The sequence below is a fragment of the Thalassophryne amazonica genome, chromosome 5 (assembly GCF_902500255.1).
Source record: "Thalassophryne amazonica chromosome 5, fThaAma1.1, whole genome shotgun sequence".
NCBI lineage: Eukaryota > Metazoa > Chordata > Actinopteri > Batrachoidiformes > Batrachoididae > Thalassophryne > Thalassophryne amazonica.
In genome coordinates this window covers 101528083-101600171 of record NC_047107.1, presented here as the reverse complement: position 1 = coordinate 101600171, position 72089 = coordinate 101528083, and the positions used below count along the sequence as shown (strand labels likewise).

Sequence of the window (72089 nt, the reverse complement as noted above, 5' to 3'; positions counted from 1 at the left end):
ATCAGTCAACGCTGGAATGCAGGAGTGGCTAGAGGTGGGCGATACCGGGAATTTTGGTATTGATCCGATACCAAGTAAATACAGGCCCAGTATCGCTGATACCGATACCGATACCAATACTTTTTCATATTTAAGCTTCATAGATGCAAAGAATCCAAAAGACCTAGGATAGAATTTCGGCAAACATTGTACGTGACAACAAAATACTTTATTATCACAATCAACATTTTTGTTTAAAAAAATATCACTCAACACAACTTAAAACAAAATCTCCTGAGGTAGAGGGCTGACAAACCACAATACAAGGGTGCGCTGCTCCATGTTGTGTGACACAGCGCAGCACTGCTCTTACAGACAGAGATTAGACTTTAATGAATTTGCGTGCGCAGCAGTCAGTGCGTGCGCAGAGAAAAAAGCTTGAGTATCGATCTTTTTACACAAGGATCGTTCAATATCAATACCAGCGTTGGTATCGATATTATTGATATTAGGATCGATCCGCCCACCTCTAGCAGTGGTCTATACAGCAACAGCTGTCAGAATATAACACATCTTAAAATCATCACTTGATGAGCTCTCTTTTCTGCTGGATGTGAACAACACACACACACACACAAAAAAAAATACAGTAATTTGAAGTGACTATTTACTGAGAACATATCTGAGGGCTGGATTGAAAGTGAGGCTGTAACTGGCCCACGGGCCACCAGTTGCCTGCTCTGTTTATAGAACACCAAAATGTGTGATACGTCATGCTGTTATTTTATTTTTGCACTGCATTGCTGTGTTAAGAGGTTTGAAAGTGTTCACACACTGAGTTAATTGGAACATTCAACATAATCAGCTGTGACTTTTCAAAATGGGAACACCGAGCATTTGTTTACTTCAGCGATTTCGGCTAAATAGAAAATGTGAAGTCATTCTGTCAGATTACGCACAACAGGGTGACAACACAACAATGTAACACTGATCATCCAGCAGATAGTCACATATGAGGAAGTTGTAAAACACGTGGGGAGCACTGTGGGTGTGGGCTAAAAATCATCTGGAACATACTTCAGATTTAGAAAATAGATTCCTCCCATGATTGACAAAGATCGAACATCAGCCACCCACTCCTGAAGTCTCAGCAGCAGGAATAATGTCAAAATCACACAATGGATTTATGCTGCTGAAACATTAAGAGAAAAGTACAAGAGACAGTAAGTTGAAAAATGAGTCTGATGCAGATCAACAGACGTGTTTAATAGCATCACATTCTTAAAATAAAAAGAAAGAAAAAAAATCCCCAACAACAGAAAAGGATATCTGTATCCTTTAGACTTCTTTCTGACTTTGAGAACAAAGCGTATATCTGCACTGTGGGAAGAACAGCATTAAATAGCGCATTAATCTGTAAAAGATCTGCAAATCAGAGGAAACATATGCATTAAAATTGAATATGTTAATAACAACACCTTAATGTCCCATCTGACATGATCAGCCTGCTAGTGAAGGCAAGGCATCAGAGTAACTGAGCTCCAGCTTCAGCTTTTTAAACCACTTGAAGTCTTTCAGGACAAACACATCACAGGCCAGAAAATTAGGCATTGCAGTAAACTAATCCGGATAAAGCAAAGGCAGCCATAGGCAGTGTTCGTCTAATCTGGGATATTAGCAGCCCGCTCACATGCCTCCATCCCCGAGTGCCGGTGCTTAACCTGCAGGAAATGGTTGAGTCATTAAATGTCAATATAATTATTTCAATACGTCCAGTCTTCCAACCACCATTAAATTTCTTCACATGGACCCTAAATCATAATTTAACAGTATAGCAAGCCCACATTTTAAAACAGACTTCATGATCAGTTTTATGTAGAATCATTCAGGTATTATTATACACAGGGTTTTAAATTGTCTACAGTGTCAACTGACACCATTGCATGGTCTTATTGATACCTAAAACAGAACCAATAACGGCAATTCCAGAATGCTCTCAAATTAGTAAATGGAAACATACATGACTAGACAGGCCTGAAAGTCTTCGTCGTACATGATACGGGAGCACCGCATTTGTAGAGCACAAACCTCCGGCAACACTAGTTTCCAATTGCACAAAATGTTACCTTGGAAAACGTTTTCATCGTCAAAGTCCTGTTAGAAGTGACTTTTCAGAAGCTAAATTAGATGTGATCAAATGTCAGGAGTATTTATTAAATTTATGCACTTGGATCAAAGTTTTTTGTGGTGTTGTCAGGGATTTTTTTTTTTCAACTTTTTCGGTTTCTGAATTCTTTTTCAGATCATTTTCACAGAACATTTACTAGGGGAGCTACAACCACTACCTTTGCACCCCCCGCCATCCCCCCAGGACAAAACCAAACCAACATTTTTAGGTTCCTTAGATGATGCCAAAACACAGTCAAGATGTTCCCAAAAATAAAAACTGGCCTCAAGCCAGTTATCCAAGATGGCGTCCAAGATGGCTGCCAAAATAGGGTTTTTCTCACTAACACCCTTAAACAACATAAACAACTTCCTACTATGTATTTTAATGATAAGGGTCTATTGGCGGCCATCTTGGATGCCATTTTGAATCTTAAATCCATGAATGAATTTAGTTTAGGCACAAATGAGTTTGCTGTGACCTGCAATGGTCTTCCCATTGAATCTCTTTGATATTTAAGTTGTTTTATATGTTGTTTAAAGGTGTTTTAGTGAAAAACCCCATTTTGGTGGCCATCTTGGACGTCATCTTGGCTAACTGGCTTGAGGCCAGTTTTTATTTTTGGGAACATCCTGATTGTGTTTTGGAGTCATCTAAAGAACCTAAAAAAGTTGGTTTGGTTTAGTCCTGGGGGGGTGGGGGGGGGGTGCAAAGGTAGTGGTCGTAGCTCCCCTAGTAATTGGTTATCTCTGCTATGCACAATTTGTCATTCAATGTTTCAGCATTTCCCATAATGGCTTTGGCGGTTGCCTGCGCTTCCGAGAATGCACCACAATGCCAGCAGAGTTCCGTTGTCTCACAGCGCATGTAAACAATGGCAAAGCGAGGATGTGGATGGCATTAATTTAGTGAGTTCACAGGCAATTATGATGATTATTCGCTCTCCCCCAAGTTGAGAGGGCAACGTTATCTAGAGGAGGTGTAGCACTTGTGATGGACGTTTGCTGTGCCCAGATGTCTTACTGTCCATACTTCACGAAATGTGTTTAAACTGTGGGTGCTGAGCTCCCGACACCAGAACTCAGCTGAAACTGACCTCTCGCGTGAGTCACAGACCGCCAGACAGTGTGAGATTCAAAACTGTGAAACACCGAATTGCATTTTGACACTTGGTTTCCAACTGATCACTGGAAGATAGACAAACAGGCATAAAATTGGAACCTCCATCCAATTGTGGTGGTGTAGGTAACTCCATAACAGAAAAATGGGAGTGATTGATGCACTTTTGATTGAGATATAATGCAAAATGTCCACCAAATGGTCTTTTCAATATTAAATTCAAATATCCACAAACTCCACGATCCGGATCAGAGCTGGATCAGACTTTGTCAGGTGATAGGGAGTGCACCTCACTTTCAAATATGAGAGTGATTGGGGCATGTTTGATTAAGATATAATGTAAAATATACATTAAATGGGGTTTTTAATGTTAAATTTAAATGGCCATAAAATTTGTAATCTGGATCAGATCCAGATCAAACTTTGTCAGCTAATAAAGGATACCATCCTACATAATGCTTTCAAATATGAAAGAAATTCCTTCTTATTTGACAGTTATGAATTTTTCAAAATTCATTTAATGTTAAAGATGGGGATTTTTTTTTTATTTTTCCTGACTTTGACCTATGACCTTGACAATTGAATCACTTCTTGTCAGTCAGGATATGAATCTTCAGTAAAAATTTCATAATAATATATGAAAAACTATGGGCCCAGGCTGTTCAATTTCAACTCAAATTATTTCATTTATATAGCGCCAAACCACAACAAAGGTGCCTCAAGGTGCTGAGCAAACACACAGGCACAGTCGTAAGCAAAAACTCCCTCTGAGGAAAAAACCTCAAGCAGACCAGATAAAAAGGGGTGATCCTCTGCTTGGACCATGCTACTGACACAAATTACAAAACAAATCACAACACAAATACAGTATAATTTGTCAGCATTAAGCAACAAGAAAAATCAGAAGAAATACTAAGGTGACCGCCGGCCACTAGCCCTAAGCTTCACTAAAAGGCCACAGCACGCTCCATTTCCCAGCCCAGTCTCACGTTTATTTTTTTCGTGCTCCTGTCACGAAATGAGTCAAATTTTTGTGACTTTTTTTTAAACTCACTGTTACTAACCCTACTCCTACCCCCAACCCTAACCTTAACCATAACCTAACCCTACTCCTTCCCTCCATGCTAAAAAATAGCCACCTCAACCTCCCCCCCAACCCCTTCACTTTTGATTTTGTGCAGCCATCACGGAATGAATTGGAATTAATTTGTGCTGCTGTGACGAAAATGAGGCACTTTTCGTCACAATATCACAAACCAATAGATTAATGTATATTTCGTGCTGCTGAATAACGACTTGCCATGAGACCAGGTTGCCATTTCCTAATAAAATGAATTTAAAAGGGTAAAAAGCATAGTAACATACTATGCCAGTATGCTAGCCATACAAAAGGGAAAATAAGTGCGTCTTAAGTCCAGAATTGAAAGTCTCCACAGAATCTGACTGTTTTTGTTGTGTGTTGGGGGGTTTGGCTGGGCATTGTTTTGCTGTTTTTGTGTTTATTTTCCTCCCAGGTGGTTTGGGGCTGATCTCTGGGGAGAGTGTGCTGCAGAAGAGTCTCTCACCTCTGTTACGGTGATCTGCTGCACCTGTTGCACTCACGTGCGGCTCTCTATCAGGATGATCTACGACACCTGTGGCATTCACGTGCAGATCTAAGGACTCTCAGCTGGTGCCAATGAAGAAATGAAGAGCTGCATTTAAGCCAGCGGTGATCAGGGCTGAATTGCCGGAGAATACGACCATGTGACGATCGTTTGGGGACGCTGAGGGCCGCTCCAGATTCTGACATTGCGCCTGTGAAGGAGGACGAGGGTGAGAGGCAAACGCGGCCAGCACACGTCAGAGGTGATTATTCTGCAAGGCTTATCTGTAATTGTAATTTGGCGTTTTTGCGCAGCTATAATTAAATATTGGTGAAAATTGTCTGGTTTGCTCCTCACGGCAGTGGCACGCGGATTGATTATCCTCCACTAGCTGTGAGCAGCAGCCCTTTTGAACTAAATCCGAAAGCAGACCTGAACGTGTAGCTGATAAGTGTGCCTCTAAATAATATTTCGTGGTAACAGTGTTGAATAACCTCACCTCTGTTCCTCCTTCACAGAGTACAGTCCTGGGAAAAGCCACCTGGGGGGGTGTCGGCGGAATTCCTGAGTCCAAAACGTTCGGGCTCCGATCTATTGAGATGCTGAGAAAGCACGCCGCCTCTTCACCTCACCAGTTTTGTTTAGTATTTCATGTACAGCACTAGGGGAAAAAAATAAAACTTGTTTCTTTTGGAACTGCTTCTGGTTGACGCTTTGTTCAGTCAGACGCTGGATTGCTCCTCAATCCGCGTCCAAACCATAACAGTTTTATTGATGCAGGGAGATCATTCCACAGAACAGGGGCACGATAAGAGAAAGCTGTGTGAACTGCAGACTTTTTATTCACCCTAGGAACACAAAGTAGTCCTGCATCCTGAGAACACAAAGCACGGGCCAGTACGTAGGGTTTAAGGTCAAATAGGGAGGGAGATGCCAGTCCATGAACAATTTTATAGGTTAGTCTCACTGGGACAGGAAGCCAGTGAAGAGACGCCAAAATGGGTGTAATGTGGTCAAACTGTTCACAAAAACAAACAGTACTAGGGTTAATGCCACAGAGAGCAGGAATTGGAACAACTGGAACTAGAATGGACCCCAAGATGCAGATAGCCAGACACCAAGGTAAGTGCAAAATAACGAGGTGTTTAATATCCAGGTAACTGTGAAAAAATACGCAGGTTGTAAAAATACAAGTGACAAAATCAAAAATGTGGCACTGGCAGACAAAGTGAAAAATCCCAATAACTAAAAGACAACTGTCCAAAAGAGACAGTGAGGAGGAACTTAACAAGAATTCTCAGTGTGAAATGCAGGAGTGACTGGCAAAAGGACTAAACAAGACATGACCCGCGCTGAACTGCGACAAGGGTGTGGCTTAAAAGCAAACAGAACAAAAGAACACAGGTGTAGCACATCAAGGGGAGGATTGACGCAACACGTGAAAATGGAACAAACAATGCGTGAAAGGCGGGGCTCTCACAAATACAGCTGTCAAAACCTCGGCTGTCAGGCGAAACCCCAACAACTGAGCGCAACCGCGGACCAGGAGCAACCAGTAGAAACATAGATCATAACCCTGAACATAGCAATATAAGCATAACCCAGAAAGAGTACTACAGGGACTGATGGGGGACAGCAGGACTAAAATCAGGACCTGACACATAAGCCACACTCACACCAACACAACACACACCCGAGACCATGGGAAGGGCGCACGGGGAAACACACATACGCCCACTTGCACTCACCCACACGTGCTCACATCCACACACACACACACACACACCAACACACAGCTGACAACGAAAGAAAGGCACATCCGCCCCGATACACGAACACAGACCGGGAAGGGTGTACGTGTCCACACTCACTCACAAAAGACAGACAAATGAGGAGGACAGATGAGACCCACACACTAGTTCACATGCGCAGAATATCCACACACACATACACACACACACTGGGATGCCAAACAGGACAGGTGCAAAGGACATAAAAGGACACGGGGACAGGAACCACACAAAACAAACCCCCCCAAAAAACACTCAACCGAACCAAACACCGACAAACAGACAGACAAACAGGGGCGAAGACATAACCTCCTCCAACTTTGATGGCGGATGTAAAAAACACAACCAAACATCAATAATATTTGTAATAATAACTTAACTTAAAAAATTAGCAGAGTTACTAAAACTGTCCAAATTAGGAGAGCACAATATTAAAGATTTTTACAATGAGGGTGGCTGATTTAAACAACAGTAAGATGAAGATTGCTGTTGGCGTGGACAAAAATTTTGCACATGGATATTATTACAGCTAAAGGCCTGAAACAGTCAGGTAGATGTGTGGGTGGAATGGTCCAAACATGAACCCCCTACCACCCGCCTCATTCTGGCTTGTCATTATCTCACAAATAAAAACTGAAATTTCCCATCGATGGGATATACAGGCTTAGAAGGGGTTAAAATGACAGACATGATAACAGTAACGGTCATTTTTGGTGTTGACTGATCCTGCCCTGCCTTCACTCTAAAGACAAATTGGTTGAATTAACTAATCCCTGGGTTGATATGTGCCCAATCAAGTTTCTTTTTTTTTTTTTTTTAAAGCAATCAGTGGTGGAAAAGACTACTTAAAGTACTGTTACACTGCTGAAATCATATTCAGTGACATACGAGGTCTATTAGAAAAGAAACCGACAGTTTTATTTTTTTTAAAAACTATTAATTTGAATCACGTGTGATTACATCAGCCAACCTTGAACCTTGAACCCTCGTGTGCATGCGTGAGTTTTTTCACGCCTGTCGGTGACGTCATTCGCCTGTGAGCACGCCTTGTGGAAGGAGTGGTCCAGCCCCCTCGTCGGATTTTCATTGTCTGAGAAGTTGCTGAGAAACTGGCACTGTGCTTGATCAAAATTTTTTCAAAAACTGTGAGGCACATCCGAGTGGACACCATTCGATAAATTCGGCTGGTTTTCGGTGAAAATTTTAATGGCTGATGAGAGATTCTGGATTGTTTCTATCACTGTAAGGACTTCCCATGGAGCGGGACGTCGCGCAGCGCTCTGAGGTGACGTCGTCATCCTGTTTCAAGCTGAAAACCTCCAAATTTAAGCCTCTGTAGACCCAGAACATCGTGAGAGAACAGAGAACTTTCAGAAGAGGTCGGAATCAGCAGTTTATCCGGACATTCCACTGTTAAAGGAGATTTTTTTAATGAAAGACGTGCGGACGGATTGGCGTGTCAGCTCGCAGCGCCCGCCACAGGAAAAACACCTCCGTGTTGATAACCATTTGTAAAATCCAGGCGGCTTTTGGTGGCTTTCAGTTGAGTGAGTATCTGAGAAATTGTTTAACAGCAGGGCATGTTACAACTTGTCCTTAAGGCTTCCAACGGAGGTATTTTTCCTGTGGCGGGCGCGCCGCGCCAGCTGCGAGCCGACGCACCAATCCGTCCGCACGTCTTTCATTAAAAAAATCTCCTTTAACAGCGGAATGTCTGGATAAACTGCTGATTCCGACCTCTTCTGAAAGTTCTCTGTTCTCTCACGACGTCCTGGGTCAACAGAGGCTTAAAATTTGGAGGTTTTCAGCTTGAAACAGGATGACGATGTCGCCTCGAAGCGCTGCGTGACGTCCCGCTCCGTGGGAAGTCCTTAGAGCGATAGAAACAATCCAAAATCTCTCATCAGCTGTTAAAATTTTCACCGAAAACCAGCCAAATTTATCGAATGGTGTCCACTCGGATGTGCCTCAGTTTTTGAAAAAATTTTGATCAAGCACAGCGCCAGTCTCTCAGCAACTTCTCAGACAATGAAAATCCGACGAGGGGGCTGGACCACTCCTTACACAAGGCGTGCTCACAGGCGAATGACGTCACCGTCAGGCGTGAAAAAACTCTTGCATGCCCACGAGGGTTCAAGCTTGGCTGATGTAATCACACGTGATTCAAATCCATATGGTTTTTTAAAAAATAATAAGGTCGGATACTTTTCTCACAGACCTCATATAAAAGTAATGGTGTGAGTAAAAGTCCATAGTACTCTTCTATAAAACTTATTCGTTTACTAGTTACTTTTTAATAAATTATAAATAACTACTGAATCGCATTGGAGTTCCATGCAGAAAACAGCTACTTTCAACAAAACACATTTCTACCTTATAGATGAAGTATTTAAGTGGATCATTGGAAACTTTGAATTGTCTGTAGGTGTGCATGCGAGTGTGAATGTATTCGTTTGTCTATATGTGGCTCTGCAACAGAGTGGTGTCCTGTCCAGGACGTACCTTGTCTCACACCCTATGACTGCTGGAATAGGCTCCAACTTCCCCCCCCCCGTGACCCTTAACTGGAGTAAGCAGTTGAAGATTGTTATAACAGTAATTAAGATTAAGAAAATTCTTATTTTATTTATCAAACAGATCTTCAAATAGATCTTCAATACCGGACATTCATTCATTCATTCATTTTCTGCCACTTATCTGGGTCTGGGTTGTGGTGGCAGTAGACCAAGCAACTCATTCCACACTTCCCTATTAAGAGATGTTATTAAGTTATTAAGAGATGGCGGCGCGCACAGACGCAGCGGCTTACAGCTCTCCCTATTTGTGCACCTTTTTGTGTCTTTTGTGCGTTGTTTTGGAATCTTGTACGTCGCTTACGGACTTTTACAAACAGTACGACCGGGTGGACTTAATAAACATTGTTTTCAACAGAAAACTACCATCTGCAGCGACTTTCAGCGAACTCACAACATCCCAGACAAGATAGCGAGACCAGTGGGATCTCCGTGGATTGTTATCGGGGACGGCAAGCGACGCAGGCAGCGTCACGAGAGAAAGCAAAAATGGGGCTGCAGGGCTGGACTGCTGCATAAACTAAGGAAACAGCCACTCAAACCACCGCTGCCAAGCCTTTATCTCTCAAATGCCAGATCCTTGGTACACAAAACGGACGATTTGGAACTACAGCTAGCTGGGAATCGCTACATTCAAGAGTGCTGCGCACTTATAATCACAGAGACATGGCTACATGCACAAATCCCCGATGTTTTGGTGCAGCTAGCAGGCCGCACGCTACACAGATGGGACAGGAACAGCGACTCAGAGAAAAACAGAGGTGGGGGCCTCTGCATCTATATACATGAAGGTTGGTGCAAAAATAGTACTGTTCTGGTCAGACACTGTTCTCCTGACTTAGAGTTTATGTCAGTGAGATGCAGACCATTCTACCTGCCTAAAGAGCTACCTGTTGTGGTCATCATGGCAGTCTACATACCACCGGATGCTAATGTAAACATAGCTCTTTCCCTGCTGCTAAATGCCATAAACAAACAACAGAATGCCTATCCAAACGGCATTCACATCATTGCGGGAGACTAATAAGGCAAATCTTAAAACTGTTTTACCAAAATTTCACCAACATGTGAAATGCCCTACAAGAGGGGAAAACACTCTGGACCATGTTTATACCAACATCAAGAGAGCATACAGAGCCATAACCCTCCCCCACCCGGGCCAGTCAGATCACCTCTCCCTGTTTCTCACCCCCGCTTACACCCCCCTCAACCAACAAGCAAAGCCTAAACGGCTGACCATTAACACCTGGCCTGATGCTGCTCTCGCCCATCTGCAGGACTGCTTTGACAAGACACAGTGGGAAGCCTTTTACCATGAAGACCTGGCTACATTCACAGACACAGTACTGTCCTACATCAAGTACTGCATTGAAATGGTTACTGTGGAAAAGAACATTCTGGTGTTTCCAAACCAAAAACCATGGATGACTAGCCAGGTCCGCACGCTCCTCCGGGACCGGGACGCAGCCTTCAGATCGGGAGACAGAGCACTATACAACACCACCCGTGCTGACCTGAGGAGAGGTATCAAGACCACCAAAGCAGAGCATAAGAGCAGGATAGAGGACCAGCTTAATAACCCCCGACAGGTGTGGCAGGGCATACAGTCGATCACCAATTACAGAGGCTGTGCTGCGACACCAGGGAACTCAGATCTGGCACTAGCAGTGGAGCTGAACAGCTTCTATGCCGTTTTGAGTATCAGGCACAGCACTCAACCACAACACCCCAACCCCCACTACAACCCATTCCAGCCTCCAGTTCCCCCCCACTTACTCTAGCGGCTGAGGACGTGAGACAAGAGCTCCAGGCTGTGAACCCCAGGAAGGCTTCAGGCCCAGATGGAGTACCAAGGAAGGTGCTCAAGGCATGTGCTGACCAGCTAGCACAGGTCTTCACTGTCATTTTCAACCTGTCACTAGAACAAGCCATCATCCCAGCCTGCTTAAAATCAGCCACTATCATCCCATTTCCTAAAAAAATCACCCACAACCAGCCTCAATGACTTCCGCCCGGTAGCACTCACCCCAGTCATCACCAAGTGCTTTGAGAAAGTGGTTCTAAGACACATCAAAGCTTGTCTCCCCCTACCTTGGACCAGCATCAGTTCGCATACCGGTCTAACAGATCCACAGAAGATGCAATAACAACCGCCCTTCACTCAGCACTGACTCACCTGGAGAAACAAGGGAGCTACGTCAGGATGCTCTTCATTGACTATAGCTCAGCTTTTAATACCATAATACCAGACATTCTTATCCCCAAGTTATCCAACCTGGGGATCCCACTGCCCACCTTCTCCTGGATCAAAGACTTCCTGGTCAACCGACCACAGCAGGTGAAGCTTGGCCCTCACTTCTCCTCCTTCCATACTCTCAGTACCGGCTCCCCCCAGGGCTGTGTGCTGAGCCCACTTCTCTACTTGCTCTACACATCTGACTGCACCCCCACCCACTCAGAGAACATCATCGTCAAATTTGCTGATGAAACAACAGTGGTGGGGCTGATAACAGGGGGAAACGAAGTGGCCTACAGAGATGAGGTCCAAAAACTGGTCAAGTGGAGTGCAGCCAACAACTTGGCACTAAACATCACAAAGACTAAGGAACTCATCCTGGACTTCCGTCGAAAGAAAGCTGCCCCTGCCCCCCTGTACATCAATGGCAAATGCGTGGAGTGAGTGGAGTCCTTCAAGTTCCTAGGGGTTCACATCTCTGCTGACCTCTCCTGGTCAGTTAACACCGCAGCACTGGTCAAGAAGGCCCAGCAGTGACTACACTTCTTGAGGGTGCTTAGGAAGGAGCAATTAAGCACACCCCTGCTGGTGACCTTCTATCACTCCACTATAGAGAGCCTGCTGACCTACGCAGTGTCAGTGTGGCACTCCAGCTGCACTGAAGCTGACAGGAAGAGACTGCAGAGGGTAGCAAACACTGCACAAAAAATCATTGGCTGTCCTCTGCCCTCCATTTCCACCATCTACACCTCCCGTTGTCTTAGTAGGGCCAAGAACATTCTCAAGGACAATACACACCCCAGCTTTCACCTCTTCAACCTGTTGCCCTCTGGCAGGCACTACAGGTCCATACAGGCCAGGACAAACAGACTCAGAGACAGTTTCTTCCCCAAAACCATCACCATGTTGAACAATAATCTGCACTAAAAATGGACTATATTAGGTACTGAGCCGCACCATATCTATCTCATTTGCAGCACAGGACTTTTGCACATTTTTCAATTGTTACATTGTTTACATCGCCTATAGTTGTCATACAGTTTTACATTTCCTTTTGCACTCTCTCAATTGCTGCACTGTTTGCACTGTCCATATGTTACACAATTTTACATTTCAGCAAAGGACTTCGTGTGTTTCTTTATGTTATATTATTGTTTATTTATGTTATTTTGTCTTGTATTGCACTGCGTGTACATTTTAAGGAGCAGCCCCCCTAATCTCGTTGTACTATGCAGACTGTGTTTGCTGTGTATAATGACAATAAAGGCTTTCTATTCTATTCTATCTTTGGTCCATGCGTGTGGTTGTTTCATTTGACCTTTTGTTTTGCTTATCTGTGTTTTAGGTGTGTTATTTTTATCACTGTTGGTTTTTGTTACTCTCACGACTTCTTTTGCCTCTGCTCCTGTCAATCACGCCCCATCTGTCACTGAAGCCGCTTGTCTCCTGTCTTCCCTTGTCTGGTCTGACCACGCCCTCTTCCTGAACATTCTCCACACCTGTTCCATGTTATGTGTCTCACTGCCAGTTCGTTGTGCTTCATGCCCTTGTTTCAGCCCTTCCTTTATTACCTTAGTCTTGCCATAGTTCTGTTTGCCTTGCCGTGTTTGACCTTGCATCATTTGTTGGACCTCACCCTTGTCACTGCCTTTTGAACTTTGCTTGTCTACGCTTTGATCATTGCTCATTTTTTGGACCACGCCTCTGCCTCATGCCTGTCTGTCACCTCCACATCACTGACTGTACTGAACAGCTGCCTGATTGCAAGATAAAGCCTTCTGTTTACTCCTATGCCTGTGTCTGTGAGTCTGCATTTGTGTCTATCCACTTTCTGAGCCACACATCCGCATTCCATGACAGACTTAAAAATATACTCGTAAAAGTGCCCCCCCCCCCCCCCCCCCTCAAAAAAACCCAACAAGTACTTAATTACAGTAATGTGAGTAGTAGTAATTAGTTCCTGCCACCATTTCAGATTATTAACAGTGGACACAAAATGTGGATAGTTCAATTTCAAGACTCAAATGCATTCTTAACTTTGGCCAACTCAAAGTTAAAGATTCTGAGAAGTCCATTATTTCCCAAAACCGGAAAACAATTGCACTGTCCACTGTACCAATCAAGTGGTAATGGGGAAGACAACGGACATGTCACAGGCTGACCAATGTATCTGTTAAAATACAACAAAACCAATCTGCTGTTAGAGTGCAGTGTTTGGTTGTTCTGAACAAGAACTTAAATGTGCACATGTCAATACAGAGATTGGTTCATTCAACCAATTCATTTCTTAGAGTTTCGATTTGTAATAATAGGGCTGCCTTTTCTGTGCTGCCTTGTTAGACGTGCTAGAGCAGAAAGGTGTACCTTTGTGACTGAACTTTTAAAGTAGGAAGACCTGCCTTTTCTAAAGATTCTTGCAAATGAAACACTTGTCAAATAATTCTCCAAGGCTTATCACAAACAATGTTTTAATATGAAGTGAAGTGAATTTAATATAAAGTGAATTTATCCTTTTAAATATGCAGAAAACATCTGAATACATTTTTATTTGTGATTAATTACTATTTACAGGGGCTACATTTGGTTAGTGACACGTTTTTGTAATTTTGCCACTATGCACTGCCATAGCTAACTTGTAATGAAGCAGTGAAGATGTGCATGTGGACATTCAGTTTTAATTCAAGGGGATTTAGCAAAAATACCATGCTAACCATTTTGAAAATATTATAACAGTGAATGTTGGCTGTATGATATGTTGACAGATCGATATATAAATAAAAAAAATATTTAAAAATGTGTATGAAAGTATATGCAAGTATAAAAAGTATAAAAAATGTCACTATCTAAATAGTGCATGGACAAAAAGAACCCTGGACCCAGATAAGGACAAATAAACAGAGGACTCAGGACTGTTGGCAGACGTATGTAATGTCCAGGTTGTCAAGTTGTTCCTGATAAATGTTCATTAACAACTACTAAAACTGTCCTGGATCTGAGCTGAAATTCATTTTTAAATCATTTGAAGACTTTGAGTCATTATCCTAATGGACAGACAATCAAATACCAGAGATTTCATAACCTTATCAGAGGTAACAAACATGGATGAAAACACATTCTTCTGGCTGAAGGTACCACCACCATCACATGTGCAGACTGATACATATACTGATTCTCTCTGATCTTTCTGGACTGCAGTCATTTATGTTGCTCTTCCTTTGCACAGCATGACCTGTATTTGGTTGTTCCAGTATGGGATTATTATTTTTATTTTTTGTAATAAGTTTTTGCATATTTGTGTCACTCTTATTCAGTGCCTAAAACTCTATTTAGATGGGGTACATTTTATATGGTGAGATGGAGGATAGTAATTATTATCAGAATTCATCTATGCTTTCCTTTCTGAATGCACCATTTTAGTTATTTTTACTGAGTGCAAAAATTTGAGTGCCTTGTGTAAAACGAGCTGTAGAAATTGCCTCATGCTATATTAATCCTGTGCAAATAAAAATATCAGTAATTTTAGAATAGAATATATCTTTATTGTCACTGTAAAACATTGCCAGGTAATATCATACTGTAAAAGGCAGTTTAGCAGCTCTTTTGTTGACAAAGAAAATACAGGATAATAATAAAAGATAGTGAGTAAAATAAGTATTGAACACGTCATTATTTTTCTCACTAAATATATTTCTAATGGTACTACTGACATTAAATTTTCACCAGATATCTAACAAACCAAGTAATCTATATATACAAAGAAATCAAATCATAGATGTACATAAATTAATATTACAATATATTATAATATAATATTTGATTACAGTTGTATGCAAAAGTTTGGGCACCCCTGATAATTTTCATGATTTTCCTTTATAAATCATTGGTTGTCTGGATCAGAAATTTCAGTTAAATATATCATATAGCAGATGAACACACTGATATTTGAGAAATGAAATGAAGTTTCTAGTATTTACAGAAAGTGTGCAATAATTAAACAAAATTAGGCAGGTGCATAAATTTGGTCACCTTTGTCATTTTATTAATTTGAACACATTTAACACTAATTATTAGAACACAAAATTGGTTTGGCATGCTCATTGACCCTTGACCTCCTTACACAGGTGAATCCAATCATGAGAAAGGGTATTTAAGGTGGCCATTTGCAAATGTTTCCCCTCTTTGCATCTCTTCTAATGAGTGGCAATATTGGAGCCTCTTAACAACTGAAATGACCTGAAAACAAAGATTGTTCAACATCATGGTTTAGGGGAAGGATACAAAAAGCTATCTCAGAGATTTCAGCTGTCAGATTCCACCGTGAGGAACATAGTGAGGAAATGGAAGACCGCAGGCACAGTACTACTTAAAGCCCGAAGTGGCAGGCCAAGAAAAATCTCATAAGCTGAAGCGAATGATGGTGAGAACAGTCATAGTCAACCCACAGACCTGCTCCAAAGACTGACAACATGATCTTGCTGCAGATAGTGTCTCTGTGCATCGTTCAACTATACAGCACACTTTGCACAAAGATATGCTGTATGATGCTGTAATGCAGAGGAAGACTTTTCTGCATACATGCCACAAACAGAGTTGCTTGAGGTATGCTAAAGCACATTTGGATAAGCCAGCTTCATTTTGGAATAAAGTGTTGGGGACTGACGAAACTACATTTGAGTTATTTGGACATAACAAGGGGCGGTATGCATGGCTGAAAAAGAACACAGCATTCCAAGAAAAACACTTGCTACCTACAGTAAAATTTGGAGGTGCTTCCATCATGCTGTGTGGCCTCAGACCTGAATATTATTGAAAATCTGTGGTGTGATTTTAAACGGGCTGTCCATGCTCGTAAACCAACAAACCTGAGATGTTTTGTAAAGAAGAATGCTCCAAAATACCTTCAACCAGAATCCAGACTCTCATTAGAAGCTATAGGAAGCGTTCAGAGGCTGTTATTTCTGCAAAAGAAGGATCTACTAAATATTGATGTATTTTTTTTCTGTTGGGGTGCCCAAATCTATGCACCTGCCTAATTTGTTTAAAGAATTATTGCACACTTTCTGTAAATCCTATGAACTTCATTTCACTTCTCAAATATCACTGTGTTTGTCTGCTATATGATATATTTAACTGAAATTGCTTATCCAAACAACCAATGATTTATAAAGGAAAATCATGGAAATAATCAGGGGTGCCCAAAATTTTACATACAACTGTATACTATAATATTATATAGTATTAATGTGAAATGACACTGGGAAACTATTGAACACCTGAAGAAAGGGAGGTGCAGAAAGACATGGAAAGACACCAGCTGAAATCTGTCAGTAATTAGAAAGCAATCCTGCCCCTTGTCAGTGCAAATTAATATCAGCTAGTTCAGTCCTAACTGATGGCCTATAAAAGTGTCTCATTACCAATATGTCACACAAGAAACATGATGGTTAAAATCAAAGAGCTCTCTCACAATCTTTGCAACCATATTGTTGCAAAACATACTGATGACATTGGTTACAGAATTATTTCTAAACTTCTGAATGGTCCAGTGACCACTATTGGGGGCATAATCCGGAAGTGGAAAGAACATCATTCACCATAAACCAGCCATGACCAGGTGCTCCTCGCAAGATTTCTGACAGAGGAGTGAAAATACTTATCATATGAGTTGTCTGAGAGCCAAAGACCACTCGTGGAGAGCTTCAGAAAGACCTGGAATTAGCAGATACAACTGTTTCAAAGAAAACAATAAGTAATACACTCAACCACCATGGCCTCTATGCATGCTCAGCACAAGACTCCATTGCTGCAGAAAAAGCAAGATGAAGCTCGTTTAAAGTTTGCTGTGCAACATTTAGACAAGACTGTGAAATACTGGGAGACTATAGTCTGGTCACATGACACCAAAATTGAACTCTTTGGATGCCATAATACACACCATGTTTGGAGGTCAAATGGCACTTTCCATCACCCCAAAAACACTGTATCACCAGTGAAGTTTGGAGGTGGGAACATCATGGTGTCGGGCTCTTTTTTCACATATGGTACTGGCAGACATCATCTAATTGAAGGAAAGATGAATGGAAAAGTGTTCTGAGACATTCTTTATAAAAAAAAATCTGCTGCCACCTACCAGGATGATGAAGATGAAACAAGGGTGGAGATTTCAGCAAGACAATGATTCTAAACACACAGCCAAGGAAACTTTCAATTCATTTCAGAGAATGAAAATAAAGCTTCTAGAATGGTGATTGGCTGGCTCCCTTCCCGGAGTGTCATGTTTGAATCAGTCTGACCTGCCCATCTGATCCTCAGCAGCTGCTGGGTCTGCACACCTGCAACCAATCTGCAATCAAGCCTCTGTAGCATGGGCGCAATTTGGTGGGTGATAGGAGGGATATGTCCTCCCCCACCTTTTCAACCAGGGGAAATGGTATGTTCCCCCCACCTTCTGACATATATGTGTGTACTTGAAACATGCTATGCCAGTCTTATGTGCAAACCATGTCAGTCATATGTGCAAAACCATGTCAGAATAGTATAATTGTTTCTGCAAGTTTGTATTTTTAGCAGCATTGACTTGTTTACAACACCTGTTTTTGTTTGTCACATTCTGAATTTTCTGGGACTGCATTTGCCCAGATTTGAAACCAAAAAGAGTTGCCTCTAGGGACTAGTGTCTACACATAAGTATCAATGGACCATATGCTAATTTACTAAATACTGAAAGTTAGAAAAGGAAATCAGAAAAGCTATCTGGGACCTCAGAAAGCCCATCTGCAATTATTGCTTGATCTCCAAAATCAGTCAGTGCAAGCGAAATTATTTTCAGTATGAGTGTTGTCATTAGTGCCACTTCAAAAATTAAATTCATGATAAATAATTCATCCTAAACTTATGATCTGTTGTTTTTCAAACTTATGCAAAAACAAATCTTGAGAAAAAAAAATACAGTATGCGATAGTTAATAATTATTAAGAGCCTGTTCTTTCATATTTATGAATTTTCAAATTGTATAAGTCAAATGGTTTCCACTTCATGGTCTCAGAATGCATCTGAGCTTATCTAGAAACTGGTTCTTGGTAACTGGCTTCTGGGGGCCTAAGTGGCCTGATAAAGGCCTGATGGGCCTCGCAGTTTGTTCCTCCAATTTCTAGTTCTGAATTGCGCCCTTGCTCTGTAGGATTTAACCGCAGCTCAGACATCCAGACACTGCCAGATTCAGTCTTCATTGTGGTACTGATGTCTAGGCTTCATCGCTGAAGACTTTTTTCATGTTTTGTATTTTTGATGTTTGTCTTCTTGACAATTCTGCTTACCTGTTCTCTCTGTGCTTCGGATCTGCCATGCCCGGTCCACTCATATTCAGCTCCTCTGCTTGTCCTGCCCAGATCACTCCAGCCAAGTCTTCCTGCATGTCACCCAAAATAAACTGTAGAAACCATTTTCTGTCTCCAGGTTGTGTCTGCACTTTGGGCCCTGTCTGTCAGTTTCTGGGTCAACTATAACAACTCTACCTGGAAAAAAGTTTGAATTTGTTGTTGAGTGATAATTTTGTGCACTTGAAGAAAAAAAAATGCAGACATGATCATGTATATGGAAAATTTGTTTTGTTACTGTTCTATTGTTTCTGAACAAAAACGTTTATAATGATAATACAATATTTTCTATTTACCTATAAATGTTGCCCAAATTCTGACCTGGGTTTTAGCTAATTAATAATCCAAAGAGTAAAATCACAGAGAAATCCCATGAAAATACATTCAGATTTATCAATTACATGACGCATCCACCTTAATTATTAAAAAGTATCAATATCAGTATCGGCAATACTGGCCCTGTATTTACTTGGTATGGGATCGATATAAAATCTTGCAGACCACTACTAACCACTAAGCCAGAACTGACATGTAAAGAAGTGATCGATATATCTCTATTTGCGTGTGTGTGTGTATATATACATATATATACGTATACTCAACAAAAATATAAACGCAACACTTTTGGTTTTGCTCCCATTTTGTATGAGATGAACTCAAAGATCTAAAACTTTTTCCACATACACAATATCACCAATTCCCTCAAATATTGTTCACAAACCAGTCCAAATCTGTGATAGTGAGCACTTCTCCTTTGCTGAGATAATCCATCCCACCTCACAGGTGTGCCATATCAAGATGCTGATTAGACACCATGATTAGTGTACAGGTGTGCCTTAGACTGCCCACAATAAAAGGCCACTCTGAAAGGTGCAGTTTTGTTTTATTGGGGGGGATACCAGTCAGTATCTGGTGTGACCACCATTTGCCTCATGCAGTGCAACACATCTCCATCGCATCATCCGTGAAGAGAACACCTCTCTAACGTGCCAAATGCCAGCGAATGTGAGCATTTGCCCACTCAAGTCGGTTACGACGATGAACTGGAGTCAGGTCGAGACCCTGATGAGGACTACGAGCATGCAGATGAGCTTCCCTGAGACGGTTTCTGACAGTTTGTGCAGAAATTCTTTGGTTATGCAAACCGATTGTTTCAGCAGCTGTCCGAGTGGCTGGTCTCAGACGATCTTGGAGGTGAACATGCTGGATGTGGAGGTCCTGGGCTGGTGTGGTTACACGTGGTCTGCGGTTGTGAGGCTGGTTGGATGTACTGCCAAATTCTCTGAAATGCCTTTGGAGACGGCTTATGGTAGAGACATGAACATTCAATACATGAGCAACAGCTCTGGTTGACATTCCTGCTGTCAGCATGCCAATTGCACGCTCCCTCAAATCTTGCGACATCTGTGGCATTGTGCTATGTGATAAAACAGCACCTTTCAGAGTGGCCTTTTATTGTGGGCAGTCTAAGGCACACCTGTGCACTAATCATGGTGTCTAATCAGCATCTTGATATGGCACACCTGTGAGGTGGGATGGATTATCTCAGCAAAGGAGAAGTGCTCACTATCACAGATTTCGACTGGTTTGTGAACAATATTTGAGGGAAATGGTGATATTGTGTATGTGGAAAAAGTTTTAGATCTTTGAGTTCATCTCATACAAAATGGGAGCAAAACCAAAAGTGTTGCGTTTATATTTTTGTTGAGTGTATATATATATATATATATGATAAAAAATTTTTTATCAGAATTTGGCCTAAATAAAGTAAAATAAAATAGCCAGTTGTGCCACTACCGGAAGTCGGGTTCTTGGTAACATTGCATCAGAATCACCATATCCGGGAATCGTCATAACTTTGCTTGTGCTTCATTTTCGCCGGTCCTGTTAAAACTCATTATGACTGAACAAAATCTTGCGGACAAAATGAGCGGTTTACAAGTGGACGAAAGGGAAAAGGTGATGAGTTGATGTTTTTTTTTTTAAGTAATGTAAGCCACTGTAGCAGCTAGCTTGAACAGTAGCCAGCTACATTCTGCTTGCTAACCTAGCTTCATCAGTTCGCTCGACGTTAATTCTCAACATGTTTTATAGATTTAATCTGAGTTTTGTTTTATGATATCAAACCGGTCCGTCTTATTGTAATTTTGTGGGAACAATCGGGATACTTTTACAGTAAAGTCACACTAGCTGTCAAAGTTGGAGCTTGGGTGAGATACTTTTTTTTGGGCTTTCGTGTGTGCGGATCATTTGAGAAACACTGAAGGTTCCCATGAACTGCTTGGTTTTGCTTTAACGTTCTGTCGAGGTGGTCTTTTAAAAAAAAAAACAAAAAAAAAACGTTACACTGATTTTTTTATTTTATTTTTTTTTTTTTTAAAAAACACCCTAAATCAATGTTAGAAACTATTTCGAAACGCTTCAAAGTTATTTTCAATGGTCATTAAAACGGGAAAAAAACAAAATTAATCAGAGCATGTACATCAGGTAAAATAAGTATTTAACACGTCACCATTTTTCTCAGTAAATATATTTCTAAAGGGGTTATTGACATGGAATTTTCACCACATGTAATAGGAAATATCGTTAGATTACCTGCTAATAATCAAATACGTGGTAGCCTATAAATTTCCCACCTTTCCCCACCCCTACAGATGCAAGAAAAGACCGTCACCTTGCAGTACTACTTCACAATAGTTTGGATAATGTTCTCAATCCGTTTTAATCACCAATGTGATGATCTGTGGAAAACATTGAGCACAATACTCTTGATGTTAGGAAAACACATTTTCATACCTACAAAAAAGTAAAATACACTACTATTAAGTGCGTTTTACACTTTATGCATTATTCTTATTTCCATTTCAACTATTTTGGTAATTAATTGTTTTAATCTATTTACTCATTTATTTATTTTAATATCCAAATTCTCTGATTTCAGTTTCTTAAATGTGAATATATTGTGGACAGAATAAGAGATTTGAGGATGTTGTCTGGGGATTTGAGAAACGTTGACATTTCTCACCATTTTCTGGTATTTTATGGATCAGACAGCTAACAGAATAATCTCAACAGTTTTGTTGGTATAGGTACGGTCGAACATCCGGGTCCCTGATGCACGCGCACATAGCAATGCACATAGTAACCAGTGAGCCGCTGAAAACAAACCGCTGTCACGCTCATTTCCTACTTGACATCCATCATGCTTGCAGCGTTCTGCCACGGCTTGTTCTCCTTAATATATACCAGTTTTCACACAGAATGCCACGATCATGTGTTGCAGTTGGCTGTACCAACCACGATAAGTTAAAAGATCAAAAAGTGCATTTTTTTCGAGCTTCCAAAGCGCCACATTCTGCTTCTCTCCTCATTCTGCTCGGCTCGCAGGAACGGATTCTGTCTTCAGCTGTGAGTTTTCTTCTCTCGGGCGTTCCAACTCTGTTCCATGTCAACGTAATCATGTGACGTTGGACAAGGCGAGTCCTCATGGTCACTCGGGTCAGCTGGTGGCAGGAACTCTCTGGGTGAGGTTACTGCTGTAGCAGGTTCACCAAGAGAGTCTTCCTTCTAGGACACCTGTTCCATGTTAACGTAATCATGTGACGTTGGACAAGGCGAGTCCTCATGGTCACTCAGGTCAGCTGGAGGCAGGAACTCTTGGTAAGGTTACCGCTGTAGCAGGTTCACCAAGAGAGGCAGCTGCAGGAGTTGAGCCGAGATGAAGTTTTGACTTCGCCCTCATTGGCCTGGGGCGTGGCTGGTCGAGACGCTTCACATTTCTGCTTTGGCTGCGGCTCTAGCGTTCCACAGCCTTTGAAGCACTAGTACTGCAGCACACGATTGTGGCATTCTCTGTGAAAACTGGTGTATATTAAGTAGAAAAAAATGTGTCAGAACGATGTGAGCGCGATGGACGTCAAGTAGGAAATGAACATGACGGCGGTTTGTTTTCAGCGGCTCGCTGGTTACTATGCGTGTTGCTATGTGTGCGCACATCGGGCCCGGATGTCCAACAGTACCTATGCCATTTGGCATGACCAAATCGGCAGGCCTTTGTGAATAAACAGCAGTAAAGACGACTATATCAACAATGGTTGTGAGTGCGCACACAGTTTGTTTTCAGCTGCGACTCAAAATGTCGACCGTAACTACACGTAAGTGACGTAGGCCCGACCGTACCTATTGGATCAAATAAGTATGTTGTACTTTTGTAGTCGTTATAAGTTTCATCAGAATGCCAAGTGAGACGCTATCAAATTCTGTAAATCTAGGTAATACCTCAGTGATGCGCTCACCTCAATAGCAGGGTGTAGTGGCTAAGTTAAGGCATGCTGGGATATGTTTAACCTAATGCCTTCTATTTTCTTCTTGAAGCAATCTAAGAAATCTTGTGCTGTAAAAGGAGAGCGCCTTACAGGTGGTTGTCCATGTATAAGTGTTGCCACATGTTGAACAAGAACTTTGAGTTTTGCATGTTTTTGTTGATTACATCAGAGTAATAGGCTTCACCTTTGCCAAGTTTGGTGTTTTTATCACAAAATGCACAATTTAAATTTTTATTTATTTATTTTTGCTGTGCCGGTGTCTCAGACCGCCCTCCCCCTAAAAATCAGTCTACCTTGCTTCACTGCGTATGCTTCATTTTGGACCCACAGCAGCACGTCTGAGACGGAGTCTCTTCACCCAAAGCGATCAAATGGATTAATGGGATTGTTAACCATCGGATGATAAAAGTAAAACCTCTTAAATCATTCAATTTTAAGCAGAAACGAGGCTGTTTTAAGCAGAAACTCTACAAAATTCTGTGACGCTTTGAAATGACCGACACGCAGTGAACGCATCAGCTAGCAGCTGGTTTAGCTGCGGCGCTCTGATCGCTTCATCCGTCTTTTATGGTGAAATAATGCTGAATTCATGTGGAAGTGATTGTTGTACAAAAGCTTTCAGATATCTGTCGCTGAGATTGATGATGACTGGAGTGCAGTTTGAAGCAGAAATGTGATAATCCGTGAACCGCGGCTGATGACGCATGCGCAGTAAAGGCAGGGCAGGCCGATTTTTAGGGGGGACCATTTGGTCTGCGACACCAGCCCTGAAACAGTTCTGTGCACAGAAGCAATGCTTGTGTACTGTACAGTTCAGTACAAATGCATGTATTGGGAAACCCCCTAAAGTAAATTACAGGGCTGTGAAAACTCAGCGGATCCGAGGGATTCTGTGGATTTCATCATGGGGAGGAGGGGGGTGGTGGTGTTAGTGTTGTACTCTGTAATTGTAATTGTCACTGAGTTTTTAAAATGCCTATCGCAAAGCATTACCTTTTTTTTTTATGACATTGTGCAAGTTTTATAAGTCCACGGACACTGATCTGTGTGTTACAGATACAAATCTGTGTCCTTGGATCCGCAGAACTTCACAGAGGGGAAAATGACACTCAAAGCGTAGCTGTTGTGACAGTTGTAAAGCGGGACTGGGTGGTTGCTGCGGCAATGCTGTTTGGCTACTGCAAGATGCTTAAGCTAAACGCAAATCTTTAGAGCTCTCAAGTTTTTAAAAGAAGAATTTTACAGCATGTCTGTGTCAAGGAACAACATCAGAGCGAAGATGGCAAGAAAGACGGTTTGAAAAAAGTTTGATAAGGACAGGAATCCTTGTAATTGTCGCTGGCTTCATGAACACATCTGAAAGATAAAAGGGAAAAGCGAACTGTGGCCTCAGCAAACACGGTAAGAATTTTTCTCTCCCTGGAAAATAAACATTGTGCTGTTCAAACAGGATTTTAGACGAGATTATATGACTCTTTTTTTATTATTAATCTAGACTTTCTCTCAATCGAAAAAATACATTGTGGCTTTGAATGGATTTACATGAATTTACACAAGAATGTAAATGAGTTTTTATTAATCTAGACTTTCATGGAAAAAAGACACTGTGAATTTACATGTGACTTTTTTACTGTAAGGTATATTATTGATATTTTATCCTGATTTTCAAAATATTCACAATCTATCAATCAATCAAATATTCACAATAAAACACAATCAGGATGTTCCCAAAAATAAAAACTGGCCTCAAGCCAGTTATCCAAGATGGCCACCAAAATAGGGTTTTTTCACTAAAACACCTTTAAACAACATATAAACAACTTAAATATCACAGAGATTCAATGGGAAGACCATTGCAGGTCACAGCAAACTCATTTGTGCCTAAACTAAAGACCCACAATAGACCCTTATCATTAAAATACATAATAATGACAGAAATCATTGGTGTTTAAGTGAAAAACCCTATTTTGGCAGCCACTTGCACGCCATCTTGGATAACTGGCTGGAGGCCAGTTTTTATTTTTGGGAACATTCTGATTGTGTTTTGGGGTCATCTAAGGAACCTAAAAAAGTTGGTTTGGTTTAGTCTTGGGGGGAGTGAAAAGGTAGTGGTCGTAGCTCCCCTAGTATTAGCTGTGGTTTTTGAAATGCTTCAAGTCTTTTCAGTCTTCATGAATTTCATGTAGTTTAATTGTTCTGAGTCAATGCATAATTTGGTTTACAGTTAAAAGGAAAATAATTCCAGGTCCTACTTCCATGTCATATTCTGTTATTTCAACATTATCAGCTCGACCCCTGCATATTTTCCTCGGATTTCAGTTTTCATTTCACAGCCCTGAAATTATTAATGTTTTTGGCTATTTGTGGAGTTCGGTGGTCCACAATATTTAGTTTTTGTTTTTTTTTAATTGGTGAATTGGTCCTTGGTTTGAAAAGGTTTAAGAAACACTGATCTAGAAAATAATCAACAGGTTAATTGATAATGGAAAATAATTCAGTTGCAGTGCTACGAAATGTGTTCACATTTTGTTTTCTGTCTTTTTGTGCCTCAGGAAGAGGCAAAGCTGTGTGTAAGATTTTCTTTGTATTTTGTTTCCATGACTGCCTTTTTATTTCATTTAATTGGTAGAATTTATTCTTATGATTTAATGGTAAATTAATAAACATATTTGAGTAATCAGAAAATAGTCAATAGACTAATAAAATATAACGTAATACTGAAATATCTTCAGCCATATGAGCATAAAAATAGGAAACAATGTGACCTTTTGACCTCTTAAAATAGGTCAGGGTTAGCCATCTTTGAATTTGTCCAAGGTCTGTGTCCCAAAAATGTTCTTTGTGAATTTGAAGACCCTGGCAGTAACAGGAATGGATTTATGTTGAGCACAGGCAGATGGATGGATGGATGCAAAGTCTTTGCAATACCCAATGGCCATATTTTGGCCTTGGGTAAAAATCATTAGATTATTCAGTAAATCGAAAAAATAATTGACAGATTAATCAACTACAAAAGTAATTGTTAGTTGTAGTACAAAATATGCATGTGACAAGGAGCATGCACTGGGGCTGCACATCAGTGTATCCACCACACGATGGAACTGCTTTGAAGGACGCTAAGCAGTTCCATTCAGTCATCTGACAACAGGATATACACATTCCCAACCAGCAATGCATGCAAGAAAGCATGAGGTGAATATGTGAAGATGCCTGGTTGCAGTCTGTGTTGTTTTTGTAGCTGTGGGATATTCAGCTTGGTCAAATTGGTGTGTCAGATTTTGGATTAGAGGTTAATGAAAATAAGTTTTTCTTTGACTTAAATTCGCTATATTTAGTGCAGTATTGTTGAGAATTGTCATTCCCATCTGTATGCCAACAGACAGCACTCTTTGTATCCATGTATTTATGTCTTAAACTGGATTAGCAGAATGGCATTTAATCCATTTCTTTTCTTGGGGAAATTATAAGAAACCTCCTGCTGTGTTTTTTGGGACAGGAGGAAGCCGAATGTAGGAAAGCTGGAGGAAAGAAGAAGCTGAAAAGTGCTGCAGGAGACTCTGCAGGCAGAGCTGAGGTGAGTTGCTAAATTTAGTGCTAGATAGTATAGGCATGCAGTTACTGTATAAGACGAAGGTGAGATTACAACAAGATCATAAGTCACACTGTTTGGTGTTTTTATGTTGCTCGTGCTTGTATCGTTACATCGTTACAGTGCCCACACTCTGGCTCAGTGTGGTAGAGAATTATAAAACTATCAATTCAGAACACTGTTAATGAAATGTGTAACTACAAATTGTATGTATTGACTTCTACATGTAAAATAGCTAGTGTGGTTGATTAAATCGGACCAGTGTTGTTGCAGATAACCTTTCTGCAGTCTAAAGCATTATCTTGTAAATGTGGGTTTCTGCTCTTGTTGTCGTCTTACAGCGTAAACTTCATTGTGCTGTTACTAGTTTGTCTTGTGTGCTCGACAATGCCATGTTTCGCAATATTTCAGGGGAAAAAAAATTTTGCTGGAATGTTATTGAGATCTAATGATGCAGGTTTGTGATTTTGATGTAATGAATGGATGCCCTGAATGCATCACTTGAGAAACTGAGTGAGGAGTCAGAGTGTCTGGGTTTGTGATGGTCCAGGCTTGACATGACTTCCTAGCATCAGCCATCAGAACTCTATCTATATGGAGTTCATATTTCAAACTTGTAGTGAGATTAATTTAACTCTGAGATTGAGAGTTGCCCAGAAGGTCTTATGCAGTCATGAGGTCCCAAGACAGAGGTGTTTAGCAATGCCAATACTTTTGTAGGAGAATGAAGGTCCAAGTTTGCGGGGTCCTGGTGCTTCTTGTCTTAATGTATGCTTGTGAGACTTGAACGTGTTGGGCAGAATGTTCCATGACGCTTGGCCTCGGACCACTTGATGATACAGTGTAACTGAAGGTCTTCATATCTCTGTCTGGGGCAGACACGCGTCAGGAAATATTCTGTTCTTTGCTTATCATGCTGACACAAAACACAGGCAGTACAATGTTTTGATATAACAGATACCGTTCAGATGAACAACGCAAGCTTGTCACCTGCATACAAATGACAAATGCAACACTCTCCATCCAAATCACATAACTGTACTGATCCACGCAATAGGGCAAGACCCGCCCACCTGGGGGCTGATCGAGCACAGGCTTAAAACATTGGCGGGGCTCTTGTATGCAACGTCAAGGGTGGGTGGTTGCTTCAAGAGTCCAGTGCTGTCGTAAGGACTCTGTGCATTCTGTGAAGGCATCTTTTTTATGCAACATTTGATTTTGAAGTCAGTTTCCTGTTAGCCTTTTGAGTCTTTGAGTTCGGTCACCACAATAAATTACCAGGAGGTGATCCAAATATAAGAAAATCCCCTACAAATGTAAACCACTGACCTAAGGTGATGACCAGATTGGTACTAGGTCTGTTTGGAGAATCCTTTTGTACTGCTGGATTGGCTTTGTGTTAAATGACTATTTACTTTGGGAGACTCTAATAAGGGCCACCACTTCCACCTATGTCATTTTGGCCTTGTGGCATGTTTCTCACATGTTCCTCACAGGGGAGAAACCCATTAGCTGGAAATGGCTAAGGTGGCACTCATGCTTCACCTGGCTGTAGCATATCTGCAGCTTTCAAGAAGTGAGGATGTGCCAGTTGTCTTCCTGGGTATTTTCTGTCCAGGACCTGTTCCGTAGTGTAGTGGGTGTGCTCCCAGACCTGACCATTTGACTTTTTACATTATTCTGGGACATCTTATCTTGTATTCTCCACACCACCTTGGTCCATACAAAATTTGACACCTCCGGAACAGTTATTTTATTCATTTAGTTTCTCTTGCCAGCAGATTTGTCTGTCATTGCTCTATGGCTGCATGCAGAGTTGTTTGCTTATGGCCCAGTCACACGGCACTTAACGAACGGCAACGAAACCCTGACGAAACAAGAAATCTGGACTTTCATTGACTTTTGTTGGCATCGTTTAACCTTCGCGCAGCTTCGTTCCTGCAGCTGGCGCTTTGTCAAGATTTTTAAACTGTTGAAAAATTTGAACGAAGGGCAACGAAAACCTCAATTCATCTGTTTCGTTTTGCTGTCGTTCTTGACGTTTTTTAATCGTTTTAGTTTTCGTAATGTTATTGTTTAATTTGACTTTGTTGGAGCAGCTGAGTGTTTTCAGACAGTGCAGAAGCCGGTTTCTGAGCGCTGTGGCTGCTGCTGCTTCATGGACCGTCAGAAATTACAGGGCAAACTCAGCCTGCTTGCTTGGATTTTTTTTTTGTGTGTGTGTGTGGGGGGGGGGGGGGGGGGGGGCAGCTTCAATGCGCTATGGCACGTTATATAGGCCAGAATTAATCTTTTATGTGGATATAATTAATTATTTTGCCACAAGTAACTGCTGGATTTGAAACAAAAAGTTGTGTAATTTTCGACGGAATTTGAATGCAGCAGCAGCAGCTCCTGCGTGGGCTTATTTTTTTATTAAATATAACAATATGAGTGTAGGAATGACAATCCAGTCCTTCTGTACATGTGGCAACAGGTAGATGAATCAAAATGATTATATAAAGAGCTGTTCTGAAGGCAGAATTCACGTGGATCAGTGATCAGCTGGTGGAATAACCGCACATGAGTCAGTGCATGCGTTCACACCCACTGACAGTGACCACAGCACTCTTTTTTTTTTTTTTTTTCTTCTTTTTAAATTGGAGCAAGACGGAGCGCGCAGCGTGTCGTCAGACAGTGAAGATTCTGATGATGATTGAGATGATCCCGCTTTTGTTCTGGACGAGGAACCAGAGCAGGTGGTCCACCGAAGTGCGCACAGATCTCCATAGCTTGTTTGCAGTTTCTCCAGGACTCAGGCGCAATGAGCTCCGTCCCAGCGCTGAGTTCTGGAACTCATGCAGACACACACTGCTCCAGCTGTGGTTCCAGGCGCATTTCATTTAAAGCGTCGATCGTTAGCTTCAGTTTTTTTAAGTTCCTCTTTCGTCCCTTTTGTGCTCTTGCTTCGCAGGCTGTTCGGTGATAAAGCTCATTCGTCCACCTTTTCTCAAAGAATTGTGACTTTTTTTTAACTTTTTCCCTTCATTGAGGAATCGTTGTGTGCCGTGTGACTGGGCCATTAGTGCAGTTCCTAAATTCAACAGATCTGTGATGCATTGTGATATGGCTTTGCACAACGTGAAATGAACACCTTCACAAATGTATTTTATTTATCGAGATAGAAATACCTAATGGAAATTGTACCACGGGTGCAGCATTCACTGTTTACTGCCACTTACTTATTTTTATATTTTATTTTGGGATCCAGCTGTCACCACCACCTTCCTACCTTGAGGAGCGCCTTGTTTTGTACACAAAGCTGAAAGCCGAGCATGAAACCCTCATGGCTGAGAGAGCTGCAAGCGAGAGTCGAGCCATTAAGGTGACCCTTCCTGATGGGCAGGTGGTGGCGGCTGAGTCCTGGAAGACCACACCCTACCAGGTGGCCTGTGGCATCAGGTCAGTGTGGTGATGACAGTAAATAAAAATACCCATGTCTGGCAAGAAACTCTTATTTTCTCTTTTGGTTGACAGTTATTAATCTTGAGACCTTGCTTTCTTGCAGTATAAAATAAAGAAAACCTCAGGGCTGCTCCAGGAATTGAATTTCTAAAGATTAGCTGTCAAATTATCTGTACAGCCTGTAATCACTATTAAACTTTCAAAAGGCTTCGCAACACCCATCAGCACAAACAGTTTTTTGTGAGAGATGCCAACAAATGTACGCACATTCATATTTCACGGCCACATGCTTGAAATTCAAGTCTTTGTCCACAGTCATTTTGTTAGCGTCCCTGTCATCCATTTGGTTTAGCACGTTACCAGCACCGTGTACTTTACTTTGTGAAAGTAAAGCTGCTATCATTGTACATTAAGAGTTCCATATACATTGTGGCAGTACTGAATGAGCCAGCAAAAGAGAAAAATAAATGACATGATACAAATCATCAGTCAGGACTTTCTGATGGACTGTAGATACAAGTGCATTTGTAAAAGGATGTGCTGGCTGATGATCTGTGTACTACTGAGCGCATTTGCACGTGATATATCTTATGTATAGACTTGGTCAAAAATAGAAATCTGCAAACTGAATGCTTGATCAGAGACCATTTTTCAGCAAGTTGTCTATAGTCTGCATAAATGCAGATCTGTCAGTGAGTGCAGGGGCATGAATTGTGGTTGGTTTGTTTATTCCTGTATTGACAGTTTGAGGTAAATTTAAAATATTTTTCTTTTTTATGTGCAGTCAAGGTCTTGCTGACAACACAGTAGTTGCGAAAGTGAACGACTGTGTTTGGGACCTGGATAGACCTCTGGAGGAAGATTGTAGTCTTAAGTTGCTGAAGTTTGATGATGAGGAAGCCCAAGCTGTAAGTCTTTGTTTTTTTAACATTAAGTTTCCCATTTTTACGGAAGCGTATTGCATTCACTGGAGTAAAAAAAAAATTGACCGCTGATTTTGTGATTTCGAGAAAAGATCAGTGGTTAAATTGTTTATATATACATATATATGCACCCTTCCGTGCTTCCAGTCCCTCAGTAAAGAAGTGGGCTAAGGTTAGCCGGTGATATCACAATGTAATCAAACACAAAGTGTGGATTTTCCCCTAAGGTGTTCCTGGATGAATGTCCAGGGAGGAGCACGGGGCGTCTCACCAAAATGAGCCATGTCTGCCTCTCCTCCAAACTTCCAGCTTTCACTCACACAGCCCCACCGACCACTGAGGGACAAAGAGGGGCTCACTCCCAGCCAGGTGCATGCCAGCCTGGATGCCCTGCCTCGCTGGAGGAGTTTCATTCATCCAGGAACATTTTATTAGAAAGTCCACACTTTGTGTGCACGTGGTGTGCGATCAGTGCAGTGTCGGTGGTTACAAATAGAGCCCGACCGATGTATTGGCTGATATAAGCCCTTTTCAAAGTACTCACTGTCGGCCGAGATTTTGCCAATAGAACGCCAATAATTTCTTATAAACTGAACAGTTACTGAAATAATGTTTGTGTCGGCAATGTAAAATGTCCTTGCACCATTTGTCCAGTAGATGGAGCTCTGACTTCATTCAACTGAGAGCTGCTTACACCCCTGCTTAAATGTGTTCATCACCGGCCCCTGTAGTTCGCTGTCACACTGCACTGATCGGCTATAATATAAGGATATAATTATAAGGATGTTGTTTGTAATAACTTTGCGATTACATTCACCCCACATTTCTCCCGTTTCATTTCAGCTCAGTTTGATTAACTCAGTTTATGTAGTAATGTGTCAAATGTGCTTCATTGCGTCGGCCACGCTTTTTATTAAGCCCACGTAGTGTAGACCTTATTTCTGAATGCATGAAAAACTTTAGTTTACTGCTAAGAAGTTCATTCAGATTCACTGGTCACTGGTCGCCCGGAAGGGTTCTGGGAATTACTGCCATTCACTATTAACCCTCTCGGGCCGAGGCCGTCGTATATGACAGCTGGGACCAAGCTTTACTAAATTGTAAATAACTTTTTAATGATATGAGATAGAAACGTACTTTTTTGCTGATAAGTTAACTCCAGACTTTCGATCCACCGTCGGCCATCTTGGTATTCCTCATAAAAGATGTGTGAGGACGTGCACAATTTGAGTGTCCAATCGGAATTGGTTCTCTGTCACATGGTTTTACAAAATCCAATCGTAGGGCAGATTTACCTCACGTGATATGGCAAAGATCATTTTCAGGAGTGATATCTTACTAGTTGGCCCGTTTAAATGGCCCCCTAACTGCTCCAATTGCATTTTTGCATTTTTTGAACTTGAAAATTCTCTCTGTTATATAGTTAATCAATATGAGGACAAAGCTTCAGCTTTTAGCTCATACCTTTTTTGTTAAGGGTCAAAAAAAGAACATTTTATTCATTAAAAAAAAAATCGGCATCAGTCGATTTATCGATTATCGGCATTTTTCATCCAAATATCGTTATCGGCATCGGCCTCAAAAAATCCATATTGGTCGGGCTCTAGTTACAAATTGACCGTTTTTCGATTATGACTCTCACACTTGTCTTTACTGAGGGACTAGAAGTACGGAAGTCCATTGTACGGAAGCGATTTTAGACGCACACACACAAAATAAATAAAAATAAAAATAGCCTTGTCTCGTAATTATGAGATCTTTTCTCGTAATTACGAGATCAGCGGATTTTTTTCTTTTTTTTAATATAAATCCAGTGAATGCAATACGCTTCTGTACATTTCCTGTAATTAAAACTGAAGAATAAACTGACCAGAAAATGTTGCATTCGAGTGCTTGTCACTAAAACAGCTGTTTCACACTTGGTGGTATTTTACTCCAGTTGGAAAAATGAACAGAGATCAAAAATTATTACACAGCATGGATTGAATCAGTACTGGATAATTTCATTAATTTTTGCCTCTCTCGACCATCATCTCTCCAGTTTCAACCAATCTGTCCACCATTTCTGTCCCATCTGTTATGTTGTTAATCAGTGAGTATTTTCTCTTCCATCTGTCAGGTGTACTGGCACTCCAGTGCCCATATATTGGGTGAAGCCATGGAGAGGGTGTATGGAGGCTGCCTTTGTTATGGTCCCCCCATTGAAAACGGCTTCTATTACGACATGTTCCTCCAGAACAATGAGTGAGTTTTACAGCCTTTGATTTCCAAATAGGCTGCATTGGTAGTCAGTTTTCTGTGATGTATTATTGTGTGTATACTTCAAGGTTTCACAGCTGCTGTCACAAAGCTGTTGTTCACAAGCTGGAGTTTTCTGGTGTGTGGATTTGAAATGATGTCTTTGTATATGTGTCTCAGGGATTGGATGCATAAAATGTCGACCCCAGTTCAGAAAAAATGGGACAAGGTGGAAAATGTAAAAAAGCAAAATCCTTGCATTTACTTTAACTCCTCTTTTATTTCATGATCATGTTTATTTCATTTGTTACATAATTTATACATCGATTCCTGTATTTAATGCCTGGGACACATTCCAATAAAGTTGGAATGGGGCAAGTTATTCTAAATATAAGGGTTAAATCATCACTTTTACAGCCAGTTTTCATGGACCAAGTTAATCGATGGATACATGAACATTTCCAAGTCAATTACACTTAATTTACATCAATCATTAATAAATACCAACAGTATCGTACTATATGGTAAATGTGTTTCAAGGTGACTTCTTTCAAAAACTGAGTGACCATTATGAAAGAAAACTACTGAGGGAAGCCACCCAGACACCGAAACAGCTCTAAAGGACGTATACGCTTCTGTGGTTGTGTATAGTTTAGCTTTGGTTTATTGCCTCACCAGTTATATACCTTCATGATGAACTGTTATAGAGGAGGATTTTTTTTAAAAAGTACATGGAACACTTTAGTTGCAGTTAGCCAGAAGGCACATGGGAAACCAGAGCCTAAATTAGATCTGTTTTTCTGTTTTACAATCCTTCTCCGCTCCACTCTAACATGAACCTGTGAATGGGGATGTAACAAGCAAATATTGCACCATTCCGGGTTTCTCCACTCACATCCACAGAAGCCTATAATTCTTTCAGAACTGTCATGGGTATCTTAGTGGTTTCCCTCACAGGTCTCCTTCCGGCATGGTTATTCAATTTTTGTGACCTGCCTACTTGACACAGATTTACCACCCAGTGCTATGCCGTTTGTATTTCTTAATGATTAATGAAGTAGAAGACACATTTAGTGGCATGGAAATGTTCATGTGTCCATCCCCTGACTTGTCTCAACTAAACTAGTTGTAAAGTGATCATTTAAACCATATATTTAGAATGGCTTGCCCATCTCAACTTTTTTTGGAATGTGTTCCAAGCCTTAAATGCTTGAATGGGTGTATATTAACAAATTAAATGAAGTTGACCACAAAAAAAAAATCAAAAAGTGAAATATCTTTGGTTCCTATTTTCTGCTTTGTTTTTCCTTATAGCCCCAACTTTCTGTGGTTTTGGGTTGTAAAATTATTCATATATTCAGAAATGGACATCTTCAGGCACTTCTAAGACATTTCAGCACTTTATTACTGGTTAACAATATTTTCCTCTTGACGACTTGGTGGAAAAAGAGATTTCTACCTGCTTCAGCCTGCAGGAGTCGTCGAGTAGTACTGTCTAATTAATCGTACAACCTTCTTAATGAAGGAGTTTTATGCTAATGGTTTCTTGGATACTCCTTTGCAAGGGCATTCTGACTTTGCTCTAAAGCCCTAAAGCCACAGTCTTTCACTCTAACTGCCTGTGTTTGGCATAAGTTCTAAATTTCTGGCAAAGAATCATGTTTCTGAATATCAGGTTTCAACAAATGGCAGAAGGCTTGGTCATTGGATGCCCTCAGAAAATTCTGCTTGAATGTATTCAGTTTTGGATGAATTTGCATGTTAATGTAGTCGTAAAGTCCTTATGACATATAGGTTAGCATTTTTTTTGTTTGTTTTTTGTACAGAGGTGCATCAAGCAATGATTTCCCCTGTCTGGAGAACTTGTGCAAGAAGATCATGAAGGAGAAGCAGCCATTTGAAAGACTGGAGATAAAGAAGGAAACTCTGTTGGAAATGTTCAAGGTGTCTGAAATACACAGGAGCCTAAGTGTAAAGAGTAATGCATAAGTAAAACATGTCTCACACTGTCCTCTCTTCTTGACAGTACAACAAGTTTAAGTGCCGCATTCTGAATGAGAAAGTTACTACTCCAACCACAACAGTGTACAGGTGAGCCCAGGGTCTGCGAGTGGAAATTTTTGTTGTTGTTATTATTCATACTTGTCGGCCCATGTTCACGTGGGTTCCAAAGACATGAAGGTTTATGAATTTGACTGGCTGTAGGTGTGCGTGCGAGTATGAATGAGTTTGTCTGTCTATATGTAGCCCTGCGATAGACTGGCATCCTGTCCAGTGTGTACCCTAACTCTCGCCCTATGACTGCTGTGATGGGCTTCCAGCTCCCCCATGACCCTTGATTGGACTAAGTGGTGAAAATAAATGAAAATTAATTACTAATGGAAATAACCATTGCCCACACCAAAGAAAAGTCCCGAAAAATATGTATAGCATTTGTAACAGCTATTGGTAGCTTTACGATGTTGAGTCGTTAATTTCAGTATAGTGTAGTGTAAATTCAGCTGTTAGCTGATAAATTATTGACTCTGAGCACTGCCACATTGAATTACATCAAAATAAAAGTAACGTCTCAGAATAAAATTGGGGTTGATGGGTTTGGTCCGACTTTCCTGGTTGGAGCTCCAGCTTAAGGGTACTTTGTATTTATTTGAGGTTTGTTTGATTTTGAATTTGTTTGGAATGCACTGTGACATGCTATATTTGTCTGCTAATTCTGTGTTACTTTAAACATATTTATCATTTAAAAATACTGAAGCATAATAAACATGCTGTGTTTCAGGTGCGGCCCTCTAATAGATTTGTGCCGGGGCCCACATGTAAGACATACTGGGAAAATCAAGGCACTTAAGATCCACAAGGTGAGCTTTTCTTTCAGTGGTGCATCACTGTTTTTGCTGGTATATGTGAATTAATCATTTTAATTGGTATAGCTTTCACAAGCACGAGTACCGTATGTAGTATTCTCAGGGGAAAAGAGACCAAAAAAATGAGAGATAAATTCTCTGTGGTGTACTAGAACTCTTCTACATACTGGGAAGGAAAGGCAGATATGGAGACTCTCCAGAGGATATATGGAATCTCCTTTCCTGACCCCAAAATGCTAAAAGAGTGGGAGAAGTTCCAGGAAGAAGCCAAGAACAGAGATCATCGAAAACTGGGACGGGTAAGGTCTAAGATGTGAGGACACTGTCAGTTTGCAAAACTTTACTACAGATTATTTGTTGCATCGTGTGTGTCTCAAGTTTGAAGTGATTCTACAGAGAAACTGCAGAAATGTTCCATTTAAAACAAATTTTGTGCAGTCTACAAGACAGTTTGAAAGCCCGAACCAGTAATAGCTTTTGCATTTGTTTGGTTTGATTCCTGAGTTGACTCTTTCTTTCTTTCTCTCTCTCTCTTTCTCTCAGTTTAATACAGCCATCAATTTCATAATTACATTTTTATAACAAATGAAAATTACGGTACATGATTATTTTTTATCAGTTGTTCATATATTCTATAATCAGTGAAGTGATGATAGATCTTGGCCATTGCATGATGAAAATTTACATATTTTAAACAAAATTGATCTGTTGTGTTATCTGTAATTTTTTTTTATTTCAGCATGTACTTTTTCAGTGGTTGTTTGTAATTGTAAAGGCTGGTGTCTGAAGCATGTTCATTGTTGGCGCTTTTGGAGGTGTTGTCGCTTAATGTAACTAATGATGGGTGTGGAAAAATGAGCTGAGCAGACAAACAAATGTTAATTAAATGTGAGAATCTTGTCACCATGTAGAACCAGTTTGGCCTGACTGGCGATTGTCAGTTTTCCAGTAAATGCAAACAAATGCTTTTCTTCTTCAGGAACAGGATCTGTTCTTCTTCCATGACCTGAGTCCAGGAAGCTGCTTTTTCCTACCTAAAGGGGCCTTCATTTACAACACTCTGATTAAATTCATCCGAGTAAGTCATGGATGTTGAACCTGCAGTGATTTTATTTATTTTTACAGTGGCTGTTTGATAAACGTTAGTTTACCCATATATAGATATCAGATGTGATTCCAGGTATGTGCTTCAGGCCACCTGTCTGTGTTTTGGACACCAAATCTGCATTGACCCAGTCCACACAGCTGTAAATGGGTAACAGCCTTGGCTGGGGAAGTTACTTGTGATGGAGTGGTGCTCCATCCAGAATCAAATCAAAATCAAATCAATTTTATTTATATAGCGCCAAATCACAACAAACAATTGCCCCAAGGCGCTTTATATTGTAAGGCAAGGCCATACAATAATGACGGAAAAACCCCAACGGTCAAAACGACCCCCTGTGAGCAAGCACTTGGCAACAGTGGGAAGGAAAAACTCCCTTTTAACAGGAAGAAACCTCCAGCAGAACCAGGCTCAGGGAGGGGCAGTCTTCTGCTGGGACTGGTTGGGGCTGAGGGAGAGAACCAGGAAAAAGACATGCTGTGGAGGGGAGCAGAGATCAATCACTAATGATTAAATGCAGAGTGGTGCATACAGAGCAAAAAGAGAAAGAAACAGTGCATCATGGGAACCCCCCAGCAGTCTAAGTCTATAGCAGCATTACTAAGGGATGGTTCAGGGTCACCTGATCCAGCCCTAACTATAAGCTTTAGCAAAAAGGAAAGTTTTAAGCCTAATCTTAAAAGTAGAGAGGGTGTCTGTCTCCCTGATCTGAATTGGGAGCTGGTTCCACAGGAGGAGCCTGAAAGCTGAAGGCTCTGCCTCCCATTCTACTCTTACAAACCCTAGGAACTACAAGTAAGCCTGCAGTCTGACAGCGAAGCGCTCCATTGGGGTGATATGGTACTATGAGGTCCCTAAGATAAGATGGGACCTGATTATTCAAAACCTTATAAGTAAGAAGAAGAATTTTAAATTCTATGCTAGAATTAACAGGAAGCCAATGAAGAGAGGCCAATATGGGTGAGATGTGCTCTTTCCTTCTAGTCCCTGTTAGCACTCTAGCTGCAGCATTTTGAATTAACTGAAGGCTTTTCAGGGAACTTTTAGGACAACCTGATAATAATGAATTACAATAGTCCAGCCTAGAGGAAATAAATGCATGAATTAGTTTTTCAGCATCACTCTGAGACAAGACCTTTCTAATTTTAGAGATATTGCACAAATGCCAAAAAGCAGTCCTACATATTTGCTTAATATGCGCATTGAATGACATATCCTGATCAAAAATGACTCCAAGATTTCTCACAGTATTACTAGAGGTCAGGGTAATGCCATCCAGAGTAAGGATCTGGTTAGACGCCATGTTTCTAAGATTTGTGGGGCCAAGTACAATAACTTCAGTTTTATGAGCTTAAAAGCAGGAAATTAGAGGTCATCCATGTCTTTATGTCTGTAAGACAATCCTGCAGTTTAGCTAATTGGTGTGTGTCCTCTGGCTTCATGGATAGATGAAGCTGGGTATCATCTGCGTAACAATGAAAATTTAAGCAATGCCGTCTAATAATACTGCCTAAGGGAAACATGTATAAAGTGAATAAAATTGGTCCTAGCACAGAACCTTGTGGAACTCCATAATTAACCTTAGTCTGTGAAGAAGATTCCCTATTTACATGAACAAATTGTAATCTATTAGATAAATATGATTCAAACCACCACAGCGCAGTGCCTTTAATACCTATGGCATGCTCTAATCTCTGTAATAAAATTTTATGGTCAATAGTATCAAAAGCAGCACTGAGGTCTTACAGAACAAGCACAGAGATGAGTCCACTGTCTGAGGCCATAAGAAGATAATTTGTAACCTTCACTAATGCTGTTTCTGTACTATGATGAATTCTAAAACCTGACTGAAACTCTTCAAATAGACCATTCCTCTGCAGATGATCAGTTAGCTGTTTTACAACTACCCTTTCAAGAATTTTGAGAGAAAAGGAAGGTTGGAGATTGGCCTATAATTAGCTAAGATAGTTGGGTCAAGTGATGGCTTTTTAAGTAATGGTTTAATTACTGCCACCTTAAAAGCCTGTGGTACATAGCCAACTAATAAAGATAGATTGATCATATTTAAGATCGAAGCATTAAATAATGGTAGGGCTTCCTTGAGCAGCCTGGTAGGAATGGGGTCTAATAGACATGTTGATGGTTTGGATGAAGTAACTAATGAAAATAACTCAGACAGAACAATCGGAGAGAAAGAGTCTAACCAAATACTGGCATCACTGAAAGCAGCCAAAGATAATGATACGTCTTTGGGATGGTTATGAGTAATTTTTTCTCTAATAGTTAAAATTTTATTAGCAAAGAAAGTCATGAAGTCATTACTAGTTAAAGGAATACTCGGCTCAATAGAGCTCTGACTCTTTGTCAGCCTGGCTACAGTGCTGAAAAGAAACCTGGGGTTGTTCTTATTTTCTTCAATTAGTGATGAGTAGTAAGATGTCCTAGCTTTACAGAGGGCTTTTTTATAGAGCAACAGACTCTTTTTCCAGGCTAAGTGAAGATCTTCTAAATTAGTGAGACGCCATTTCCTCTCCAACATACGGGTTATCTGCTTTAAGCTGCGAGTTTGTGAGTTATACAACGGAGTCAGGCACTTCTGATTTAAAGCTCTCTTTTTCAGAGGAGCTACAGCATCCAAAGTTGTCTTCAATGAGGATGTAAAACTATTGATGAGATACTCTGTCTCACTTACAGAGTTTAGGTAGCTACTCTGCACTGTGTTGGTATATGGCATTAGAGAACATAAAGAAGGGATCATATCCTTAAACGTAGTTACAGCGCTTTCTGAAAGACTTCTAGTGTAATGAAACTTATTCCCCACTGCTGGGTAGTCCATCAGAGTAAATGTAAATGTTAAGAAATGATCAGACAGAAGGGAGTTTTCAGGGAATACTGTTAAGTCTTCAATTTCCATACCATAAGTCAGAACAAGATCTAAGATATGATTAAAGTGGTGGGTGGACTCATTTGCATTTTGAGCAAAGCCAGTTGAGTCTAATAATAGATTAAATGCAGTGTTGAGGCTGTCATTCTCAGCATCTGTGTGGATGTTAAAATCGCCCACTATAATTATCTGAGCTAAGCACTAAGTCAGACAAAAGGTCTGAAAATTCACAGAGAAACTCACAGTAACGACCAGGTGGACGATAGATAATAACAAATAAAACTGGTTTACACTCTTTCAGTTCATCCGTCACATCCCAGGATTATTTTTCCCCCCTCTTGTCATACCCCAGTTGCAAGGCATATGCACTAATGACATTCATAGTCAATCTCTTAATTTTCCGCATCACACTCATCGCTCTGACACTCACATCATCTGCTATCCACTCTTATTAAACTCTGAATTCAGGATTACGCTGACACCATTTATTCTCCCATCTATACACCATAGTAGAACAGCTTCAACCAGTGCTCCTTGCCTTGCCTCCCTTCCACTTGCTCTTCTATATGCAAAGTTTGTCTAACCTTTTCCTCTCCGGACATATCAGCCTGTCCTCTCCCTTTACCACTACAGTGCCAACATGAAAACTTCAAACACTGATCTCTATGCTTCTGCCCTTCTTCCTCCTACTGCCTCCAGACATCCCTTCCTCCTCCTTTTTCTTCATCCAGTATCACTGGTGGCCATTCATATTCTGAGCCTCATCTGATCAAATGAGATTTATGAGCTGCATGTTTGTTTAACACAGGTTCCTAATGCTTCCCTCCTAATCTATCCAGGTTAGGGACCAGCACTAAGAAGGCAGTGGTTATACAACAACTCTTTTCTAAACTTCACACATTGCTTGCAGGGTTATGAATGCCTTAATTTGGACATGAACATCATTTCATTTGTCAGGTGTTGACTGACTGACTGCTTGTTTGTAGTTGTGTACAGTGTTAGGAAGCTCGTTTGTTGATGTGTCAATCAGTGAAATCCTTGTGATGAGAAAACTTTGTCATTGGCAGAGTGAGTACAGGAAGAGGGGCTTTCAGGAGGTGGTCACACCCAACATGTATAATAGTAAGCTGTGGCAGACCTCCGGCCACTGGCAGCACTACAGCGACAACATGTTCTCCTTTGAGGTTGAGAAGGAGACATTTGCCCTCAAACCCATGAACTGCCCCGGTCACTGGTAAAACTTAGTACTTATTGCTTTATTTTAAAGAGCTTGAAAGCTCCTTGTGTTCACATATTTTGTCTGTGATGAAGTGTTGGAATATTTGAGCATCCCGCAGTGGAAAGCTGTGGTTTAATATTAAACTGTGATTTGAACTTGCAAACACATTTTTCAAAGTATTGATCTTTTCGTAATGGTATCAAAGCAGCATGGCATCTTCTTTTATTCCAACTTTTGCAGGCTAATAATATCTTTTGTTGCTTTTTTTCCCCCCCTTGCAATAGCTTGATGTTTGATCATCGGCCACGATCCTGGAGAGAGCTGCCTCTTCGCATGGCTGACTTTGGGGTCCTACACAGAAATGAACTGTCCGGAGCCCTGACTGGCCTCACACGTGTGCGCCGCTTCCAGCAAGACGACGCTCATATCTTCTGCTCCATGGACCAGGTACGGCCCACAGCCTCCATGTTTACATGCTTGTTACACCATCGTCCCATTTGGTCGGGTGTATAATCAAACCACACAACTAAAACAACAAATATAATGGACCCTCAGCTTCTCTTCAAAAAAACATAAAGAGAGAAACTCCACTTAATTAAACAAAGGGGCCTCAAACAACGTTGACGTCCTCTACAGTCTTTTGCGCTAATTGGCTCGCCTCTCTGCACCGCTACGGACTGCAGCTTTGACATCTACTCCATTTGGAGTTATGCTTCAAAGCATCCTGGCTGAAATAATGTAGTTGGTTATTTTCAGTTCACCTGGTTCACTGTTGCTGTCACTTTGTGTTTGCGCACTAGGGATGTGGAGATTAATCGATACAAATCGGTATCTAGATACAAACGTGCATGATGTGAGTGTATCTATTCATCCAGTGTGCATCGATTCAGTTGTCATCTGAAATCGCGATCGCTGCGTGCTTGCATTGATTGTTGTTTTTTGTTGTTGTTTTGAGGCACATTGAATGCATCATCACTGATAGAAGCCTGAAAGCACATTTCAAAATGGAGGCCTGCGAGAACAGCAGCAAGCAGTTGGAAGTCGTTTTTGACGCACCTAAAACATTTAACTCAGGCTTTTGGAGATATTTTGGCCTTTTTTTTAAAGATGGAAACTTGACAAGACGCATGTCGTTTGGAAAGCATCCAATGGCCACCACCGTCCCACTCGGCAAGGCTGGTAAGAAATTATCTCCAATTACTTTTGCCAGCGCGCTACTCTCTCAATGAGTGACTCACTTTAAGTCACTCATTGAGAGAGACATTGTTTTACTGTACTGTTTCAGCTCTGACTTTGTGATCAGATGGGTTCCAAATATGAGGGAACTGATTCTTGTTCCTTAATGTTGCATCTGGTAAATTTGCTGCTTATAAGGAATAAAACAAATCCTCTGCCTCTATTAGAATCAGAAGAAGAAGAATACTATAGTATCATACTGAATTACAGCTTATATTTTTTTATTTAAATTTTTGGTATTTCTGTTGATCACATCGTATCGCACCAAATCGCATTGTGAGGAATTGAATCACCATCAAATCGGGAAAGGGGTGAATCATATCGCATCGTATTGTCATGTATCGTATTGCTGGTAGTGCATCGAGATGCGTATTGAATCGTTGTCAGTGATGAGATTAACATCCCTAGTTTGCACGCATGTGTGTTGTGGAACTGCTTGAACACCGCCTGCAGTGATACTCCAACAGAGAAGATTGCAACCAGAAATGTCAGTGAAACATGTTATAACCTCATTTAATTAATTTATTTATTTATCTTATTTGTTCATTTAGCTTAGATTCTACGCCCAGGTGTCTTATAATGGCTGTGAGAATTCGGCTACATATCACTAAAATGTTGTTGGCATTACTATTCAAGCAAACATGCCTGTAACCACAACATACAAAACTGAGCTGAGCAAAAAATGACTGGTCATGTTCTTCATGCTATATGATAAGTTGATACCTGTGGGGGCAGACCTACAGGTAAAGAGCCCTTGCGGCAATAAGGTTATTCATTGTATAATTCCTATTGTTCATTTTTTAATTTTTATTTATTTATTTTTTTGCTTCAGCTCTTTGATTTCATGAATTATAAAGCAATGTTTGGATGTGATGCAGTGAGCACTGTCCTGATCTGTATGCATAAAGGCGCGGCACTTCCTCCTCCTAATAGTCACTCCCTCTCCTTGATGGATTCCAGCTGGTGAAGTTAATGGCCTTTGGTAGAAGGTATTTATGTGGCTTAGCAGTTGTGCCAATGATGCTTGGTAGAGATATTATGAAAGGAGAAAACAAGTAGGAGAGTGAACATTGGGGATAGTGTGTGTGTGTGTGTGTGTGTGTGTGTGTGTGTGTGTGTGTGTGTGTGTGTGTGTGTGTGTGTGTGTGTGTGTGTGTGTGTGTGTGTGTGTGTGTGTGTGTGTGTGTGTGTGTGTGTTGAGGGGGGCATTAATTTTCTAATAGTGAAATGTATAATAATACTAACTTCAGCACAGGTTTTGCAGATTAAGTTAAGCATGTGAATCAAATCAAAAAAAAAAAAAAACAAGGTCAATAAGGGTAACTGGTTGAACATTTTGAAGAAATAAACAAGAGTGTGAATCCTTCTCTTTTTAAAGATCAGTGTTGAAAACTGACAGAACATCAAGGTCACACTGACGGCATTGAAACAAATTCTGGTCATGTTTTGAGTGTTCAGAACTCCCGGAACCTTTCATTGCAACATGTTAAGTTCCTTTATAAAAGAGGAGCTCTGATTTTATCATTGTATTGTTGAGGCCCATCAGTCAGTGAATTGCTAAATTTTTTTTATCTGACTCCGTCAAAACCACTGAATCTTCAGCTTTGAAAATTTGAATTCTGTTAGATACTGTTGAGGACCATTGAAGCCTCTATTTTGGGTGATGTTGGCATGTTTTAACATGAACAATGGCAACATAGACAGGCAGGTTGTTGAAATTGTTTGTGAAGCCTTGTTGCTAATCGCGGGGTGCTGGTGGCCACTAAGCTTACAGTTACGTTTTCCCCTGGTATGAATTACAGGGGTATAGCGATCAGCATGTCCGTCCGTCTGTACGTCCATCCGTCAGTCCATCTGTCCTTTTTCGCTTATTAGCGCAATATCTAAAGAAAAAGTTGACCAATTTCATTCCTATGTACCATAAGTGTGTATTTGGGTGATACCCTAACACTTTGTATTGCTGATTTGTGGGGATCAGGGATAAGTCGTCTCCTGATAACTCTTGTTCAAATTGTTAAAGTTATTATTAGTTAAAGCAGGTGTAAAAATGGAGCAGTGAGAAGCCCATTGATTTTTAGTTTTGTCTGCATCATCAAAAGCAGTGATTAAACAGTGACAGCACTTTGTACATAATGATTTTTTAATCATTAATTATGTAGTTATAGCTACAGGAAATGTTAAATTGCCTTGTTTTGTATTTTGCTGTTTCTCTTCTCTGTATCTTTATGAAATATCTTATGATTGGGTCATTGATTTATTTTTAAACTCTATACAATGGCACAATAAAGCTTTATATTACTGAAACCAAATTGTGATGATACAGCTCCTGCTACAGTGCATCTGTAAAGTATTCACAGCACTTGACTTCATCCACATTTTCTTATGTTACAGCCTTATTCCAAAATGTAGGAATTTTTTTTTTTTCCCCCTCAAAATTCGACAACACCCACAACACCCCATAATGACAACATGATAAAAGTTGTTGTGAAATATTTGCAAATTTATATAAGAAATCACATGCAGATGAGTATTCACACCCTTTGCTCAAAACTTTAAGGCACCTCTGGCAGCAAGTATTCTTGAATATGATGCCACAACCTTGGTGCTCCTATCTTTGGTCAGTTTGCCCATTCCTCTCTGCAGCACCTCTCAAGCTCCATCAGGTTGGATGGGGAGCATCAGTGTACAGCCATTTTCAGATCTCTCCAGAGATGTTCAATCGGATTCCGGTGGCTGGGCCACTCAAGGACATTCAGAGTCGTCCTGAAGCCACTCCTTTGATATCTTGGCTGTGTGCTTAGTATCACTGTCCTGCTGAAAGATGAACTGTCGCCTCAGTCTGAGATCAAGAGCACTCTGGAGCAGGTTTCTGTACATTGCTGCATTCATCTTTCCCTCAATCCTGACTAGTCTCCCAGTTCCTGCCACTGATAAACATCCCCACAGCATGATGCTGCCACCACCATACTTCACTGTAGGGATGGTGCCTGGTTTCCTCCAAACAGGATGCCTGGTATTCACTCCAAAGAGTTTGATCTTTGCCTCATCAGACCAGAGAAGTTTGTTTCTCATGGTCTGAGAGTCCTTCAGGTGCCTTTTGGCAAATATGTACTTTTTATTAAGGAGTGGCTTCCGTCTGGCCACACTACCATAGAGGCCTGATTGGTGGATTGCTGCAGAGATGGTTGTCCTTCTGGAAGGTTCTCCTCTCTCCACAGAGGAATGCTGGAGCTCTGACAGGGTGACCATCGAGTTCTTGGTCACCTCCCTGTCTAAAGTGCTTCTCCCCATTACTCAGTTTATATGGTTGGCCAGCTCTAGGAAGAGTCCTGGTGGATCTGAACTTCTTCCATTTACAGGGGAAGTGATGGTCTAGTGGTCACGGTGTTGGCCTTGAGACCAGAAGATCCTCGGTTCAAATTCTAGCCTGACAGGAAAATCACTGAGGGCCCTTGGGAAAGGTCTTTAATCCCCTAGTTGCTCCTGATGTGTAGCGAGCACCTTGTATGGCAGCAGCCTGACATCAGGGTGAATGTGAGGCATTATTTGAAGAGTTCAGATGCAAAACCCAGTATCTCCAAAACCATAAATTTTTAGTTGACAGCAAGATGTACTTGGCTGTCGAGGGGACCATCAGTGTGCAAAATATGAAAGAATTTGAACAAACTGTTTTCATGTTATTGATGAAAGTCTGTTCCTTTTAAATCTCCATTTTCAACTGCATTTTTCTCCATTTGAAAAAAGGACTTACTGGGTTTTGGGTCTGAACTCTTCATTTGTAAAGTGCTTTGAGCATCGATGGAAAAGCGCTATATAAATGTAGTCCATTTACCATTTGGAGATGATGGAGGCCACTGTGCTCACTGGGACCTTCAAATCACCAGAAATGTTTCTGTGCCCTTCCCCAGATTTGTGCCTTGAGACAATCCTGTCTCAGAGGTTTACAGACAATTCCTTTGACTTTGTGCTTGTTTTGTGCTCTGTCTTTCCAAATTATGCCCAATCAACTGAATTAGCCCACTTGGACTCCAACTAAGCTGTAGAAACATCTCAAGGATGATCAGTGGAAATAGAATGTACTTGAGCTCAAGTTTGAGCTTCATGGCAAAGGCTGTGAATACTGTACATGTGATTTCTTAGTTTTTCTTCTCTTTTTTTTTTTTTTTTTTTTTTTATAAATTTGCAAAATCTCAAGAAAACGTCTTCACATTATCATGGGGTATATTTATATTGTGTGTAGGAGTTTGGGGGGGGGGGGGGGGGGGGAACATGAATTTTGTCCATTATGGAATGAGGCTGTAACATGACAAAATGTGGAAAAAGTGAAGCACTGTAAATACTTTCTGGATGCACTGTACATTTTGTTTTTGTTTCTCACCTCAGATTGAGGAGGAGATAAAGGGCTGCCTGGACTTCTTACGGACTGTGTACAATGTGTTTGGCTTCACTTTTAAACTCAACCTGTCAACTCGACCAGAGAAGTTCCTGGGAGATCCGGAATTCTGGGACCAAGCAGAAAAGGTGATCTGAGTTCTACTGCACTCATATTTCAACATATTATGTTGCGGACAGCACAAAGTCAGCTTCTGGAGAAACATTACTCTGTGTGTGCGTGTGTGTGTGTGCACATTGACAAGAATGGGGTTTATTTTGTAGACTACTGTTATGAAGTACATATTTCTCCATTTCTTTTTCCAAAGAATCCACATCAGTGGTATTGTCCTATATTACTTTATCAAATCTCATTAACTCTGCGGACCAACTTCACATCTTACGTCTTGAATACTTTGTGAGTGTTACTACTCGTTGTGATGACCTTTTTGTTTGTTGGTTACAGCATGATGAGGGCTGCGGACAGATGCCACATAATTTGAAACATTTCAACACAGGGCTGTTGCTCATATGATGCTTCATCTTTCAGTTAACATCAGAGGAAGCAGCGGGTCTTGAAATGAGGATAATATCTGAATTTGAACAATTAACATCTGTACTTTAAGAACAAATGGGGAACATTTTGAATTCACTGATTGCACAGTGAAGAGCTCATAAACTTGGTGTAACCACTGGATAAGAATCTGAACATTTCTTTGACTATAAGCATTTTTCACTGTATTGATGAGACCCAGATGTGCAGAATTTTTGGTACAGCTGAGTTTACATCTCAGTTTTCCTGTATTTGTTTCTGCATGCCATATTGTAACCAAACTACTTGTTGTTTTGGCAGCAATTGGAGAACAGCTTGAATGAATTTGGGGAGAAATGGGTTCTGAACCCAGGCGATGGAGCTTTCTATGGACCAAAGGTGAGCCGTGCTCTGCAGCAAAGAGATGAACTGTGAGGCAGCGCGCAGATCAGATTCACTCGTTTTTCTCTGCAGATCGACATTCAGATTAAGGATGCTATCGGACGATACCATCAATGTGCCACAATTCAGCTCGATTTCCAGCTGCCAATCCGCTTCAACCTCACCTTTGTCAGGTAACTGCTTTTATCTTCAAACGAAGATAAAGTGTTTAAAATTAAGGCTTCTGCTGTTTAAAAAAAAAAAAAAAGGAAATACCCACTGAAATTTTTATGAAAATGAAATGTTGATAGCAAAATTAATAAAGGTGTATGACATCCATGGTGTCCATTAAGTATGATAAACTCTTTGTTGCTCCCCAGAAGGGATTTACACCACCACTCAAAGGTTTAGACACACTTTCCACATTCAAGTGAAAGGGAAAGTAACTAAACTTTTGACTGGTAGTGTATGTAAGTTTTTGCTTTATTTTGTAAATAAAACATGAGCACCGTATAGCTGGGGAATTAATGTCTTTAAAGTACTCTCTGAGTTTTTGTTTCTAAAGTTATTTCCTCCATCTAATGACTCTATAGCCACGATGGGGATGACAGGAAGAGGCCAGTGATCATCCACAGAGCTATCCTGGGATCAGTTGAGAGGATGATCGCTATCCTGACTGAAAACTATGGCGGAAAATGGTTTGTAATGTTGGATTTTAAGATTTGCAAATATAGTGTGTATCAGTCACTGTAATTCCCCAGGGATCTGTAGATATCAGTTTACACACAACTGGTGAAATGTTGCAATTAGGGAGATTGATCTCTGTAACATTTTCTGGTGCTGGATAAGGCTGCAACCAAAGATTGTTTTTGTAAGCCATTAATCTACCAATTATTGGGATGGTGATGGTCGAAAAGATTAAAGAGATTGTCTTGGGACCAGAGGATCCTCTGTCCAGTCCCTGTCTGACTAGAAAATCACTTAGGGCTGCTGGGCAAATTCCTTAATCCCCACATTTCCCCAGTCTGCAGTTGAGCATCTTGCATGGCAGCACGATGATGTGCCCGTGTGTGTGGAAGGCATCATTGTAAAGCACTTTGAGCATCTTTAAAATGGGAGAATGCTACATACACAGTCTTTTTTAGAGTAACTTTTTGATCCAAGGATTAAAATTCCTTCAGGATTAATAAAGTTCTTCTTGTTCTTGCTATTTTTATTTTTTAAATTTGTCAGAATCAGAAGACGTTTATTGCCATTGCCAGTGAACAGGATTCACAGACTAGGAATTTGCTTCGGTACAATGGTGCAACATTAAGAAGAGATAAAATGCTAAGATAAAATATAACATTTCAAAATAAGATAAAATATAAGATAAAAAAAAGAAATATGAAAGGCTGTGTGTAACAGAGAAACAGAAAAAACAGTGCAGTGGGAGGAGTGCAATTAAAAACCAAAGTACATTGTCTAAAGTGACCCGTGATAAAATGATAAAGTGACAGAGTTAAGCTTAAGGTGACTGAGTTATGAGGAGTTCATGAGTCTAACGGCAGAGGGGAAGAAACTGTTCTTAAGGCGGGAGGTTCTGGTCCGGATGGACCGTAGCCTCCTGCCCAAGGGGAGTGGTTTGAACAGACCGTGTGCAGGGTGAGAAGGGTCAGCTGTGATCCGACCTGCTCGGCCCAGAGTCCTGGAGACGTGCAGGTTGTGGAGAGATGGAAGGCTACAGCCGATCACCTTCTCAGCAGAGGCCACAATGCGCTGCAGTCTGTCTGTCCCTGGCTGTGGCCCCGGCATACCACACCATGATGGAGGAGCAGAGGATGGACTCGATGATGGCTGTGTAGAACTGCACCATCAGCTGAACAGGCAGCTTGGCCTTCTTCAGCTGCCGCAGGAAGTACATCCTCTGCTGGGCCTTCTTGATGAGGGAGCTGATGGTTGACTCCCACTTGAGGTCCTGGGTGATGGTGGTGCCGAGGAAGCGGTGACAGACCACAGTGGTGATGGGGCTGTTGGTGAGGGCGAGGGAGGGCGGGGGGGCTGTGGCTTTCCTGAAGTCCATGATCATCTCCACTGTTTTCTGGGCGTTGAGCTCCAAGTTGTTGCTGCTGCACCAGGTCACCAGCCGGTCCGCCTCCCTCCTGTAGGCAGACTCGTCCCCATCCGAAATGAGTCCGGTGAGGGTGGTGTCGTCCGCAAACTTGATGAGCTTTACAGAGTCGTGGCTGGAGGTGCAGCAGTTAGTGTAGAGGGAGAAGAGCAGAGGGGAAAGGACACAGCCCTGTGGAGATCCTGTGCTGAGAACCCGAGTGTTCGAGACATTTTTTCCCAGCCTCACACGCTGACTCCGGTCCGTCAGGAAGTCTGTGATCCACCTGCAGGTGGAGTTGGGCACGTGGAGCAGAGAAAGCTTGTCCTGGAGCAAAGCTGGAAGGATGGTGTTGAATGCAGAGCTGAAGTCCACAAACAGGATCCTAGCGTAGGTTCCTGGAGAGTCCAGGTGCTGCAGGATGGAGTGCAGGGCCAGGTTTATGGCATCATCTACAGACCTGTTGGCTCTGTAGGCAAACTGCGGTGATGGACTTCAGGTGGGATAAAACCAGGCGTTCGAAGGTCTTCATGACTACAGACGTGAGAGCCACAGGCCTGTAGTCATTAAGTCCAGTGATGCGTGGTTTCTTGGGGACTGGAACTATGATTGAGGACTTGAAACAGACTGGAACATGGCATGACTCCAGGGAGGTGTTGAACATCCCCATGAAGACTGGGGCCAGCTCATAAGCACAGTGTCTCAGGGTGGCAGGAGAGACGCAGTCTGGGCCCGGGGCCTTACGTGGATTCAGCCTTTTGAAATGTCTCCTCACATCCTCCTCTTGGACCGAGAGGGCAACAGGGGGAGTGGGGAGGGCAGCAGTGAGAGGGGGGAGGTCCAGAGTATTTTAATATCCAGTTGTGTGGGGGGTGGGGAGGTGTGAGTCCTTGTCTTCAAACCGTGAATAGAAGACATTCAGGTCGTTGGCCAGCTTGAGATCGTCAATAGAACGAGGTGCTTTGGGCTTGTAGTTGGTGATCTCTTTCAACCCCCTCCACACAGAGGTCGAGTCACTGGCAGAGAACCTTTGCTGCAGACGTGAACTGTACATGGATTTAGCCTTTGCCACCTCCTTGCTAAATCTGTACTTTGCACCTCTATAGCTGTCTCTGTCTCCTTCTCTGAAAGCCACCTCTTTCTGCTGACGGAGCTGCCAGAGTTTAGGTGTGAACCAGGGCTTGTCATTGTTATATCTCACCCTGGTGCGCTGTGGGATGATGCTGTCTTCACAGAAATGAATATATGACGTCACAGTATCCGTGTAGTCATCTAGACTGTCTGTTGAAGCCTCAAACATATCCCAATCCGTGGTGGCCAAGCACGCGTGTAGCTCCTCTACAGCTTCATTGCTTCACACTTTAGACGTCCTCACAACAGGTTTAGAGAGTTTTAGTCTGTCTGTATGCAGGGATCAAGTGGACCATCACGTGATCTGAGAGTCCCAAAGCTGCACGGGCCACCGCGCGGTAGGCGCCGCTCACTGTCATGTAACAATGATCTAACGTGCTCCCTTCTCTGGTCGGGCATTTAACAAACTGTATTTTGGTAATTCCTGGAGATTCCCTTTGTTAAAATCGCCGAGAATTATAACGAGAGTCCGGAAAGTCTCTTTCCACGCTCATAATCTGATCCGCGAGCGCGCGCTCGGCCTCGTGCACGTCCGCGCTCGGTGGAATATACACAGAGCAAAGTATGAAAGGGTTAAACTCACGTGGAGAGTAGAACGGTCTGCAGTTTGAGGAGATATTCCAGAGAGGGACAGCAGTGTTGGGAGATCAGTCACATCGGAGCACCAGGCGTTGTTGATATAGAAGCAGAGTCCTCCCCCTCTAGTTTTTCCACCAGAGTGTGCTCGGTCTCTGTCTGCACGGAGGAGTTGGAATCCCTCTAGTTGGAGCGCGCAGTCCGGTGTCTGTGCATTTAACCACGTCTCCGTGAAGCACAGTACACAAGATGAGGAGAAATCTCTATTCTTCTTCATCAGCAGTGCCAGCTCATCCATCTTGTTGTGGAGTGAGCGGACGTTGGAGAGAAATATCCCAGGTAGGGGCGTGTGCGTGCCCCTTCGTCTGAGGCGCACGAGAGCTCCAGCGCGTTTCCCTCTCCGCCGTCGTCTCACTTTTTTGGCCAAAAAGTGAACCAGTTCAGCTGCAGGCACTAAAAAAACTGGCGTAATGTCCGTGGGTGTTGATGATTTGATGTTTAGAAGCTCCTCGCGGGTGTAGGGACACGATGACACACGATTCATGCACAAAAACAGACAAAACAGGGAGCACCATAATACCAGGGCGCCTTCACGTGGCGCCATCTTGGAAGGGTGTGTGTGTATTTGAAGGTTCAGTTCCTGCCTGGTCCTTTCTGTGTAGAGTTTGCATGTTCTCCCCCTGTTTTGTTGGGTTCCCTCCATGTGCTCCAGCTTCCTCCCACTTCCAAAGACATGCAGGTTAGGTGAATTGGAAAGTTTAAATTGTAGGAATGTGCGACAAAAGAAAAGTACCAAAAATTAAAGACACTTTCATTTTCTATACCTCCTTGCTCCGATCAAGTGTCATGGGGGGGTGGGGAGGCAGGAGCCTATCTCAGCAGTTATAAGGCCAAAAGTAGTGCCACATATAGACAAACACATTCACACTCGCGCGTGCACACACAAATTGGATCTGCTGTGGCAACCTTGAGTAAAAACAAGGGGAACATCTGAAAAGTTTTACTTTTTATGAATAAAGACAGAGTAAAATTCAATGAAAATATTCAGTTGACAATTGCTAGTAAATGTTGAGTTTTTCTTTTAGAAAAACGAATATATGCAAGTAAAATTTACTTAAGAATTCTCCTTGTAAAATTTACTTGGAATTTCTGGGTGAAAAACTTTCCTAGGTTTTTTTCCAAGTAAATATCTCTCCAAATTTTTGTCAGTGCAGAGGGAAACCCACACGAACACAGGGAGAACATGCAAACTCCACACAGAAAAGGACTAGACTGCTATGAAGCAGTGGTGCTAACCATTAAGTCACTGTGCTGCCGAGTTTAAAGACATTGATGGGAAATATGTAAGAAATTCTTGCAGACAGCCTTGTCTCTTAATGAGACACAAAAGACAAAATGAAATCTTATTAAAGGCGCTTTTTCTTTTCTCCAGGCCTCTATGGCTGTCTCCTCGTCAGGTGATGGTTGTACCTGTAGGACCAACTTGTGAGGAGTATGCCCAGAAGGTAACGACTGAGCACACTTTCTTTCATATTCAATCCATATAACGTTAGAGACTGGATGCGTAGTCCCATAAATCTATTAGACTCTTTGATTGAGTACTGAGCTGACATTTTTCTTAGTCAGATTTAGATTTTATACAGTCTGTTTTATGACTATTGCTCCTCATCAGTGGCTGGAAGTGACCTCAGAACTGTGTCAGAACTTTATGTCGAAGTAAGTAGGGACATTTTAAAGGTAGACAATCATGACTGAATTCTAACTTCGGAAAGCAGAATTTGTTTGGGGATAACACGTTTAACCATGTGGATTCCTACAAGAGCTTTTTGAGAGCTGCCAACCAGCTTCTCCATTAAAAAAAAAAAAAAAAATTATCAACATGTCTTTATTTTGTTTACATGTGTGAGATTTGTGAATAGTATGAGACTACTGATAATAAGCATTGGCCTTTGGTGGCCGCCAAACCTAAGCATCATAAATGAGACAAACTGACAAGCTAATTTTAAGCTGTGTGTAACGTCAGTCACACACGTTGAGAGAAACCCAAGATGTATTCAGTGACTTGGGAATATTTGTGTATCCATCCATCCCTTGATTTGTTTTAAGAAAAATGTCTGTAAAAGTAATGATTTATTCACAATAATCCTTATGTTTAGTTTGTCCCATTATTCAATTTGTCTGCAAATGGAGGGATGATATGTCCAAATTGGCTGTAATTGCTAAATTTGTCAATGCAATATTTTATAAAACCCATTTAGTTACAGCTGAAAGTCTGTACGACACCCTTTTTGGAGTTGACTGTTTACACACACGCACACACACACATACACATAAATTGAGTTTTGTAGCTGATTGACAGTTGCATAATAAAATTACATTAGATACATTTTTTTGTTCTCGTAAGCACATCTTAAAGGCCTGTGTTTTTTTTTGTTTTTTTTTAAAGGTGCTTTTAAAACATCAAAACATATAGATCAAGGCTTTAAAAAAATAGTTTGTTCTCCAAATGAAGCCTCCTTATAAGACAAACAGTTGTTCCGCCTCCACAATGAGGTGTGCTGCTGTATTTTTACATATTGGAGGTGGTTTTGGGAACATACAGTAGTGTTCAGAATAATAGTAGTGCTATGTGACTAAAAAGATTAATCCAGGTTTTGAGTATATTTCTTATTGTTACATGGGAAACAAGGTACCAGTAGATTCTCACAAATCCAACAAGACCAAGCATTCATGATATGCACACTCTTAAGGCTATGAAATTGGGCTATTAGTAAAAAAAAAAAAGTAGAAAAGGGGGTGTTCACAATAATAGTAGCATCTGCTGTTGATGCTACAAACTCAAAACTATTATGTTCAAACTGCTTTTTCAGCAGTCCTGTGAATCACTAGTATTTAGTTGTATAACCACAGTTTTTCATGATTTCTTCACATCTGCGAGGCATTAATTTTGTTGGTTTGGAACCAAGATTTTGCTTGTTTACTAGTGTGCTTGGGGTCATTGTCTTGTTGAAACACCCATTTCAAGGGCATGTCCTCTTCAAGTATTCTGACATATCCAAACTGATCCATGATACCTGGTATGCGATATATAGGCCCAACACCATAGTAGGAGAAACATGCCCATATCATGATGCTTGCACCACCATGCTTCACTGTCTTCACTGTGAACTGTGGCTTGAATTCAGAGTTTGGGGGTCGTCTCACAAACTGTCTGCGGCCCTTCTACCCAAAAATAACAATTTTACTCTCATCAGTCCACAAAATATTCCTCCATTTCTCTTTAAGCCAGTTGATGTGTTCTTTGGCAAATTGTAACCTCTTCTGCACGTCTTTTATTTAATAGAGGGACTTTGCGGGGGATTCTTGCAAATAAATTAGCTTCACACAGGCGTCTTCTGTCACAACACTTAGTTAACTCCATACTGTCTTTGATCATCCTGGAGCTGATCAGTGGGTGAGCCTTTGCCATTCTGGTTATTCTTCTATCCATTTTGATGGTTGTTTTCCGTTGTCTTCCATGCGTCTGTTTTTTTTTTTTTGTCCATTTTAAAGCATTGGAGATCATTGTAGATGAACAGCCTATAATTTTTTGCACCTGCGTATAAGTTTTCCCCTCTCCAATCAACTTTTTAATCAAACTACGCTGTTCTTCTGAACATTTTCTTGAACGTCCCATTTTCCTCAGGCTTTGAAAGAGAAAAGCATGTTCAACAGGTGCTGGCTTCATCCTTAAATAGGGGACACCTGATTCACACCTGTTTGTTCCACAAAATTGACAAACTCATTGACTGAATGCCACACTACTATTATTGTGAACATCCCCTTTTCTACTGTTTTTTTTACTAATAGCCTGATTTCATAGCCTTAAGAGTGTGCATATCGTGAATGCTTGGTCTTGTTGGATTTGTGAGAATCTACTGGTACCTTGTTTCCCATGTAACAATAAGAAATATACTCAAAACCCGGATTAATCTTTTTAGTCACATAGCACTACTATTATTCTGAACACTACTGTATTCCTTATGAATTCTTCTGAGATGACAGTGAATTTGTTAATTTGTCTGTTAATAAGAATCGCTCGATAATCCATCTGGCAGTCGTATATTCTGAGGTGTGTCTCTGGTTAATGTGTCAGGTTCAGCAGGAATTCCACAGCAGTGACTTCATGACTGACGTAGATCTGGACCCTGGCTGCACTCTGAACAAGAAGATCAGAAATGCACAGCTAGCTCAGTACAACTTCATACTGGGTGAGTGACAGCGCGCACTCTCACGCTTCACCTTTTTATTTTGTCTTCCGTTATCTCTGCGCACTCTTCCTCGCTGTCAGTTGAGATATTGATTTTCTTTCCTTCTTGTCCTCTTTGCTCTCTTCTCGGAATAGTGGTGGGAGAGAAGGAAAAGGCAAGCAACACCGTTAACGTGCGCACTCGGGATAACAAAGTCCATGGCGAGTGTAGCGTGGAGGAGTGCGTGGAGCGTCTGAAACAGCTCAAGGCCTCCAGGAGCTGGAACGCTGAAGAGGAATTTTGAGCCTCCAGGAGTTTTCATTGTTCCATCTCTGACAGTAACTCAGTTTTTCTGTAGAAGGTTGTTGGGCAGAAGTGGGTTTGTAATGAGGGATAAAATCACTCTTCTCATTGTTTGTTTCTGATTTTTCCGTCTTAATTTGTCTTCGTCTCCATCTTCACTGCATTTGGTAATTTAAACATTATTCTTGAGAACTGTGTCCATTTGTTTCCTCTTAGTTTTCATAGCAGACATATGATGACAAGGTTTCCTTCCTTATGGTGTTTTGTCTTCTTGCCAGTGAGACGACTCTCCCGCGGTCAGATGCTGTAATGTGTGGAATATAATATACCATTAAATGATTAAAAGGTCCCTCAGGGAGCACAGGGCTCTGCCAAAACTGAACATTTCTCACATTGAGCTTTTCGGTTGACACAATCACTTGTCTGAGAAATGTATGATTGATGGGATATCTGTGGCAGTTTTTTTTTTGTTTTTTGTTGTTTTTTTTTGTTTTTGTTTTTTAAAGAAACTAATCAAAATGTTAAACATGTTACTTTTCAAATTTGGCAAATAGTTTTTTCAATGCATAAATATACAATAAACTTGCAAATATACAAAGGAAATATAATTTGAGAATATTTCATGCTTGTATTTAACAACTGTACTTTGAAGTTGAAGAAAAAAGTTTCATGTTCTCTGCACCGTGCATGTGTGTATGTAACCTCTGTATATTTGCAGTTTTGTTTTTTTGTTTTTTCCCCTTTTACCTGACTGAGTGGTCGGGCGACAGAGGCTCAGTGCATCAGTAATGTGTGAGCGCCCCCTGGTGATGGTTATCACTCAAGCTACACATTGCAAACAAAGCAGACTGCTTATTACTGCATCCAAAGGTGGGGGGGGGGGGGGGCAGCCAGTGTTCTGTTGAGCTGTGCTACCTGTTGGCTTAAATTTGCCCATATTTCTGAGTTCTGATAACCAGTGTTGTAGTCGAGTCCACCTCCCCTGAGTGTTATGCAAAGTCTGTTGTAGTTGCCGCAGCCTTTTCCCAGTCATGCACAATTTCAGATCACAGCCAAGTGAGTTGGACACGGTCTTATATAATTTTAGTGTACTTTTGTGCTTGAATGTGTTGGGCTAGACAGACATTAGTTACCCAGTTGAAGACATAATAATGCCTGGTTAGTGACAAAGAACATTTGTACATGTTAGTACTTGTAGACATAGCATAGCGTGTGTGTATAGTACTGTGGTAAGTAGAAAGCGAAGCATTCAAGGATTGTGTGCAAAGATCGTCATATACGATGGTCTATACTGTAACGGTCGCTTTTTTGTTTGGTGGGACGTAAACAGCGCCAAAAATAGTTAAAAACAAGCAGCCTTGAACACGGCTGATAACAAAACCTGCGTGCTGTTATCAGCCAAATCCTTTTATTCAACATGTTTATAGGTTTTAAGACATTGCTTACAAATCCATAAAATTGAATTTTCTGCTCCGAAATAAGGGTCTGTGCACATGCAAAGCCAATAAGTAGTACATCTTTAATGAAGCACCCTTATCTTCAATGGTAAGGGTCTATTGGTGGCCATTTTGAATCTTAAACCCATAAATAAATTTAGGTACAAATGAGTTTGCTGTGACCAACAATGGTCTTCCCATTGAATCTGTGATATTTAAGCAGTTTATTTGTTGTTTAAAAGTGTTTTACTGAAAAACCCTATTTTGGTGGCCATCTTGGATAACTGGCTTGAGGCCAGTTTTTATTTTTTGGAACATATAAGGAACCTTAAAAAGTTGGTTTGGTTTAGTCCTGGGGGAGGGGTGCAAAGGTAGTGGTCACAGCTTCCCCAGTATGGTTTCTGGCAAAGGGTTAAATTTGCTATAAACAGCAAAAACTTACAGGATCCTCCTCAAGACCTAATGACATCTTTGAGGACCTGAGTACCACCTCTGCAATATTTCATTGACAGCCATTCATCAATTTTTGAGAGAGCTTGCTGAAAAGCAAACACACACACCGCGTGATCACACAGCCTCTTCAGTGACGATAAACTACCTTCATGTACTTAAGTTGTGCATTAGCACTGAGGTTACACTTAGAGCAGAGTGTAAAAAAGAAAAAAGGCCTCACAGTCACAGAAAAACCATAGAACACAGAATCCTGTCCAAGGAAAACATTCAGTTTGGCTGCTCTACAAGTTGGGAGTAATTAAAATAAGTGAGCGGCCAATTTGAACTTTTCAGCAGCAAATAAAACATCTCAGTTTCACATTCGTATTTTATATTGGCTGAGGTGCACGTGTGTGCAAAGGGCTCAAAACGAATGACACTGTTTTAAGAAGATAAAAGGCTAAACAAAACTGCACAATGAGCTCATAAAATGATAGAATTATTGTGTAAGTATCTATTTGTATTCTATCTGACCACAAGGTGGTACTGCTCAACCAGCATCGTGGTGAAAAGGGGGGTTGTCAGTGGACTGTGGGAGAGAAAAAACATTTTGATAGGTTAATGAAAAAGTCGGTGGACTATGAGAGCGATGAGGGGTTAGAAACTAGCAGAAGTCTCCAGGGACTGATTCTCAGTCTTCCTGTGAATGCTCAGTCTCTCCTGTATGCTTTACTGGCAGCCTGGTCACCGAGGGTCACCAGGCCTCACTCAACTGAGCAAAGTTTTCCTTTCCTCTTCATATGCATTTTTTTAGTGTTGATTCTTGTGTGAAATTGTTCCACTGCTGGACCTATGAGGTAATAGTGAGAAAAAGATTCCAAATACATTTTTATTTCATTTTTCTTTCCTTTGGAGGTGAAGTAAGAAGGCCCGTTGGTCATCTATCAGTGTCCTTCATAGGGGAAGGGCAGTATGGCCCAAGCATGGACATGTCGCACGATATAAATTTTTGTTAAATTTTCTATTTTAACACTCGTGAAAGGGTATGACATTATTAATGGCAGTGACACAGCAGCTATGACTAGTTTTAACTTCCTTACTAGGACATAATTTTCACAATTCAAAGGTATTTTAGAACATTTATTTGCAGTTTTCAAGAATTGGCTCTCAGCGTCTTGCAAATGTATTCAGCCTATTTGATCCCCCCCCATTTTATGTAGTTATTGATTTTGCATTACATCCCAAATTTAAATGGATTTTTAAACGTTGAATTTTATACAATGCACCCACAATAGCTGATGGGGTCTTGTTTGAAATAAATAAATAAAACCTGTTATGTGGTGCATGCATATATATTTACCACCACCACCACTATGGAGGTGCCAACAATAACAGTAATAAAAGTAAATCATAACCTTCACAGCCATTTTCTTTCAACAAAGAAATATGGATTTTAATGCAAAAAAATGAAAACGCCAGGTGAATGTTTTTGCAGTGCGCTGTCATCCAGACTGATTTAGCCTAACAGTACCATGCTGTTTGTATTTCTTAATGATGTACAGTAGTGTTCAGAATAGTAGTGCTATGTGACTAAAAAGATTAATCCAGGTTTTGAGTATATTTCTTATTGTCACATGGGAAACAAGGTACCAGTAGATTCAGTAGATTCTTACAAATCCAACAAGACCAAGCATTCATGATACGCACACTCTTAAGGCTATGAAATTGGGCTATTAGTAAAAAAAAAAGAAAAGGGATGTTCACAATAATAGTAGCATCTGCTGTTGATGCTACAAACTCAAAACTTTTATGTTCAAACTGCTTTTTCAGCAATCCTGTGAATCACTAAATTAGTATTTATTTGTATAACCACAGTTTTTCATGATTTCTTCACATCTGCGAGGCAATAATTTTGTTGGTTTGGAACCAAGATTTTGCTCGTTTACTAGTGTGCTTGGGTTCATTGTCTTGTTGAAACACCCATTTCAAGGGCATGTCCTCTTCAGCATAAGGCAACATGACCTCTTCAAGTATTATGACATATCCAAACTGATCCATGATACCTGGTATGCGATATATAGGCCCAACACCATAGTAGGAGAAACATGCCCATATCATGATGCTTGCACCACCATGCTTCACTGTCTTCACTGTGAACTGTGGCTTGAATTCAGAGTTTGGGGGTCATCTCACAAACTGTCTGCGGCCCTTGGACCCAAAAAGAACAATTTTACTCTCATCAGCCCACAAAATATTCCTCCATTTCTCTTTAGGCCAGTTGATGTGTTCTTTGGCAAATTGTAACCTCTTCTGCACGTCTTTTATTTAACAGAGGGACTTTGCGGGGGATTCTTGCAAATAAATTAGCTTCACACAGGCATCTTCTACCTGTCACAGCACATACAGGTAACTCCAGACTGTCTTTGATCATCCTGGAGCTGATCAATGGGTGAGCCTTTGCCATTCTGGTTATTCTTCTATTCATTTTGATGGTTGTTTTCCGTTTTCTTCCACGCGTCTCTGGGTTTTTTGGTCCATTTTACAGCATTGGAGATCACTGTAGATGAACAGCCTATAATTTTTTGCACCTGCATATGAGTTTTCCCCTCTCCAATCAACTTTTTAATCAAGCTACGCTGTTCTTCTGAACAATGTCTTGAACGTCCCATTTCCCTCAGGCTTTGAAAGAGAAAAGCATGTTCAACAGGTGCTGGCTTCATCCTTAAATAGGGGACACCTGATTCACACCTGTTTGTTCCACAAAATTGACAAACTCACTGAATGAATGCCACACTGCTATTATTGTGAACACCCCCTTTTCTACTTTTTTTTACTAATAGCCCAATTTCATAGCCTTGAGTGTGCATATCATGAATGCTTGGTCTTGTTGGATTTGTGAGAATCTACTGAATCTACTGGTACCTTGTTTCCCATGTAACAATAAGAAATATACTCAAAACCTGGATTAATCTTTTTAGTCACATAGCACTACTATTATTCTGAACACTACTGTATGTACAGTCAGTGACATCAAAGACTTGGATATGTTCATGTGTGCAGCCCCTGATTTGTCTCATGAAAACTGGCTGTATAGATGGTGATTTATTAATTTGCTGTCTTAATGTATTTAGAAATTGTTTAGGTACTTATCTTATTATTTTTCTTTTTATTTTGTTATTTGATTTTTTAAATGGAGCACAATAGAAATAAGTGTTTTCACTTTCTTGTGCCACCCATGTATTTTTGACGTATTTACAATTATATTATGTACTTACATTGCACTTCATAAAATCACGCACTCACACTTTTAATATATAGATGATTTAATGCCCCCTACTGGACTGGCATGTGGGTCCAGAATGTAATTATCAGTGTCCAATTTGTTCAGTGTTATTAGTGAATATCTGTTGTCTCTCCAGAAATGTTAGTCCTATCAACGTTCTGTTTTGGCAGCGCTCATCCTTGACCCAAAATACGTACATAAGCATTCCAAATGGCAAATGCCAGCTCTCCCCAGTTTGTCTGTGTTTGAAATTGCACATATGCACTTTTTTTTTACACATCCACAAATACTGACTGTGGCAGAAGACATCAAACACACTATACCTCCCACTCATGGTAACGGCAGCATGACACTTAACTAAACTGACTAAACCAATTGAACTACAAAAACAATGAATCAATAATACTAACAACACAGTCAAACTAACATGAACCAGAATAACATTTAAAACCTCAAGCTCCCATGGTGCATTGCAGCACATCCATTGTTCACTGTTGTTGGGTAATATTGCTAATTTCTCCAAATATATTAGTCCTATCAACTTTCTGTTTTCACAGCGTTCATTCTTGACCCAGAACCCTGGACTTTAAAAGTAATTTTGCATCTGTTGGACTTTCTCATCCCAGTACATTTATAAAAATCTGGAGCAAGAACTTCTTATCATTATTTTTATGTTTACTTTCCACTGTCACCGTAGCAACTGACAACCATCATTGCTGTAATGTATTCACATTCAGTCTGTGTGAAGTATGAATATGTTTTTTCCCATCGTTTTTCTTTTTTTTTTTTTCTTTCCCCCGACAAGCACAGCCAAAAGCCTCCCCTTTGACACAGTTATGTTTCTCTACCTTCTCTCCACCCTTTCATCCTCCAGCCATGTTGCTTCTGGACCAAAGAAATGCATATTTGGATGATTACCAATGCTTTTCTTTTCCAGAATACTTCTCTTTCTCTGCAGTAACTCCAACCTCCTCACACACACACATGCGCGCGCGCACACACACACACACACACACACACACACACACACTTACTTATTCTGCACGTTGCTCCTCTGTAAAAATGCAACACAACCCCCAATTATGGTCAGGAGCTGGTGAAGTTAGTTTTGCTTGGGAAAACCAAGCTGCCATCTTTAATATCATAATGTTCCAAAATGATATGGTTCTAATTGGGAACTGTTTGATCACACGCTCTGGCATCTGCAAAACTAGCGTGTGACCTAACAGCATTTTTTTCTTCTTTTTCAGCTAAAAGTATGACTTTTCTTTCTGACCCAGCAAAATTAGGTAAACCACTTTTACACCCAGCAGAGGCCTTTGCCAGCAGTTACACCCTGCACGTAACCAACGGCAACACTTCACTGTCAATAACTCTGATGTAGGTCTGAGCAAACACAAGGCAGCTGTTTGTCACTGTAACATGACTGTGGGCAAAATATGCACTCAAGTTGTGAATTCCATCCATCCATTTTCTTCCGCTTCTTCCAAGGTCGGGTCACGGGGGCAGCAGCTCAAGCAAATTATTTAAAAAAAAAAGTTGAATTTTGTTGACAGAATTTTTAAAAATTACCCATCCAACCACCTTTGATTGACTTTGGGAACACCAGACCAACACCACAACCAAGGAGCTGAGGTGGAGACTGTGGATTCCTACAAGTACCTCGGGCTGTGGCTGGACAGCAAACTGGACTGGACAACCCACACCAACAACCGGTGCAGGAAGAGACAGAGCAGGCTGTACTTTCCGAGGAGGTTGCAGTCGTTTAACATCTGCAGGAAACCTCCTGGATGTTCTACCAGTCTGTAGTAGCCAGTGTCCTCTGTTACACTGTGGTGTTCTTGGGGGGGCAGCACATCCAAGAAGGACACATCCAGGCTGGACAAACTGATCATGTGGGCTGGCTCTGTGGTTGGCATGAAGCTGGACTCTCCGGTGATGGTGGCAGAGAAGAGAACACTTGACAAACTGCTGGACATTATGGACGATGTCAGTCACCCTCTGCACATCATCATCAGCAGCCAGAGGAGCCTCTTCAGCCACAGATTGCTCTTTCCCAAGTGCAGGACCAACAGACTGAAAAACCCCTTTGTCCCTCAGGCCATCAGACTGTACAACTCCTCACTCAGGGGGAGTAACAGGAAGACAGAGGACGGGAAGGAGAGGAACAGTAGTAGCCAGTAAATAAGTAGTGATCAGTATGTCTGGTATTTATATTTATATTTACAAATTGTTTTTTACTTTCACTTTTGATACTCTGTGTGCTTCTTAGCCCGTGTGATGCTGTACAATGCTCCTGGAAATTTCCCTGAGGGAGTCTTCCCAAGGGTCACTAAAGTTCTGTCTAATCTAATGTAATGTAATCTAGTCTAATCTAATCTTTCATCTCATACCTGGGTCTGGGTCTCAGATTTATTAGATCTATACATGTCACTACACATCATTCACTACAGGTCTACACATCTTTCTTCTCTGTGGGGATTTGTTGGTCTACCTCAGGCTATTCGAAATTGGATGTGTCCTGACAACATCCAGACCTTCCAGGAGGCATCTTGGTCACCTGGAATACCTTTCCCTAATGTTAAGGAGCACCACACTCAATCATCTTCAACCGCTTATTCCAGTTAAGTGTCACGGGGAGCTGGAGCCATGTGAGCGCTGCCATGTGAGCGCTGCGTGAGTTTTGTTTAATGTAGCATGTAACAGGGGCAGATCAAGGATTTTGTAAAGCAGGGGTGGGGGGGTATATTTGTGAATGACTCAGGTGTGGCCGACAGGTTGCACATCCCTAGGGGAGTCTAGGGGAATGCCCCACAGGAAATTTAGAATTTTTAGGTGCCATTTCCTGCATTTTGGTGCATATCGCGATACTTCCCCTAACGTCATGAATCTGGTCATGTAGGATTGTTGACTAGCGTGGTTTGCAAAAAGCCATTGCGCAACTACTAGAGTTTTTAGAGGTGTTGTAGGGTTACCTTCTACTTTCCATAATACAGTAATACCAGTCAGTTGCTGTGTTTTTAACTGCACCAATCATTTTGTGAATGGTTCAGGGATATGTTTCCTAGGGATTCCTGATCAGGAACTGAAAAAATCTGCATGGATTAATACAATTCAACGCAAGAACTGGGTGTCGTCAGCTCACTCACGTGTTTGTAGTATCCACTTACTGTCGGTTAACTTGCGAGTAAATTTTAATAATTTCTTTGTCCTATATTTCCTTATTTTACTGCTCAGAAATGTCAAAGGAGTAATTTTCTGTTTTTGTTTGGCACGCCAATTCAATAAAGTTCCTCACTTTCCGATACAGGCGCTGATGTAAATAGTTTGGTTTTGTTGTCAATTAGCTCAGTAAACTTCTTCTTCTTCTTCTTCTTCTTCTTTTCCTAAGCCTGTATTCCCGCTTTTGCAGGGTCGGCTGCCTTGGTCTTTGTCCTCCAGGTTTTCCTGTCCTTGGCCTCCTCCGGTCTCACTCCGAAGTGGGTCATATCTTCCTTGATGCAATCCATCAAGGATTGCATCAAGGAAGATATGCTCAGTAAACAATTAGTTCAGTAAACGAATGCACTTTTTCATCCATTTTTTCAGACCTTCATTGTAGGTTAGCTTAGAGAAATACCTTTCTTTTGTGGTACTATCTAGTTTTTGAACGTATTCAGAGACCACCAAATCGCTTCCTGAACTCAAAGATGGCATACTTTCTCTCTTACCTCTAATTTCCTGCTTTTAAACTCAGATCAAACTGAAGTTATTGTACTTGGCCCCACAAATCTTAGACACATGGTGTCTAACCAGATCCTTACTCTGGATGGCATTACCCTGACCTCTAGTAATACTGTGAGAAATCTTGGAGTCATTTTTGATCAGGATATGTCATTCAATGCGCATATTAAACAAATATGTAGGACTGCTTTTTTGCATTTGCGCAATATCTCTAAAATTAGAAAGGTCTTGTCTCAGAGTGATGCTGAAAAACTAATTCATGCATTTATTTCCTCTAGGCTGGACTATTGTAATTCATTATTATCAGGTTGTCCTAAAAGTTCCCTGAAAAGCCTTCAGTTAATTCAAAATGCTGCAGCTAGAGTACTGACGGGGACTAGAAGGAGAGAGCATATCTCACCCATATTGGCCTCTCTTCATTGGCTTCCTGTTAATTCTAGAATAGAATTTAAAATTCTTCTTCTTACTTATAAGGTTTTGAATAATCAGGTCCCATCTTATCTTAGGGACCTCATAGTACCATATCACCCCAATAGAGCGCTTCGCTCTCAGACTGCAGGCTTACTTGTAGTTCCTAGGGTTTGTAAGAGTAGAATGGGAGGCAGAGCCTTGAGCTTTCAGGCTCCTCTCCTGTGGAACCAGCTCCCAATTCAGATCAGGGAGACAGACACCCTCTCTACTTTTAAGATTAGGCTTAAAACTTTCCTTTTTGCTAAAGCTTATAGTTAGGGCTGGATCAGGTGACCCTGAACCATCCCTTAGTTATGCTGCTATAGACTTAGACTGCTGGAGGGTTCCCATGATGCACTGAGTGTTTCTTTCTCTTTTTGCTCTGTATGCACCACTCTGCATTTAATCATTAGTGATTGATCTCTGCTCCCCTCCACAGCATGTCTTTTTCCCGGTTCTCTCTCTCAGCCCCAACCAGTCCCAGCAGAAGACTGCCCCTCCCTGAGCCTGGTTCTGCTGGAGGTTTCTTCCTGTTAAAAGAGGCGACTGCATGATGAGTGAAGTTGACTGGCGGGTCTTTTGAACATGTCCAGGACACTCACCACACCCTGGATAGTGCCAGCAACCATGTGGTGTTGTGTGATGTGTTTATGACAGATTGTGGTGAGTTGGGTAGTGAGTGGTACAAAGATCTGTAAATGCCACAAACACACAGTCTCTGTGAGACAAACGTGTCATATGGCCAATGTAGAGTTGACGCTCCCTCTCAATGCAACTGGTAAACCTCCGGAGTTTCCTTACGTAACTGCTCATTAGACACAAGGCCATTCCAGCAATGCTCAAGAATCCTCCGAGGAGCCCTATAGCTGTGATGTCCAAAACAAGCCAAGTTATGCTCATGCTCATCTTCAACTGCTTATCCGAGATCGGATCGCAGGTGCAGCAGCTCCAGCAGGGGACCCCAGACTTCCCTTTCCTGGGCCACAGTGACTGGGGGATCCTGAGGTGTTCCCAGGCCAGTGTGGAGATATAATCTCTCCACCTAGTCCTGGGTCTTCCCCGGGGTCTCTTCTCAGATAGACGTGCCTGGAACACCTCCCTAGGGAGGCGCCCAGGAAGCATCCTTACCAGATGCCCAAACCAACTCAGCTGACTCCTTTCAGCATGAAGGAGCAGCGGCTCTACTCCGAGCTCCCCACATATGACCGAGCTTCTCATCCTATCTCTAAGGGAGACACCAGCCACCCTCCTAAGGAAGCCCATTTCGGCTACTTGTACCCGCAATCTAGTTCTTTCTGTCATGAGCCAACCCTCATGACCATAGGACCACCTATGGAGCCAAGTTATCCAATAAATAAATAAATGAATGAGTGAATTAAAAAAAAAAAAACAAATCCTCACCAAACCACCAGATTTTATTTGAAATATCAATATCAGGATATGTGGCAAAAGTATCTTATTTGAAAAGGTGATGAATTTATAGGAAATATACATCAGTTAACCCTTAAATCCTCAATATCCTCCACTAATCAGTAATTATATATGTGAAGATATCAGCAGTACAGTGGTGTCAGGTGTGCTTTGTAGTTGCTCCAATAAGCCTTAAAGAATTCTGTTCAGTAACTCATCCATACTGCAGCATCCACCTGTCTGTGTTTGCTGAATCTGCCTCATCTTTACAACAAGACCTGAAGCTTTTCACTGTGCTTTGCCCCGAGGGAACAATACCTTTATACTTTCAAGTCTTTCCGGGCCTAAATCTGGTTATAGTAAGATGGTTTTCACGTGCGCATTCAGAGAAATGTGGGACATTGGGACTGTACACTGAAAAAAGAACCAACTTAAAAAATTGTTTCAATTGGTAACACCTGAATGAATTAAGTTGTTTGAACTTAATTTAGTAAGTTAGATCAATTCTAACCTACAAACTTAAGTTCCATTTAAATGTTGCCAATTGAAGCAATCCATTTAAGTTGGTTCAACTGTTCTCTTTTTCAGTGAGCAAGAAACCTCAACCATACATAATTGCAAAATGCAGATAAATTTTAATTTTGCATAATAAGAAATATGAGCACTTTACAGCAACATACATGGAAACAAGTTTTTTGTTTTATTTTTGAGAGAGAAAGAGAGACAGAGAGAGAGAGAGTGAGGGACCTAATTCTTTTAGGTTCTTTTAGGATGTATTACCTTTATGGTGTATTTTTGGCCATGCATTTAAAAATGTGTTTAGAAGACACCTGTGGGTTGCAGAGGTCGTGTCCAGTATGACCACTGTCATTGTCCTATGCATCCTCTGTAGGCTCCCCCTGCATTTCAGCTGTTAGGTGGAAGTTTTAACCATGAATTCCTCCTTTCTCATCTCGTCTTCACTGAAACACAGTCTCTTACTTATACGCAGCCAACCAGATGTTTAGGCTGGACGTCCTCCACAAGAGCGGGCCTCGTTGGTATGCATGCTTGTTATATATCTAAATTGTATTTTTCACTTTAACAGCACACCCCCCCCCCCCCCCCCCCCCCCATCCCCTTTCTGCTCTTGGGGTGGTTTACTTTAGCCCCAAAGTAGGAGGTGTAGAGAGAGGTAAAGCTTTGCCAGAATACCCACAATTCACCAGTGGCTGGCTGAGCTGATGAAGTTGAAGTTGACAGCTGCATAAATCGCTGGTTCGTGGTGCTAATAGGTGGCGATATAAAATCAAGCACAGACCACCCAGTCTGCAGGGCAGAAGTGGGAGCATCCAGTCATATCTACCGTGCACCACTGTACCCCCCGCTACCCCCACCCCCCGAGGCCGCCTGGCTTGTTCCAGTGCAAAGGCCTCTAAGCAACACAGGAAAGGCCCTTCTGGCATCCGCGGTGCAGTGATTCATATTTGGCACTTTCATAAAGGTTCCAAGCTGCTGGAGTTTTTATCGTCTTATTGTCGAGCAGTTCGCGCCTCAGTTGGCCTTTTGGAAAAAAAACTATAAACATTTCAAGGCCAATAACCGAACAGGAGCCTATGCTTTTCCTCTTGCACAAAGTACGTCACAGGAGTGTTGTTTTTGTGTTGCTTTTGTTTTGTTTTAACCGAGTCGACAAAGTGCTCCACGCTCACCACTGGAGAGGGCATTGAGCTAATTGAGTGGAGGTGTAAAGATGGATGTTAGCGGGATCTCTCTCTGTCTAAAGTGGGAGATAATATACAAGCGGAGGTGGACGAACTTGTCACAAAGCACAGCTCATTGCTCAATAACAAACCACGGATCCCTGTTGTGTCATGTATAACACAACGGTACCTTTAGTGAAGGGTCCTGTGCTGTTGAGTTTGTATTTACAGAGATGCAGGTCCCTCTTAATGTTTTTTTTAGTACTGACCACCTAGTGCACCACACAAAAGTCAGATGTGCGCTATACTTTCAAAAGCAGTGCAATGGACAAAACTGCTCAACATGAATAATTATGAAACATGTTGCAAAGCAGTTTTCAGTCACTGTTTACAGGAAGATGTTGCAAATGTTGCCAGAGTTGTTGGCAACATTGGCATAGTGTTCATCAGTCACCTTAGTATTTCTTCTGTTTTTCTTGTTGCTTAATGCTGACAAATTATCCCTTATTTGTTGTCTTTCTGCCACCCGATCCTGTTTTTTTTTTCTCTCTGAGGTGTGGCTCCATCCAGAGATGGGAGTGTCTTCTTCTACAAGCCTCCCATCCTGTACACCAGCATGGATTCCCAAAATTGCCTGTATATTTGTATTGCCAATTGTGTCGGTAGCATGACCCAAGCAGTGGGTCACCCCTTTGAGTCTGGTCTGCTTGAGGTTTCTTCCTCAAATCATCAGAGGGATTTTTTGCTTACCACTGTGTGCTTGCTCTAGGGGTTGGTAAGGTTAGACCTTACTTGTGTGAAGCACCTTGAGGCAGCTTTGCTGTAATTTGGTGCTATATAAATGAAATAAATTGAATTAAATTGAAAATCAGTCACCAAATAATGGACCTCTGGCTGACAGTTGCCAGGACAGTTGTGGAATCCACCCAAATCTGTGCCATATTTGGTACAAATCAGATTAAAAATCAAAGTCCTTGACCTTGATCTTGCCAAAATCAATTCTTTAAGGGCAATTTTGGGGTCAACCTTCATGGACATACCAAATTTGTTTGACAGAAGCAAGAAGACCTGTGAGGATTATTGCAGTGGTCACAGTGATTGACCTTTGGCAAATTTGACCTTGTCTGGTCACTTCCAGAAACCACCATCTCATGTGTGCCACCTTTGGTGAAAATTTGAGTGAAAAACTTAAATTATGACATTTCAATTCAATGGCATCAACCCCAGTGACTGACCGTTGGTAAATTTAATCTCTTTTTCAGCAACTCCAGAACCCACCTACATATGTGTACCATGTTTGGTTTACCTTTGACAATAACGACCTTGACCTTTGCAGAAACTAACCCTTTAATAACAGTTCCCGGGTTGACCTCAATCCACATGCCAACGTTTGACATCCGTTAGACAAAGGACCTGGGAAGAGTCAGGAAACAGGCAGACAAGTGTTGCTCAAATTCCAACAGGATGTCAGAGTTGTAGAGTCTTACACACCTCTCTGCAGCTTCTCTCCCCCTGCCATCCCCTCATTACCCCATCCCCGTAGAGACGGTGCCTGCTCCCAGACTACCAATAACCAGCAAAAATCTATTTAAGCATAAAAATTCAAAAAGAAAAAATAACATAGCACCTTCAACTGCACCACAGACTAAAACAGTTAAATGTGGTCTATTAAACATTAGGTCTCTCTCTTCTAAGTCCCTGTTGGTAAATGATATAATAATTGATCAACATATTGATTTATTCTGCCTAACAGAAACCTGGTTACAGCAGGATGAATATGTTAGTTTAAATGAGTCAACACCCCCGAGTCACACTAACTGTCAGAATGCTCGTAGCACGGGCCGAGGCGGAGGATTAGCAGCAATCTTCCATTCCAGCTTATTAATTAATCCAAAACCCAGACAGAGCTTTAATTCATTTGAAAGCTTGTCTCTTAGTCTTGTCCATCCAAATTGGAAGTCCCAAAAACCAGTTTTATTTGTTGTTATCTATCGTCCACCTGGTCGTTACTGTGAGTTTCTCTGTGAATTTTCAGACCTTTTGTCTGACTTAGTGCTTAGCTCAGATAAGATAATTATAGTGGACGATTTTAACATCCACACAGATGCTGAGAATGACAGCCTCAACACTGCATTTAATCTATTATTAGACTCTATTGGCTTTGCTCAAAAAGTAAATGAGTCCACCCACCACTTTAATCATATCTTAGATCTTGTTCTGACTTATGGTATGGAAATAGAAGACTTAACAGTATTCCCTGAAAACTCCCTTCTGTCTGATCATTTCTTAATAACATTTACATTTACTCTGATGGACTACCCAGCAGTGGGGAATAAGTTTCATTACACTAGAAGTCTTTCAGAAAGCGCTGTAACTAGGTTTAAGGATATGATTCCTTCTTTATGTTCTCTAATGCCATATACCAACACAGTGCAGAGTAGCTACTTAAACTCTGTAAGGGAGATAGAGTATCTCGTCAATAGTTTTACATCCTCATTGAAGACAACTTTGGATGCTGTAGCTCCTCTGAAAAAGAGAGCTTTAAAATCAGAAGTGTCTGACTCCGTGGTATAACTCACAAACTCGTAGCTTAAAGCAGATAACCCGTAAGTTGGAGAGGAAATGGCGTCTCACTAATTTAGAAGATCTTCACTTAGCCTGGAAAAAGAGTCTGTTGCTCTATAAAAAAGCCCTCCGTAAAGCTAGGACATCTTTCTACTCATCACTAATTGAAGAAAATAAGAACAACCCCAGGTTTCTTTTCAGCACTGTAGCCAGGCTGACAAAGAGTCAGAGCTCTATTGAGCTGAGTATTCCATTAACTTTAACTAGTAATGACTTCATGACTTTCTTTGCTAACAAATTTTAACTATTAGAGAAAAAATTACTCATAACCATCCCAAAGACGTATCGTTATCTTTGGCTGCTTTCAGTGATGCCGGTATTTGGTTAGACTCTTTCTCTCCGATTGTTCTGTCTGAGTTATTCTCATTAGTTACTTCATCCAAACCATCAACATGTTTATTAGACCCCATTCCTACCAGGCTGCTCAAGGAAGCCTTACCATTATTTAATGCTTCGATCTTAAATATGATCAATCTATCTTTGTTAGTTGGCTATGTACCACAGGCTTTTAAGGTGGCAGTAATTAAACCATTACTTAAAAAGCCATCACTTGACCCAGCTATCTTAGCTAATTATAGGCCAATCTCCAACCTTCCTTTTCTCTCAAAAATTCTTGAAAGGGTAGTTGTAAAACAGCTAACTGATCATCTGCAGAGGAATGGTCTATTTGAAGAGTTTCAGTCAGGTTTTAGAATTCATCATAGTACAGAAACAGCATTAGTGAAGTTTACAAATGATCTTCTTATGGCCTCGGACAGTGGACTCATCTCTGTGCTTGTTCTG

General features: G+C 41.2%; 1 protein-coding gene across 1 annotated transcript; it reads left to right on the top strand.

Annotated features, from left to right (window-relative positions):
• Positions 1-20636: 20636 nt before the first annotated feature.
• On the top strand, positions 20637-56460 carry tars1 (threonyl-tRNA synthetase 1). Its single transcript, XM_034170982.1, has 19 exons — positions 20637-20785; positions 26648-26725; positions 29991-30181; positions 30969-31092; positions 33227-33351; positions 35172-35289; positions 35372-35436; positions 36125-36203; positions 36362-36508; positions 37189-37287; positions 41266-41432; positions 41702-41864; positions 47037-47174; positions 47878-47955; positions 48031-48131; positions 48531-48635; positions 53166-53238; positions 55869-55983; positions 56118-56460. Exons 1-19 carry the CDS (start codon positions 20726-20728, stop codon positions 56264-56266), a joined length of 2175 nt encoding a protein of 724 aa, XP_034026873.1. The 5' UTR covers positions 20637-20725; the 3' UTR covers positions 56267-56460.
• Positions 56461-72089: the final 15629 nt, after the last annotated feature.

Excerpts from the sequence above, each read along its gene's own strand:
- tars1 (XM_034170982.1), top strand. The coding sequence starts at position 20,726 with ATGACTGAACAAAATCTTGCGGACAAAATGAGCGGTTTACAAGTGGAC. Across the intron at positions 20,786-26,647 it reads AAGTGGACGAAAGGGAAAAG|GAGGAAGCCGAATGTAGGAA; the intron begins GTGATGAGTTGA and ends TTTTTGGGACAG. Across the intron at positions 31,093-33,226 it reads ATGATGAGGAAGCCCAAGCT|GTGTACTGGCACTCCAGTGC; the intron begins GTAAGTCTTTGT and ends TCCATCTGTCAG.